Source organism: Urocitellus parryii, chromosome 1, assembly GCF_045843805.1.
Source record: "Urocitellus parryii isolate mUroPar1 chromosome 1, mUroPar1.hap1, whole genome shotgun sequence".
Lineage (NCBI taxonomy): Eukaryota > Metazoa > Chordata > Mammalia > Rodentia > Sciuridae > Urocitellus > Urocitellus parryii.
Genome location: NC_135531.1, coordinates 167,031,647 through 167,094,393, shown reverse-complemented (window position 1 = coordinate 167,094,393; position 62,747 = coordinate 167,031,647). Strand labels below are relative to the sequence as shown.

General features: G+C 54.7%; 1 protein-coding gene across 1 annotated transcript; it reads right to left on the bottom strand.

Moving 5' to 3' along the window:
• Positions 1-17,716: 17,716 nt before the first annotated feature.
• Wnt3a (Wnt family member 3A) lies at positions 17,717-57,940 on the bottom strand. Its single transcript, XM_026379954.2, has 4 exons — positions 57,870-57,940; positions 42,868-43,109; positions 22,436-22,701; positions 17,717-18,196 (listed from the first exon to the last, which is right to left on the bottom strand). Exons 1-4 carry the CDS (start codon positions 57,938-57,940, stop codon positions 17,717-17,719), a joined length of 1,059 nt encoding a protein of 352 aa, XP_026235739.1.
• Between the last annotated feature and the right edge of the window lie 4,807 nt (positions 57,941-62,747).

The following is a 62,747-nucleotide window of genomic DNA, read 5'->3' as shown; positions in this document are numbered from 1 at the left end:
TTATTTTATTTATATGTGGTGCTGAGATTGAACCCAGTGCCCCGCGCATGCCAGGTGAGTGTATTACCGCTTGAGCCACATCCCCAGCCCGGTTAAAAAAATGTTTTAAAAGTTCTTGTATGTATAAAAAAATACATACATAAATCAGTAAATAAAACATTGCTATGTTCCAGCAAGCAATCATACCCTAAGTAGGGCTAAGCCCTCAGTAAAACTGCACTGTCTTGGTGGTGTTTGAGTGTTAAAAAAATTACATATTCACTTAAAAGATTTATATATTAAAAATTAGACAATAAAAGAAATTTCCATTTTTTTGAGAATAGTCAGTAAAATGAAAAAAAAAATAAAGAAAGGAAGAAGTTTATTTAAGATACATTCAGTTAAAAAAAAAAAAAGCCCGAGGCTGGGGGTGTGACTTAATGGAAGACCCCTTGCCTACCATGCACCAGGCACTGGGTTTGATCCCCAGCACTGCAAGAAAAACAATAATAAAATGAAATAAGAATACATTTGCATTGCTTTGAATGTGGAAAAAAATGAGACAAATTGCTCAATGCCCTCCTTAAACTAAGAAATGGACCTTCCTTCTTGTTGGGATGTCTGTTTGGGATCCATCCTAGGGTAAGAGAGCCAGGCAGGTGTAGAGAGTCCTGGAACAGGTCCTTGCCAGAAAAGCTGCAGGGGAAACTGGCTTTGCTCCCTGAAGTAGTTTGGGGACCAGAAGCCTCTCTTTCCGGAGCACCGAAATGGGAGCAGCTTCGGCCAGGAGGGGGCGAAGTGAGTTGGCTGGAGGGAGCTGTTTCTGTGGAGGCAGCCTGGAGACCCCTGGTGCAGGGTGGCACCTGCACCAGCCAGCTCAGCGCCTAGCTTTTAGCCAGGGCTCCTCCCCTCAGTGCCTCCCTGTGCCTGAGGACTGGGTCAGAGACAGGGATGCTGAATAGACTGGCTTCCTGGAGAGAGTAGCTAGAGAGATGGATGGTCCAGAGTCAAGGGGTGAGGCAGGAGTGCCCAGGAGGTGAGAACCAACAGAAGACCAGTGACAGTTGTTTGTACCCAAAAGGATCCCACTCTTCACCCAGACATTTTGTGCAGCTTCTGTGTACAGACTGAGGTGGATGGCATTTGTGCCAGGCTTCAGGTGCTCAGAGTAGTTGTATCTGTACCTGAAATGGATCACAGCTGGGATGGAGCCCCTAGATCTGCCTGTGGCCAGCTGGTTGGCTCTTTCCTCAGGCCCTTCCCTGCCTCTTGGGACTTGATGGCTCTGACGCCTCTCTGCAGGTTGCAGTGTTATCTGTATTTCTTTGCCCAGGAGCTCACTATTGAACCAGGTAGTCCAGCCTGTTGTGTTGGTTGTCCACCACATTGGACAGATCAGAGGCCACCTCTTTGGGGTTTTCTGCCCAACTCTGCCCTTCCATGAATTCTCTCTTCCCACTCACCCAGCAGGAGACTCAGAGCAGGCTAATTTTGGAGGAATCTCAAGCTCAGCTGAGCTGGGACGGTTCTGTGTGGTATCCTGATTCTCAGTTGGATTTGGTCTTTTGTCCACCATACAGACACCACCATACATGCACTATACAAGCACCACTGTACATGCACTTCAAGGCACCACCATATGTACACCATACAAGCACCACCATACGTGCACCATAAGGCACCACCATACATGCACATACAGGCACCACCATACATGCAACATACAAGCACCACCATACATGCACATACAGGCACAACTATACATGCACAAACAGGCACCACTATACGTGCACCAAACAGGCACCACCATACGTGCACCAGAAGACACAACCATACATGCACAAATAGGCACCACCATACATGCACCATAAGCCACCACTATACATGCACATACAGGCATCACCATTCATGCGCCATAAGGCACCACCATACATGCACCAACATCAGCATATGAGTACAGGAAGAACTTTATGCCCTTAATGGCTGCCTGGAGGGTGGGGTGGGGAGAGAACCATGCCCTGCTCTCTTATCCAGAGCTGTGACACTGTGAGATATGTATTTGGTCATCCTTAAGGTCCTGGGAGTCTCTTAAGGGCTGTGATTTCCTGCTGCTGAGCCCCCTGCTGACTGGCAGCCCAGGCAGCTTCAGGATAAGGCTGGTCCCTGAAAGACCAAGGCAGGGTCAGCCTCCAGGGAAGAGAGAGGGGCTTCGGGCTGAGTGGAACACCAGTGGCCAGTGATTTAATGTGTAACACCAATGGAAAGAAATCTCCATAAACCCCCAAAATCACAGGGTTCTGAGAACCTGGTGGCTGAACCTGTGGTTCCTGGAGTATGGAAGGCATGAAGCCCTCTTCCCCTACCTCACTGATGTGTCTCTTCATCTGCATCCTTTGTAATATCCTGTGATAAAGCAGTAACTGTAAGGAAGTATTTCCCTCTGCTCTGTGAACCACTTGAGCAAATTAATCCAATCCAGGGAGGGTTGCAGGGATCCCAATTTATAGCCAGTTAGGGCAGCCTGGCTGGCATCTTAGATGGGGGTTTCCTTGGGGACTGAGCCCTCAATCTGTGGAATTCGACACTGTTCACAGAATCAGAGCTGAATTGAGCTAGAGGACACCCAGCTGGTGTCCAGTGCTGCAGAATTGCTGCTAGCATATAGGGAGAAAATCCTGTGGTGTGGGGTCACAGCAGCCTCCTGCACTGGGTGCTGAGAGTATGGGAGAAGCTGAATTTGATTTTTCTTTTCTAGGCTATCCCTCCCAGAAGATCAGAGGCCAGGTTGAGAATGGAGATGGGGTGGACTCAGGAACCTCTCTCACCTCTGGAACTTTCAGGCAATTTCTCTTTCCCCTTATACCTGCTCCAGCCTCATTCTCTCCATCCCATGCCAGCCTAGAAGGGTGTGTGGCCTTGTTGCACAGGCCAGGTTTCCTCTGCTGGGACAAGGCCTGGGGATGGGGCCCCTGATGCCCCCTGAGGTGTATCTCAGTCCTGGCACAGCAGCCCACACTGGCAGGCCAGCACCACCAGGCAAGGTGGTGTTCTGTGCGGTCCTAGCCTCATCCTATAGCAGGTGGACAGGTGTGGAATGGTGAGGGAGAGTCGGCAGCAGGTTTGGCTTTATCAACCTCTGATTGACATTTAGCTTTTTCTTCCATTTTGAATGCAGGCAACATTGCCCAAAGCAGTATTAGCAGGACCTGTGTTTTTAAAAACTCTTTGGTTGGCACATAATAATCTTGTGAGCTTATGGGGTACATTGATAGTTGACAGATGTCTGCGACTTGTAATGATTGTCAGGGTAATTAGCATTCCCATCTCCTCAGACATTCCTCATTTCTCTTTCGGGGCCTTTGAACCTTTCTCTTCTCATTCTTTAAGAAGTATGTAATAAACTTGTGAACCGTAGTCCCCTGCCATGATGAGGGTTGCTCCTTTCTAGCTGTGTGTCTCCCTCTGCATCCCCCCCTTAGTCCCTCTCTCCCTCCCAGGGACAGATAGTCCTGGCCCCTCCCTGGGATCCCAGCACTCTGCCTCTTACCTGCAGTACAGCTGCTTTCATTCTATGTGGACCAAGGCCAGCCAGCCCAGAGTCCTGAGGCCCTAGGGGTTCTAGGGGGAGACAGAATCCCTAGTCTCTTTTCAATGCAAATGTCCATGAATTGGGATTTTCAGAAATTTGGAAAAACCCTCTCAGAATCTGCAAAGGGCCCAACTTGAGCTCAGGGCCTGTTCAGAAACCCTTTGTCCCAAGGCTTAGGCAGCCCTAGGGAGATCTCCCACTCCTCCTGCTGCAGGGCATGTGGCAGACAGACAGTTGCTAGCTTCAGTTGCTCCCCCTCCTGGGATGCCACTATGCCCTCATGGGCCCCTCTACCATCCCTCCTACATAGGACTGGGGATTTGGCCCCCAAGCATGGGTTTGGGGAGACCCTTCCAGACCACAGCAGCTTCCAGGGGCTCTGGTGACTTGGTGGCAGTCCTCACATTTGTTCTCCCTGGGTCCTGGGGGTCAGGACCTTGGGAGGGCTCTCCGTATGGTTTCTGCACACAGCAGCTGCAGGGCAGCTATCTTTCTTACAGGTGGCTACTGGCCTGCTCAGCTGATATGTGTCCTGCCCAGGTCAGTGTGGACAGTAGTTGGTTGGGAGACAAGCTCCGAGGCAACCTGTTGCCTTAGTGACCATCTCAGGGGAATGAAGTGGCTCTCTGCTGGGAACCCTCTGCCAGGAACCCCAGAAGAACTCAGGGAGCACCTGGCTCAGTAGACCTTGGGCCCTTAGGTCTGGGGAGAGGGCCAGGGTTGCATGGGGCACCTGGCCCTCCTGAGTAGGTGAAGGGCTTAGAGTGGCCCAGAAGAGATCCCCTACTCCTCCTCCCTCACTCATCACTCCCCAGAACCCCCCAAGCACGTGTTTGGAGAAAGCCAGGCATGGAGAATGTCAACTCTGCAGCTGCAGGTACTGCAGAACTGCCCTGAATAAGGGCAGGCAGTTGCACAGCTGGACACTGGTGGCCACCCACCTGCCCACCAGGCCAGTGTCCTCAGATGCATGGGTCAGGATGCACAAGTGCTCTCTCAGGGACCCATAAACGTCTGGCCTGAGGTCCTAGGGCACAACCCCTCCTGCAGGGCCCCAGGGTCATGTGCAGGTCAGGAACATTGCTGGTATTCGTGTTCAGGAGCCTGTGAGACCTCTGTGCCCTGGAGAGGAGCTTGAAGTCCCTGGTACTTGCAGCCATCTCACTCAGGCGTGGATGGCGTCACACTGTAGATCTGGTTTGCTTCTCCCTGGTAGCCAAGTGTGTTGAGCATCTTTTCATGTGTTGTTGGCCATTTGTATATCTTCTTTGGAAAAAAAAATCTGTCTTTTCTCTCATGTTTTCTTTAAAATTTTATTTTATTTTTGTGATGCTGGGAATTAAACTCAGGAGCCTTTTATCACTGAGTGACATTCCCATTCCTTTTTTTACTTTCTATTTTGAGACAGTCTCTCTGTTGCCAGGCTGGCTTGGAACATGCGATCCTGCCTATGTCTCCAGAGCAGCTGGGGTTACAGGTGTCGTTAGCATTCCTGGCTCCCTCCTGTAGATTTCTGCCCCTTTCTTGGCTGGAACAATCTTCTCTGCTTCTCTTGCTGTTCCACTTAATTTCATTGTGTATGTACATTTGACAGATTTATTTGTTTATTCTTTTTGGCTGTCTTTGAAGTGAACACACCACAGATGCTCAGGACAAGCTTATAGAATGGAGGGTTGGGTGGCATTATTCCAGGATAGGGAAGGAATGAGCAGGGACCAGAGAGGATGAGGTGGCTCAGCAAGGGGCCACCTGGTCTGGGGCCACGCAGACTGGACAAGAGGGGCTTAGGACAGTACTGAGATCTGGCATGTCTCCTGCCTGCAGGCTGGCAGAGCTTCCCTGTCACCCACCAGCTGGACTGCCCTTGGAGAGAGCAAAGTTGTGAGGTGGCCGTCAGGTGGGGGCGCTCCTGCCCAGGCTACTGCACTGTGATCACATGGCCCCTCTCCTTGACCCCACTCTGCCATCACATTCTCTACTTAATTGGGGCCCTTCAGAGCAGCCAGCAGAGGTTAATTAAAAAGCCCAGCTGAAGGCATCTGCTGCCAGCGTGGGCCCCACCCCTAGCATCTGGGCTCAAGGCTGGGCCAGGAGCATGGACAGGACCTAGCCCTGGGGAATGGCTCCTCCATGTTCCCTCAGGCTTGTCACCAAACCTGGAGCCACCCTTACAGCCTGGACAGCAACTTCATGCTCCTGTGCTGGGCATCTTCAGGCAAACTGTCTCCTTGATCTCGTGGAAGGGGCACTGGCCCTCCGGTACTCCAGCATTCTGATTGCCTAACTGTCCCCCATGGGATCTGGGTGTTGCATGTGGCTCCTGAGCCTGCTCCCTCCAATCCCTGGCCCTCCACTGCAGGTTCAGTGGGCTTGCTACTCAGAGCCCCTATTCAGGAGGGGTTCTCCAGCTTCTGTCCACTGGCTGCTGCAGAGAGTGGCCAGGGCCTCTGGGAGGGAGGGTGCAGCAGGTATGTACAGGGATAGATGGCTCCAGAAGGGAGGCAGTCAGGGAGGGAAGGGGAGCCTGCCTCAGGGTGTCAGAGTCTGCAGGCCTCAGGCCCCCACATTCCCCTGGGCTTGGCTGCAGTGAGAGAGACCAGGGATGGGGGGCAGAGAGGGAGAGACACAGGCAGGTGGACAGGTGAGCCTGGGCCTCTGTTCCCAAGGGGATGGCAGAGATTCTTCCCTGGCCTGCAGGATTACAGCCTACCCAGGGCCAGAGCACCGATCTGGGTAGTGCTCAGCTACTGTTCTGGCCCAGAAATACCTGCAGTGCTGAGAATGGGAACAGGGCATGGGGCGTGGAACATGGGGGCAGGCCATGTGGGATGGGGGCATGGCCTGTGGAACCTCGGGGCAGGCCAGGTTGGACCAGGGCATGGTGGAATGTGGGGACAGGCTATGTGGGAACGGGGCTGGTGTGTGAAGCATGGGGGGCAGGCCATGTGGGAACGGGGAGTGGCCTGTGGAGCCTGGGGGCAGTCTATGTGAGGAGACCCAATCCAGCACTTTGGAGTGTGAAATGGAACCATCATTCACAGAAGAGAAAAGCCCAGAAATCCTCCTAATGGCAGAATAGAAGCTGGGGACCCAGGTTATGCTGGGAGCTGGTCAAAGGTGTGTCTATGGCTGGGCCTTCTGCCTGGTCAGCCTGAATGCTGAACTTCCTGCCAGCCAGGTGAGGCACAGACCTGGAAGGCCACTGGTTCTGTAGGACCAGCCCGATGTGTCCCACATACTTCACAACCAGGGACAGTTCAAGGACCCCAGGACCCAGAGGGAGGGACATGACGGTCATCACACTCTCCTGCTTGCTCATGAACTGCCTGGCTCTGGGAGCAAAACAGTGGATGGTCCAGCTCTACTTCAAAGCTTCTGCAGGATGACCTGGACCAGGCTTACCTATAGTTAGGAGGAGCCAGACCTGGGCTGAGGAAACTTCTATCTTTACCTGAATTCAAGACTGGGCCATCAGACAGGAAAGGCAAGGAGGATGACCCAAAACCTGTCACCATAATGTCCCACCTGCACCATCCCCACCTGCACAATCCCAACCTATACCATCCCACCTGCACCACCCACCTACACCATCCCCACCTGAACCATCCTCACCTGCACCACCCCACCTGCACCATCCCACCTGAACCACCCACCTGCACCATCCCCACCTGCACCATCCCCAATTGCATAATCCCACCTGCACCATCTTCACCTAAATATCCTCACCTGTACCATCCCCACCTACACCATGCCCACCTACACAATCCCCACATGCACCATCCCACCTGCAAATCACACCTGCACCATCCCCACCTATATCATCCTACCTGCACCATCTTAATTTGATCTATCCCCACCTGTACCATACCCATTTACACCATGCCCAACTGATCATCTCCACTTGCACTATCCCCACATGCACCATCCCCACCTATGCCATCCTACCAGCACCATCCTCCTGATTTATAGCCACCTACCACCACACCTGCACCATCCCACATGCACCATCCCCACCTGCACCATCCCTACCTGCACTATCCCACCTGCACCACCCCACCTTCACCATCCCCTACTTGCACCACCCTCCTACATCATTCCACCTGCACATCCCACCTGCACCATCCCACTTGCACTATCCCCACCTGCACCATACTACCTGCACCACCCCACCTGCACCACCCCACCTGCACCATCCCCACCTGCACCATCCCCACCTGCACCATCCCACCTGCACCATCTTCACCTGCACCATCCCCACCTGCACCATCTCACCTGCACCATCACACCTGCACCATCCCCAACTGTATCATCCCACCTGCACCATCCCACCTGCACCATCTTCACCTGCACCACCCCACCTGCATCACCCCACACACCGTCTTCACCTGCACCATCCCCAACTGCATTATCCCACCTGCACCATCCCCACCTGCACCACCCCACCTACACAATCCCCAACTGTATCATCCCACCTGCACCATCCCACCTGCACCATCTTCACCTGCACCATCCCACCTGTACCATCCTATCTGCACCATCCCCACCTGCACCACAACACCTGCACCATCCCCACCTGCACCATTCCACCTGCACCATCTTCACCTGCACCACCCCACCTTCATCACCCCATGCACCATCTTCACATGCACCATCCCCACCTGCACCATCCCATCTGCACCACCCCACCTGCACCATCCCATATGCACCATCCCCACCTGCACCATCACACCTGCACCATCCCCACATGCACCACCCCACCTGCACCATCACCACCTGCACCATTCCACATGCACCACCCCCACTTTCACCATCCCGTCTGCATCATCCCCATCTGCACCACCCCACCTGCACCATCCCCACCTGCACCATCCCTACCTTCACCACCCTACCTGCACCGTCCCCACCTGACCATCCCACCTGCACCATTCCACCTGCACCACCCATCTGCACCATCCCCACCTTCACCATCCCCACCTTCACCATCCCCACCTCCTCCATCCCACCTGTACCACCTCACCTGCATCATCTTCACCTGCACCACCCTCCCACATCATTCTACCTGCTCCATCCCACCTGCACCACCCTACCTGCACCATCTCACCTGCACTATCTTCACCTGCACCATCCCCACCTGTGCCTTCCTCACTTGCAGTTTCCCCACAACAGTGTGCCTACAGTAGATGAGAAGCAAGCTTTCATTATATGATAAGAAGCAGTCAGGTCTGGCTTGATGAGCTGTGCCTGGGGCATCTGCTTGATGGCCAGAGGTGCCCAGTCCTCTGACAGGTAGGCAGCTTGGGAGGGGAGGACTGTAGTCCCATGTCTGGGGTGTCCTGGAGTCTGACTTGGCCACCTCCTGCACACCATGGAGGCTGTTCACACATCCTCAGGGGCACCTTCAGTCCTTCTTATCAGGCTGAGCTGACCTGGTCTAGAGACACAGGCCCCAATGTCCCCCCTGGTTGGTGCTGTCTGAGTGGAGAAGACCAGCAGCAGCCTGCAGACCCTTGTCTTCCAGCTGGGCTGGCTCAGCGTTACAGCCTGGCTTGCTCCTGGCCCTGGGTTCCTCGTTCCTAATGAGACTGGCTGTGGTGCCACAATTCTGAGACAGGGGCCATTCCTCACAGCCATGCCGCTGTGTGAGGGCTGTCCCTCCTGGGGCAGGTCTGGGGGCAGGACTCTTGGCCCAGGATGTGGCTCCTTGGTGCACATGTCTCCAGGGACCATTTCATAGGTGCCTCAACTCTCCCCAAATCTACCCCAGATCATAGGGCACTCCCCACAATGGCCCTGCAGTGCAGATTGAGCTGACTGTCCAGCCTGTTGGAGGGCTGGGCCTGAGGAAGCAAATCTGCTGGGAACTGGGACTGTGGGAGCCAGCGGAGGTAGAGAGAGAAGAGCAGTGCTGAGCTGGGGGCCTCCCCTGCAAGGCATGCAGGGTGTCCAGGAAGAGAGGCCAGGAACACATAGCTACCCTCTTCCTTACCATGCATGCGCCTAGTGAGTCCCAGGTCCCTTCCAGGGCCCCTAGGAATGTGCGCAGGGGAGGCCAGTGAGGTAGAGTTAGCCTTGGAGTCAGTGGGAGTCATTGAGGGTTATAAAACAGGATGGAGAGAGGTGAGCACTTGGCTCCTGCTAGAGGTGATGAGAATGCTGGTACAGAGGTTAGGGGATATCTGAGGCTGAAGGAATGGAGGCAGGGGACAGAAAGGTAGTAGCCCTTTCTGGGTTGAGAACTCAAATTCTATCCCTTGGGCTCTGGGGAGCCATGGAAGGTGCTTGAGCAGAGAAGATACAGGCTCAGGTCTGTGCCCAAGGGAAGGCTGCCTGGACCAGTCTGCTGCAGGCCCTTAATCCAGACTCCAGTGATAATAATGTCTGTTCCAGACTCTACATGTCGATCTGTCTTCCCTGGAGCTCCTGCACTTGGGCCTCTGCAGGCTGCAGTCTGCACTGGGCTGGAGCCAACTTGCTTTGTGAGGGCTGGTATTGCAGGGAAGCAGGGCAGCTTGTGCCAAGCCAGGGACTGAGAGGGGACAGAATGAGGCTGCTGTGATGCCCAGGTTTCTGGGCAGAGTGAGGGAGCCAAGGAGCCTGGGTGGAGGCCCGCTGAGTAGCGCAGCATGCAGAGGCTCTGCTACCAGCCTCCCTACCAAGGGGCAGGTATCCGGAGGCCCCTTCTTCCAGCAGGACCTCCAGCCTCCATCTGCCCAGCATGAAGTTCCCCTGGGCACCCTCTGCACTCAGGCCCTTATTCCTGCTCTCTATCTGCAGATGGCCACTGGGCAAGGGGACCTGCGTGCAGCGGGGCCTGAGAAAACTTGAGCTTCTCTCTCTCTCTGGGGACTGAATCCCAGCCTTGCTCGTGCTGAGCTTGTACTCTGCCACCCAGCTGCCCCAGCCCAGGGGTCTCCTCAGAAGGGCTCCCCTGCTGTGGGAGCCTCAACTCTTCTAGGAGCTCTCCTGCATCAACCCACAACCCCAGCTGGGCCTGGAGACTGGGGGGTGCCTCCCTCCTACCCTGTGCCTCCTCCCTCCCAGCCAGCCTGTGTTTGGGTGGAGAGTCCTGGTCTTCACACCATAAACACCAATTTGCAGGGCCCTGAGAGCCAAATGACTATTTACCGTGTGCCTAGAAGCTCAAATAAAAAAAAGAGAGAGAGGGGGGAAAAGGCAAGAGCCAGGAGCAGGCTCCAAGCTAAACAGCAATTAGCACCTTCTCCAGCCCCTGTCCCAGCTGTGGCCAGGAGGGGCAGGCAGGCAGTGGGCAGCTCCTAGGCTCTCCAGCCACGGCCCTGTCCTGGTATCACAGGGATGACCTCTCAGAGGATTTCGGAGCCTTGGAGACAGGACCTCATGTTCGCCCCCTGCTGAAACCCTTCCAGGCAGGCCTGAGGGCAACAAAAAGGATGGGTTCAATTTTCCAAGGAGAGACACTGACCCTTTCCCCAGCCTGGGGTGTTACCCTGGAAGGTCATGCACTTCTCCAGATCACTGGACTCTGGATGGACAGCATGCCAGCCCAGCATGTGGGGCAGTGTGTGTGTTGGGGGGAGGGTATCCAGCCCCTGCTCTGGCCCTGGAGGCCAAGGACTGCTGGAAGGGAAGCTGCTGCCCCTGAGGGCTCTGACCTCAGTGTCCTGCTCTTGGGTGTCCTTTGGAGAGGGTTTCTGAAGGAGACTGAGGTATTCTCAAGGGTAGTATCCAGGCAAGAGGTGAGCCTGGGGCCTATTGGGGCAACTGTAGGGGAGAACTGGAGGGAACAAGGGCCCAGCTCAGTCCACCAGCTAGGCTCTGAGCAGGGCCATGTCCCCCAGACCCCCAGGCCCCAAGGCAGAGGCATGTCCCCCACATCCCAGGTCCCCAGGGCAGGGCTATGTCCCTCAGATACCAGGGCAGGGCTGTGTTCCTCAGGTCCCAGGGCAGGGCTGTGTTCCTCAGGTCCCAGGGCAGGGCTGTGTCCCTTGGGTCCCAGGGAAGAGCTGACTCTCAGACTCCCTGGACATGTGGAAGGTCAGTACTTGTCTGACACTTGCTCCTCGCTCCACTCGGGCAGCTCAAGGAGGGCAAGGACTGTGGGTGGGAGGGCAGGGGCTGTAGCCAGGGCCCTGAAGAGAAGGTGGACCATTGACCAGCTGAGTGCCACTTGGCTGACTGGAGGCCTGGGGGCCCCACTCGACGATGCCTGGCTCTGAGCTTGGGCTGCAGTGTAGCCATGACTATTATCTCAGGTGAAACGCTCTTGACGGGGAAAAGGCATGTGCATTGTCAGGTTAGGCTCCGGAAGTCTCCAGGGAAGCAAGGAGCGAGGCCAGTTGCTGGATCCCAGTGGCTGGGCCACCCTTGTCAGGACTGAGTTGACCAGACAACCTCTCAGCTATACAGACTGGTAAACTGAGGTGATGAGGTGATGAGAAGGCTGGTACAGAGGTTAGGGGTATCTGTACAGAAACCTGGGGCTGGTGTTATTACAAAACACCCTGTTCTCAGAGGGGCTGTTCCCGGGGCTGTCATACCCCCAGCTCTCTTCCTTTTGGGGCACCCCAGCTTCCCCCAGTCCTAGCAATAGGCTTCTGGATCATTGCCTCTTCCAGGATGCCTGGGGACTTTCCCTAGTTCTTTCCTGTGCCTCCTGTCCTCAGGCATCTCCTGGAGACTGTGAAAGCTCCCTTGCAGCCTTAGGTGTAGAGCTCCCCATGTCTTGCTCTAGACTTCTCAGCCCACAGGGTCGCCCTGCTGGTCATGGCCTCCAGGTGTGTCTAGGTGGCTGGTCCTTGGCACCTTGTGCCAGGCATGGAGATCCAAGTTTTGCTGGCACCTGCTGCCCTGGGGTCCAAGCCTGGCTGGCTTCAAGTGTTCTGGGTGGGGGGCTTGGCCAGGATAACAGCCTTCAGGCTTGTCCCCAAAGGAAGGAAACTGAGGCCCTAGGACCCCCCACCTCCCAGAAAGTGGCAGTCCAGGGGAGGGTTGGCAGGGGGTGGGCCCCAGGTGGGTCCGGCCACACCCCCTGCAGGACTTCAAAGCCCCAGAGTGTGAGATCTGCAGGGACTGTGGCAGGGGCCCCTGGTGGGGTGGGGCCCCACAGCCTTTTATATGGTTATTCGTGGGCTGTCTCAACGACCTGTGAACAGGCCCACCAAGCTCATTTCCTCCCTGCCAGGGCGGGGAGGGGGCTATAAACTCCCCAGAGAGGCAGCTTCTGACGCCCCGCCTGGCTCTGAGTGGGGCCAGGGGGCTGGGGCTCCTGGGGGGCATGCTGAACTCTTGGCAGGTGAGGGACTCCAGAGTGGCTTCTGATGGCAGCTGGGCCAGCAACACCGTGTGGGAGAATCCTGCAGGCCAGTTCCTCTTCCATGAAAGGGAAACTGAGGCCCTGAGCAGAGCTTGCTCAAGGGTTTCTCATTACAACCCCCACATGGGCATTAACTGGGATCTGTCCTGTGGTCCTGTGGGCTGCAGATGCCCAATTCCTTGGCACTCTTCTGGGATCTGCCCCTGTCTACCCCAGGGCCATGGCATTGGGGATGGGAACAACTGGCCAGGCGTCTCCCTTCTAAAGAACTGAGACCGTCTTCCCAGTGATCTCCCGTGCCCAGTCGGGTCAGGATGCTGCTCAGGGACCTACATCTGAGCATGTGGGCTCTGCTCCTCTGAAAGCTATGTGGGACTCTAGGCATCTCAGCCCCCTGGGAATCTCTGGGCATCTCACCCCTGCGTGACTCCAACTTCTCAGGTATCTGTGGCCTGGTGGCCATGCCCACACTTTGCCACCTCCTCTGCCCACCTGCCCAGCCGCCTCCCAGTTAAGTCTGTCTCTTTCATCTGGGATGCCCCTGGCACTGGGCCCCCGGCAGGTGCCAATTAAGGTGGCTCCTGCTCAGGGCCCCAACTCAGAGAAGCTGCACACCTGACAGACTGGCCTAGACCAAGGCTCCCCTCACTGCCCCAGGGACTGACCGTCTTATAGCTATCACCCAGGATAGCTTGACAGGATGAGTGGGCCTGGGATCCACTGCACCTCCCATTGATGACTCATTTCCCAGAGGGGAGAATGGATGCCTGTCCTGCTTTGGCTGGGCTCCGCACCCTTAGTCACAGGCTCTCTTTACAGAACATCTGCTTGCCACCTGTCTGGCCCTGGCTGACCCCTGCTCTACCTGGGCATTCCTCAGTAGCCCTACCTGGTGGTAGGTCAGGACTACTGCACCCCTGCAGCTCCAGAGAGTGGGCTACCTCCTGGAACATGCCTGGTGAGGGTGCAGTGAGCCCCGAGGCCTGAGGGCAGGAGTCCATGGGTTGGACATGGGAGCACCTGCCCAGAGGGCGCACAGGGCTGAAGTGGGGACTCAAAAGGCGATAGAAGGGGTACTGGTGGTCCAGAGTCTGGGCCTGGGCCCTGCTTCCCCATGGGCATGCCAGGCTCTGGCCAGTCAGCCCTTCAGGGACTGCAAGGCACCAGCACAGAATTGTTCCCAAGACCATCCAGCAGCCGTGCCCCCAGCCATCCTCTCCTAAGGTCTGAGAGCTCTAAGGACACTGTGAGGGGACAGTGTGCCTGAGGGTCTGCGTGGCTCTGCGACCTGGCCAGAGTGGGTGTGTGTCTGTGCAGGATGTCTCTGTAGAATCAGAATAAGACCCCAAGACCTTCACCAGTATCCATGTTCAGCAAGTGGTCACCATTCTGTCCTTGGCTCCCACATATGCCCCTTTTCCCATCCTGACCATGGTACCCACCTCGACTCCCACACATGTCCCATCCTGCCCACATTGTCCCACGATGCCCATCTCTGATCCCACACATGCTTGCCTGTCCCCACCCTATGTGATGCTGGTGTCCTTGACAAGATGATGTGACCAAGGAGGCCTTGCACATTTAATGTGGTGGGCAGAACTGGCAGAAGTCAGCCGGCCCTGGGCTGTTTTGCACATTGGATCTATGCAAGGACTGCACCGGGGATTAGAGCAATACGAGGCATAGATAGATGTTGAGGTGAGTGTGTGTGTTCGGGCACTGGCCCTGTGTCACTGCATCTCAGGTCACCTTCTTTCCCCTAACCCCTCAGACTCCACAGTGCACTCCTTGGAGGGCCTGTGGGCCACATTGGCAGGGTCTGGGCCTTCCTGTGTCCGCTCAAGGGCTTCAGGGGCCTCCTGGGCAGCCCTGCCACAAAGCCAGTAAATGGGTCCTTTGACTCGGAAATGGTACCATGGTACCAGCCCCACAGTGTAGGTGTCATGCTGCCAGCTCCGTGGGGCTCCCTGGAGCAGATGCATGTGGCAGGTCAACAGCAGCCTTGTCGGCTCTCCTCCAGCCTTCACAGCTTCAGTGCCCAGGGGCCAGCCTCCTCCTGGGGTTATATGTGGTTGGCAGATTGAGAAGTTGTATTGGGGATGAGCGGGCTTGGTAGGGCCCTGCCAATGACCCAGGCAGCCCCAATTCCCCATGTTGGCCTGGGGACTGTGTTCCTCCCCCCCCCCCAGGCCAGGCAGCCCACCTCTGCTAAGGGTGGGTGTGTGCTGTGTCTACCCTTCTCCAGGGCTGCCTTGGTCCTCCTACCTCCTTACTCCACATAGCTGTGCTCTCCTTTCTCCCTTGCCCTTGTAGGCCAGGCAGGTTTCCCAATTCCAGAGCTCATGGGTGAATTACAGCAATCGGACATCAGGCTGAGAAAGACTGCCAAGGCCTTCTCTAGCCCCCTGGCCCTGTCTTACCATCAGCTTGCAAATGGCCTGTAGGAATGGCTGTGTTGGACATGAGCTTTTGAGAGTGTGGGACCAGGCCTGCTTCCTTCAGCTGCCTCCACCTTCTCAGCTTCCCCTGGAAGACCTCAGCAGGACATCAGGGCAAGACCAGAGGTAGGGTCAGTGAGAGGGGGCAGGCATGAAAGGGCAGAGAAGAGAGCAGAGATCCCAGCAGGGCTTGGACAGGCAGGAGTGTGGTCTTGAGAGGGGCCTCCAGCTTGTTTCTAAGATGCACTTTTATTCTGAGAGAGGTGGGCATGAGCCTGCTCAGCAAGCAGTGGGATGCCTTGCTTGTTCTGGGGACTCTCACTGCTTGGCTTGGCAGAGGCCCTGGGCTGCCTAGAAAGGAGTACAATTCTGGTCCATAGATTCCCACAGATGGGGTCTGAGACATTCCCGGTTGCCAGCCCCACTCTGGGGTCCTGTGAGTCCTGCAGGATCCAACTGACTCCACTCAGAAGCCAACAGCAGATAGGCTGCTATCTCCAGACCTAGAAGACTTGGAACATACAGGGTGATGCTGGGATGCTGGACACGTGAACATGGACGTATGTGGAGGTGACCTGATCCCTGTCTCCTCTGCAACACTGACTTGCATGAAGTTTGGCCCAAATCCCTTCTCAATGTCTGTTCATCAATGGCTGCCTGGTGCCCTGCTCCCACACAAGGCCTCCTACCACCCCCATCGTCAGCCCACTACCCAAGGACTCTGGTCCACATTGATCTAGACTGTGGCACAGCTGCTGGGTCCTCCTCTGTTTGGCTGAGCTGCCTCTGCTCCTTCCTCCTGGAATGCTAGCCCTGAGCCCCCTGAAGAGGCGTGCTGCTGACAGCCTCCTTGTGCCTGGCCATGTGTCCCCTGTCCCGGATCCCTCTCCTGAGCAGCATCTTCACTTTCCCAGCATGGGCCCAGTCCACCACAAACGGTAAGGGCAGGAGACTGCACATGTCAAAATATCACCCTGAGTCTCAAGTATGTGCAATTAGTAGATGCTCATCCAAAATAATAAGATCAAAGGGGAAAAAACCCAGCACAAGCCACAAAAAAGCGTCCTTATTTATTTTATTTTCCCCATTATTTGAAACTTACACACTATCACTAAAATAATTTCTTTCATAGAAAGAAAAGAAAAAAAGGTAACACATCTGTTTGTCAAACTCCAGTGATAGCAGCATCGGAAATGAAATTAAGACCCAGAATGAACAATTCCAGGCCGAGGACGTTCCTGGCACATGGCCTCTTCTAGCCTTCAACTCCCCTTCCTGGCTGTGTCCCCTCCCCTACCTGGAGGGTGGGGACATTTCACAGTGGCAGAGACAAAGGAGAGTTCTCTGTGGACAGCCCCTGGGCACAGCTGGATGGGTCCAGTGTCCTCTCACTCCCAGCCCAGGCAGAGACTTCAAAAGCTCCTGGGTGTTGGCTGGTGGCAGGCAGGTTTGGACACCTTGGCCTCAACAGCAGGGTTCAGTGCTGGCCATGTGGGGATGGGAGGGAGACTGCTGTGGCTGTGGGTCCTCTGTCTAAGGCAGGGTCTGCACTGATGCCCCCACAGTTTTCACAGAACTCATCTCTGAGTGGCCTTGGGGGCTGGGCACAGTCCAGACCAGAACAGGAACTTCAGTGGGCTGGGTACAGTGGCACATTTCCTGGAAGATGCCTGGGATTGGAGGCCAGGCCAGAGGCAGGCCTCAGTGGGAAGAGGCTCAGGGATTCAGACCCCCCTCCCCAGCCATCCTCTACCAAGTCAGTTCTCCCAGGTCTGAGCTGGGTTCTCAGGGTTGGAGGGCGAGGGGACGCGGGAGACTTTCCTCCAGAGGGGTCCCAGTGGGGAGAGTGGGAGTCCCTAGGTGGAGAGAGAGGTGCACAGGGGTTGGAGAAAAGCTCCCAGATTCCAGAAGCATGGAAACGGGGATCCAGTACCCCCCGCGGAGTCTCTGCAGCTCACTTCATCAGGGGATGTGCTTTGCTCAGCGGGCAGGAGAGGAGGGTAGTGGGCCCTCAGGAGCCCCGCCCCACAGGAAAAGCCCCACCCTCAGAGAGGAGCCCCGCCCCATCCAAAGTCCCACCCACGGGAGGGCCCCTCCAGTCAGGAACTCCACTTAAACAGGAAAAAGCCCCTTCTCCAGGGGCCCAGTTCCCGCAGGTCCCTCCCTTCAAGCCGGGCCTGGGACAGCAGCTCCACTCCAGGGAGAAACCGGTTCCGAAGCCCCGCCCCTTTCAGAGCCCGGCTCTACTGGAAGGGGCTCCACCCAGTCAAGCAACCTCTGCTCATTCACCAGCCCCACCTGTCCAAGGAGTAACTCCACCTGCCCCTGTCTAAGCCCTGCCCTGTCAGAGAGGAGCCCACCTCCAGGTGGGGGTCGGGCCCCAGTGGGAGCCCTGTCCCACGGTCTCGGGAGAGCTGCCTATTTGCAGGTGTGCACGTCGTAGACGCGCGCACACTCCTGGCAGCTGACATAGCAGCACCAGTGGAACACGCAATGGCATTTCTCCCTACGCCTCTCGGTGCGCGCATTGTGGCCACGGCCGCAGCATAGCAGGTCGCAGCCGTCAATGCCATGCGAGCTCACGTTGCATGTGCGGTCGCGCGTGCCAAAGGAGCCCGTCTCCGGGTTGGGCTCACAGAAATTGGGCGAGGCCTCGTAATAGACCAGGTCACGCTCCGTGGGCACTTTGAAGTAGGTGTAGCGCGGCCGCAGGGTCTCCACCCAGCCGCGTGACTCGCGGTGCTTCTCCACCACCATCTCAGAGGCGCTGTCATACTTGTCCTTGAGAAAGTCACCAATGGTGCGGAAGTCGGGCTGCGACCACCAGCAGGTCTTCACCTCGCAGCTGCCCGACAAACCGTGACACTTGCACTTGAGGTGCATATGACTGGCAATGGCCTGCAGAAGTGCCCATGTGAGTCAGGGTCTGCTCAACCCCCTGCTGCTTCTCTCCCTGCTCTTTGCCTGCAGCCCACTTGCTCCATAAAGCCCCCGGGGCCCTTCGTGCTCCCCCAGCACCACCATCTTCCCTATAGCAACTAGTGCTCCAGCCCAGAGGTCTGTCCTGCCAGATCCAAGGCCTCTAAGTCACAGGACCTGAGAGGCTTCCTTTCTGTGTATGTTCTGTGGGTGTGATGGGGGACATTAAAATCATACGTGTCATGGTCTGTGGATGCCAGAAGGAAGACCTTCATCCAAAGAGGGAGAATTGGAGGGCTGCCCAGAATAGTTGCTTGAGGGCTGGGAGTTCTGAGTAGGAACCCTGGGAGTGATCCCTTATGGACTCAGGGAGGCCTTGGGGGCCTGAGGACATTGGGCAGGGCCTGGATGAGGAGTGTGTTTGGTAATAGAAAATGCTTCCCTTCTCTGGGGAAAGGCAGGAGAAGTGGGACTTCAGGAGGACAGTGGGAACACAGCCTCCCTTTCCTTCTTTGGGGAAAGGGGTGTAGGTGAAGGCAAAGGGGCAGCTGGCATTCAGAACTGTCTATGGCAACACTGTTGACTGCGGTAGGACCTGGTCACTCATGACCCTCCAGATATGGCTAATCCTAATGGAGAAGTGCTGCATGTGCAAACCTAATGCTGGATTCCCAGGACTTAATGAAGAGAAGGATGTAGAGGATCACTTTCATGATTTGGGTATTGACTGCATTCATTCCTAACCTGACATGTCGGCTGTGTGGGGCTGCCATGGTTTGGATGTGGTGTTTCCCCCAAGGTACATGTGCTGGGAGCTCGGTCCCCAGGGTGGCCCCCAGGGTGGTGATGTGGAGAGATAGTAAGACCTTTAAAAGGTGAGGCCTAAGTTGGACAAGAGAAATGACTTCTAATGTAACATGGTGAAGTGGGGGTAACTACGGTGTTGACCACAAAATGACCAGTGGAGAGGATTCTGAACATTCCCAGGACAAAGAAATGATCAACGTTTGAAGTGATAGAAATGTCAGTGACCTCGATCTGATCTTTACACACTCTATACATGTATTTAAATGTCACATTGTATCCCAAAATATGTGCAATTATTATATGTCAATTAAAAATAAAAATACACTTAAATAGAAAGAGGTGAGAAGGTATTAGCTCACTGGGGACACAGCCCCTGTTGTGTCTCCTACTGAGGGGCCTGCTCTTTCCCTGCAGCTCACCTGCAGGAATCCCAGGCAGAACAGAGGCCCTCTCCATGTGCCCCAAGAGCCATCACGTTCCTATGGAAGGATGGTACTCCTGTCAGACTCAAGGCTCCCAAAGCAGCAGCCTATGATGTCCCTCCTTATGGACCCCCTTGGCTGATTCTACTTCTATAATGTCTGTGATGAAGGAAGAAATTGAGAAAGTCCTTGTGGGCCCTGGTTAGTTCTTGTCAGAGGGTTTATAGAAAATCAAGCCTGGCCCTCCCTGCTCCCTGTCTCTCCATGAGATCTCTCCCTCTCACTTGTCCTCCCACCACGGTGCCATCTACCATGAGTAACTCAGCCAAGGGGGCTTCTCACGATGAGATGGAAATTTGGTTCTCTGTCTCATCACCCAACCATACTTCTCAACTCTCCCCCTGCCCAATCTAATAACTAGAGCAGAATTTCAGTAAGGTCAACATTTCTGCTGATGGTGTTAGCCCCATGTTAAATGTCATACTCCATGAAGCCATGTGGTGTATTATTTCTTTTCCCACATGACTTTTTCTCTTTGCTGTTATTATTGTATCTGTCATTGATTCATCCTCCAATTCTTCCTTAATTATCTAAATGCCTTCTTCAGGATGCTCACGCATCTATCAATTCTATAAATTTCATCTTCTTGGAGATATCTTTTTTTGCCAGAAGATGACTTCTGGTAAATTTTGTAAAATATGTATGTCTGAAAACAAATATTTTCTACTGCATATGCTGTTTAATGTATAGTTTAGCTGGGTCTGAAACTCTTGGTTTAAACCATTTTGTCCCTCAGAGTTCTGAAGGTATTACCCTGTTTTATTCTAACCTTCATTGTTGTTCTGAGAAGTCTGATCCAATTTTGATTCCTGATCTTTTGCATAAACCCAAACATTCTTCCTGAAAGTTAGTGGGCTTCAATATGTTGTAGGCTCTGAACTTCACATCAGTGAGTCTTGTGGGTCTTTCCTCCTTGCTGTTCAGCCACTGACAGTTCTGGGGAAACTTCCTGATTTTTTTTTTTTTGGTGTGTGTTTGTATGTATTTGTGTGTGTGTGTGTGTGTGTGTGTGTGTGTGTATGTATATATATATATGGGCTAAATTGCTCCTCTTTGTATTCATCTTTGTGTTTGTTGGAAAGACCTGCCACATTTTCTGTTCTTGTTTATCTTTCATCTCTTTGGCTATTTTTGGCTCTTTCTGTCTTATGGGAAAGTGTCTTAACTATCTTCCAAAATTTATATATATATATATATATATATATATATATATATATATATATATTATATATATAGATAGATAGATAGATAGATAGATAGATAGTAAGTACCAGGAATTGAACTCAGGGGCACTTGACCACTGAGCCACATCCCAGCCCAATTTTGTATATTATTTAGAGGCAGGGTCTCACTGAGTTGCTTAGCACCTCACTTTTTGCTGAGGCTGGCTTTGAACTTGCAATCTTCCTGTCTCCACCTCCCAAGTCACTGGGATTACAGACATGTGCTACCATGCCCTGCTAAGATATTCTGAATTTTTAAAATTTATATTTTATATTACAAATAGCTCTTTTTTTCCCTCTGACTTTTATTTAAATTTACATCCTATTCCAATGTCATGGATATGGTGTATTGTTTCTTTGTAGATACTGACAGTTTTTTGAAGTTCTCTTCTCTCCTTACAATACTCTTTCCCTTAAGTTCTGTTCTTGTTCGTGTATTTTACTCTTAACTATTGTTGGTAGCAGAGGCTTTCTTTACGTGTCTGGTGATCCCTGGCTGTCTGCACACACTGAAAGTGGTACACTGAGTAGCTTGGTGGAAATCCTCATGTGTGTGTGGGGGTGCGTCAACTTTGATGCTCACTGAAGTATGATCGGCTGCCTTATTTTGTTAGGGACTCCCCCATGAGTATCTTAAGCCTTTTCTTCTGGGTGGGTTGCATTACCAGAGAGACTCTTCCATCCTCCTGCCTGAAGCTAATGAAGATCTGCTCCTGTAACTGGGGTTTCAGGAGAGAGATGAAGGTCTGAACGTCACATTCGGACACTATTTTCATGTTGGCAACTCTCCCTCAGTTGTGCTTAGTGTCCCTCAGGCAGAGACCCCTGCTCACCCTTTTTGAAATACACCCCACACTCCTGCCACATAAAGAGGTTGCTCCTGGCTACAAGAAGCTAGACAGAGGGCTGGGGTTGTGGCTCAGCAGTAGAGCGCTCGCCTAGCATGTGTGAGGCCCTGGGTTCGATCCTCAGAACCACATAAAAATAAATAAATAAAGGTATTGGGTCCAGTTACAACTAAAAAATAAATATATATAAAAAAAGAAGATGGACAATGGGAGCCAATGGGTATAAAATACTTTTAAAATACACTTTCATTCCTGGGTCTACTAGACATGGAGTGTTCATGGTCTGGAAGTTTACTCTCTGAAGAGGGTGAGCAGTGAAAATAGCCCTCTGCACAAGAAAATTCAGGCTTCTGTCTTTCTTCCTGAAACCTTGATGCAAACAGCAAGACCCTATTACCTCCAGGCAAAAGGTGGAAGCTTTCAACGTTTTGTTCTTGTCTTTCCTCTTTTGTTTTTCACATTCTCATGAATATCTGCTTGCCCTTATCCATCCACCACCTGTCCTCCTGTCTTTGTCTCCCTCCCCTTGGTGAATGGTCACCTCGTGTGCATGTCCTGGTTGCAGACTCCCCTGCCTGGCTCTCTTTCTCCCTGGATGGCACAGGGGATCATGAAGGCCTCCCTCCTCCCAGTGACCCCACACACAGGTGGCCTCGCCATCCCATAGGCATGCAGGGGATGTTTGGAGCGCAGGTGGACAGTGCTGACCTTCAGGCATTGCTGGACAGGATGTGACAGACCTCCAGTCTGGGCACCGCAGGCAGCCCTCCCCCGCCCCGCCCGCCGTACTGCCCGACAGACGCTTGCCCTGCTGAGGAAGCCCCCATTGCCCCAGGACCCTTGATCCCGGGGACGTACCTGGCGACCGGCCTCATTGTTGTGGCGGTTCATGGCGGAGCGGGCATCCGGCCGGTTCTCCCGGGCATCAGCGAACTCTCGAGACACCATCCCGCCAAACTCGGTGTCCTCGCTGCAGCCGCCCCACTTCCAGCCCTCGCCGGGCGCGCCCTGGTGGCGGCTGCTGCAGCCGCAGATGGCGGCCGAGCCCTCTGCGCACGAGCGCGTCACCGCGAAGGCCACGCCGGCGGAAGCAATCGCGTGGACGAAGGCCGACTCCCGTGTGGCTGCGGAGAGAGGAGGGACGGGGTCGTCGGGGCTGGCAGGAGGCTGGGGGAGGGCGCGCCGCCACCAGCCTAGGAGAGCGGGAGGAGCGCTCGGTTCTGGCGGCCTGGGTGGGGCGTCCTGCCCAGACCAGATGGGGAAGCGTTTCCCGTTTTCTTCCAGTGGTTTGACATTTCAGGTCTCATGTTTGTCTTTGGTGTGGTTTAGTCTCCTTCCTCTGCAGGTGATCTCTAGTCCCCCAGCACCATCTATTGGAACGACTGTCCTTTCCCCAGTATGCGTTCTTGGCGCCTTGTTGAAAATCATCGGCTGTCAATATGTGGGTTTATCCCTGGGGTCTCTGCTCTGCTGCATTGTGTGGGTTTGTTTTCATGCCAATACCATGCTATCTGGGTTATTATCGCTCTGTAGTATGCGCAGTGAAAGACTGTTCAGTCCTTAAAAAGAGGGAATCCTGTCATTGGCCACATGGATGGAAATGGAGATCATCATGTTAAGCGAAATAAGCCAGGCACAGAAAGGCAAGTAGCACATGTTGTCACTCATATGTGGAAGCTGAAACATCTGTTCTCATAGAAGTGGACCAGAGGCCGGGACGGGAGGAAGAAGGGCATTAGGGAGAGGCTGGTCAAAATTGCAGTAAGACAGCAGGATGGCTCTGTATAATATATTGTTACAACTGCTTTATTTCAGTGTGCAGAGGGCTCCACAGCCGCCACCAGAGCCATCCTGCTGTCTTACTGCAATTTTGACCAGCCTCTCCCTAATGCCCTTCTTCCTCCCGTCCCGGCCTCTGGTCCACTTCTATGAGAACAGATGTTTCAGCTTCCGCATATGAGTGACAACATGTACAACAGGGTGAGCCCAGTGAGCAAAAGTCATCGAATATTTAAGCATAGCTAAGAGAGGGGCTGGGGATGAGTCTCAGCTATAGAACATTTATTTGTCTGATATGCATGAGGACCTGGGTTTCGACTCCCCAGGTTGAGGGGGGAGCTAAAAGAGAGGATTTTAAATGTTTTTACTACAAAAAATGATAATTATTTAAGGTGATGGATATGCCAAAAGCCCTGGTTTGAACATTAAATGATGTATTTGTGTATCATAAATATGTGAAATTTTAAAAAGTGCACAAGGGTCTACAAGCACATGCTCAACACTCCTTGGCAAGGAGCAGTGCAAACCAGAACCAGCAGAGGCTCCACTTATACCAAGAAACAGCTGGAGTTGCAGAGTCAGAGAACAGCAAGGAGGAGGTGGTGACACAGTGTGTCCCTTAGAGAGCATGCTGGCAGCAACTCCAGAAGCTAGGCGTATTCCCACCGAGTCACTGGGTCCCTCCCCTAGAGAAGCCCATATCTGCACTAAGACAAGACAAAGGTAACAGCAGTGCTCTTGTGATAGCCTCAAATGGAAGGCACCCAAGTGTCCATCAACAGGTAGATAGATGAAAAGCCATGCCATGTCCATCCCACAGAATTCAATTAGCAATTCAGTAGCTCCCTTATCAGAGGTTTCAGTTACCCATGGTCAACCACAGTCTGAAAATAGTAAGTGGAAATTTTCAGAAATAAATAAGTCATAGTTTGGCATGGTAGCACATGCTGAAATCCCAGAGGCTCAGGAAACTGAGGCAGGAGGATTGCAAGTTCAAGACCAACCCTGGGCAACTTAGCACGCTGCTGACTCAAATTGAAATATAAAAAGGGCTAGGGATGAAGCTTAGTGGGAAAGCAACCCTGGGTTGCGTGCACACACACACCACAAAAAAAAAAAAAAAGAAGAAGAAGAAGAAGAAGAAGAAGGAAAGATAGGAAGAAAGAACTCACCAGTTTAAACAACACAGTGGTCTGAGTAGTGTGAAGAAATCTCACGGGAGCCTGCTTAGTCCTGCGAGGGTGTGAGTCATCCCTTCCTCCAGTGAAACCACCGTGTACACATTACCCATCTATTAGTTACTCAGTAGCTACCGTGGTTATCAGATTGACAGTTGCAATATCACAATGCTGTGTTCAAGTTACCCTTGTTTACCTAATAATGGCCCCAAAGTGCAAGAGCAGTGAAGCTGGCAATTTGGATATGCCAAAGAGAAGGTATTTATTAAATGCCTCTTGTATGTGAAAAGGAGCAAGTTCTCAATCTGAAGAAAAGGAAAGGAAAGAAAGAGTATGCTTAGGTTGCTAAGAAGAAGGAAAAAGAAACACATGGTAACTTTCCTGTAATACCTCAGACTGCAGAAAAATATGAGGTCCACAGCTCATAAAGGAAAACTTACCAATATGTTGAGAGAGACCACATTTGCTTAACTTCTGTATAGTGTATTGTTACAAACTGCTTTATTTCAGCATTAATTGTTAATATCTTACTGTACCTTACTGAAACATGAAATGTCATCACAGGTTTATAAGTTTATACAGGAAAAAAAAAAAGCATGGTTTAGAGAGGGCATGGTACCATCCATGGTTTCAGCATCCACTGGGGGTCTTGCAGTGTATCCCTGTGGATAAGTAGTAACTAATGTAACAGGACCTCAAAATAATCATGGGGCTGCAAGAAGGCAGCAAAACAGAAGTTACCTGGTCCTGGGCCTGGGACCCATGTGGAGACCACCACCCCGCCCCCCAGTGCAACTCTTGTTCTGCCTGTGGCAACCTGCTCTCACCGTCCCCTCTGCCACCCCTCACTCCAGGAACCTGCAAGGCCCAGGTGTAGGGCTGCCTCTTCTGGAACTGTCTCAAGGCCAGTGGCCTGCAGTGCACACTCTGCCTGTGCCAGTTCCACTGCCTCCAGCCTGGGCCCATGGCCACTCAGGGCTACAGGGAATATATGCTGGCCGCTATTGGCTCATGTGTAATGTTGGAGCTGCCTAGTGTTCCGTGATTCTTCCTACAAACAGGGAAACTGAGGCTGAGGAGGAAAGTGGTGGTATTTTTGTGGAAGGGCAGTTGAGGAGGGCTGGAGTTTGTGAGAAGGTTGTCGGTGTGGGGGGCTGGGATTCAAGGGAGGCAGATGGCCTTCAGACAGCCTGGGCTTGGAGATGCAGGAATGAATGAGTGGTACCTCTGTTCCTGAGTGCATGCAGCCTCTGCTGCCAGGTATCCAGTCACTGCCTGCTGGGTGGGGGGGATGTGGGCCCTGTGGTCCATGGAGGTCACTCTCTTCTCCACCTGCCATCTGACGTAGGTGTGCTAAGCGCCTGCTGTATGTTAAGCATGGCATTCTGAGTGGGAGAAAGTGCCAGAGCAAGATGAAAGAGAATCTGACCTACTGATTAGCAGGGATTATATGAACCTAGCTAAAAAATGCTCTGGGCTTCCAGTGCCACAGGCCTAGGTCTCTGGGGGCTCACACATCCTTGCGCGGTTTCTTAGCGTCTCTGCTGTGGTCCTGCAGGGACCTTTTCTTATCTCTCTCTCCTTGATGCCCTGGGCTGTCAGGAGGAAGAAGAGAGCAGGAGACCTCCCTCAGTGGGACAGGAAGGGGTGTGGAGGGTCTCTTGGGCAGGCTTCTCCTGGGCAGACGTTCCCTCAGGCCCCTTGGGGTTGGAAGGCTGTGGCCTCCTTAATTCCATCAGGACACCCAGGAGCTCTGTCCCAGGGCAAGCAGGTAGGTTGCAGGGCTGCTTCCACACCTTCTGCAGCTCAGTCCTGGGAGGGAAGCCCCACAGCTTCGTGTGCCCCAAAGCCCAGGCAGGCAGGGCACGGGAGCAGTAAGCAGGCACCCACACACTGCAAGGCTCAGCACATGTCCACGTGTCCATCACCTGAAGCACGCTTTCCCCCAATCTGAGGATTCACAAACCAGAAAGTGTTTTGGGTGGTGGCTTCCTGCCACCTTTCCCCTGGCTGACTGGTCACAGCCTCCCTGGGTCCCTCTGGGTGACCTGGTGACCCTTTCCATGGATTTGCACACACTCCCTGGATGACCCTTTACAGGCCCCAGCTGCTCTTTTACCCTTCCTAGGGCTCTACCAAGAGCCTGGACAGCCCCTGCATCCAGCCGGGAGCCCAGAAAGGAACTCTCTACTCTCCCAAGTGGGCCCTGGGGTCTCCCAGTCTCTTCTACCCTTCTAAGCCCTTCTCTGTGAGTCTGTCTCCCACCTGGACCCCAAAGAGTTTCCTAATTGGGCTTGGCATCCCCAGTTCCATATAACTCCTCTGACACACACACATGTATACACACACACACACACATGCACACCCGCCACACAAGCCAAGTTCTTTGTATAAAGCCAAATGACAATGTGGCACTTCCCAAGATTTGCAAGGCTACTCCTTGCGTGACCCTGCTTTTCCATCTGTTGCTGCTCCCCGTTCTTCCCTGGCTTAGGATGTGCCTGCCACAGTCCTATCTATTCTATGGGGCAGGGTCCTGGATGTTGTCTGTAGCTGGTATGGCCCCTGACAGCCTCCAGGTCTCCCAGCTGGGGGGTCCCCCCTACACCAGCCTCCACTGCTCCTCAACTGGACCTGTGCTGCTCCTGTGATGTGTCCCCAGCCTGGACACTTCCTAGGGCAGGGATTGTGTCTTGCTCACCTTTCATTTCCAGTTTGGAGAACAAGGCTACTCAAAGTTTGTGGGGCCAGAGGAAAGGGTAGGAGCCCTGGGGTAGGCAGCGAGCCTACCTTCAGCAGGCCAGCTCCTGCTGCTCTAAGGCACCCAGGCTAATGGCACTGGGTGAGCCATGTCCTCTGGTGGACCCAGGATAGTCCCCCTGCCAGGTGGCCACTTCCTTGCACCTTCCCAAGGTCCTCCTGTTTTCCTTTCCTCATATGAATCCTCAGTTCACAAACAGGCCTGGAGTGGCCTTTCCCAGGCCCTAAGGCACTGAGTAGGTAGATGCCAGTATATGCCAGACACCAGCCACTTCTCTCCTGCCTCCATTCTACAGAGACCCCTCCTTAATCTATCTCTATTTATTTTTAAAAATTTTATCTTATTTATTTATTTACTTGTGGTACAGGGGATTAAACCCAGGGGTGCTCTACTACTAAGCTATACCGCAGCTCTTTTATTTTTTGAGACAGGGTCTTTCTAAGTTGCCCAGGCTGGCCTTGAACTTGTGATCCTCCTGTCCGGGCCTCCAGAGTCTCTGGGATTATAGGCTGGCTACCACACCCGGCCTTATCCTATCTTTCAAGGACCTGAGATGCTCCCTCCCTGCCCCTGTGGGGTAGGGGTTGGGCATACTTTCTTCTTAACCCTCTGGGACTGGCCTACCCTTCCCTGCTATCCCTGAGCCTGGGTTAGGAATTCTAAGCAAGTGGCCTGGGGGATTTTGCAACTTAGCTTTCCTGGCTGCCCCTCCCAGGGCAGCCCAGAGGGAACATCTAACTGACCTCCTGGAGAAACACATTCGGCTTCTCCACCTGCCCTCTTTCACTCCAAGTTTTGCGGACCTTCTCCAGGCTGACACTCCAATTCCTGAATGCTCTGACCCAGACAAGAAAACCCGCTTTGTTGCAGGAGCTGTCTCCCAGCTGGTCCCTGCTCCCTGCCCTTCTCTGTCTTCTGAACAGACCCTGAGAGATAAGGAGAATCAGGGACCAGAGCTCTCTAGGCCTTACCCCTGCCCTGCCCAGGATAAGGGCTGAGAGATCCCTGCTTATCAGAACTTAGGCAAATAGCACAAGGCTGGCAGACACACTTGAGGGCAAGGGTGTGCAGGGGAGGGAGAGTGGAGCTTAGGACTTAAGACACGGGGAAGGGACCTCATTTTTGCTTGGCTCTGTCACCAGCAAATTGATCAGTGTTCTCTGCTGAGCCTCAGTTTCCTCTGATGTCAAATGAGGAGGTGAAGTTCCTTCCAGAAAATGTCAGGCTGGCCAAGCTGAGGAAGCCCTGAAACTGGCCTTCAACTGGCTCAGGAAGAAATGAGATGCCAGGGCTCTGCAAACAGGGTCAGACCACTAGGACAGAAATCCCCAGCTGTAAGGCCGTCATAGAAGCTGCAGGCCAGAGAAGTGAGAGATGGTGTGTTCTGAAGTCACTAATCCCCAAGCAGCTCCCCACGACATTGATGGATCACACAGAGAGACCTGTGGCCTGTGGCTGTGTGCTGGAGACCCAGCAGACACCCTAAGCAAGGGATGGCATCAGCATCCCAGCAATGGACAGGCACCATGGGACCCTGAGGGCACTGCTCCGCCTTCAAGGGGCACAGCCTGCACCTAACTGTCAGAAGACCTCCAGTGAACCGAAATCAAGGGCCTTCCTAAAAATACCTGGCCATGTCCTCGGTGGTCCCAGGGTCAGGACAGGGGAGGGAGGGCAGAGGAGCCTGAGCAATGTGGTGACAAAAAGCAATGAAGGACTTGAGATGGGATTTCGGGACAGAAAAGGGAGGTCAATAGAAAAGCAGTGACGTGAGTCAAGCCAGCTTACTTGGTAGACTGGAGTCCTGGCTTTGGTGGATGGTGCATGGTTGTTCCTGTGTCAGCATCATGGAGCCAGACAAGGGCTCCGGGACTCCTGGTGTTCCTCCCATCAGACTTTTACAGATCGAGGACTATGTCAAAGTTGAAAGTCAGAAAACATCCCGAGGCTGCCCAGGAGAATGGCCCCAGGTGACATTCAGAAGCACAGGGACTGCTGATTTCACCCAGGGGTCGAGGGGCAGGCAATCCTCTAGGGTTGGCAGCCCTCTGAGGTTGTGGCAGAATGCATGGGTGTGTCTGGGAAGGAGTGTGTGTTCCTGGAAAGAGCATCTGTTGCTATTATCAGATTTCCTCAGGGTGTTGCAATAAGCAGGTTGTCAATGAACCAGTCCAGAGTAATCTCCTTCCTGGAGTTGCTGGGGACAAGGCTTCATGAGGTCCCTGAGGAGGGCAAGGCTGCTGCCTTCATCACAGCCAAGTTCTTTGCCACAAATAACACTGTTGTTAGAAATTTCCATTTCTGTTGGCACAACAGAGGTCTGTGGGTGGGTGTGGGGTGAAGCTATCAGCCAACACTCCAGAGAGCAGGAGACCTTTCCAGTCTGAGGTAAAATGCCTTATTTCAAATGGGCCACTCAAAGTCAAAGGAGGAGGGGTAGAGGCTGTGGGCTGAGGGACCAGGACATTTGGCCAAGTCACCCAGGGCAGAGCCTGGGTGAACTTTTCAGGCTATAGAGAGTTTGTTCTGTTCAGACCCAAGATTCTTCCTACAATGTGGTCAGGTGTAGGGAAAGAGAAAAATAAGAGAAATATGTGGTAAATTGTTCCAAAACAGAAGTGAATGACACCTGGGGAAACCATCTTTGTCCAGCACTTGCTGTAGTTTCATTTAGCAAGTTCAAGCAAAGTATCAATTATCTATCCTTCCTTCCTTCTTTCCATTTTTTAAAATCAACACACTCACCCATCCACCCTTCATCCACCATTCCCCACCCATCTATCTATATCCATCTATCATTCACTCCCCATCTATTCAATCCATCCACCATCCATCCAACCAACCAACCATCCAACTAACCAGCCATCTATCTATACGTTCTCCATCAATCACCCATTCATCCTGTTCTCCAGCTTCCATCCACCCTCATCCACCCATCATCATCTATTCTATCCATTTTGTCTTCCAGATTCCATTCACCCAACCGCCATCCACTCACCAACCTACCATCCATCTGTCCATTCATTGATCTAGGATCTGAGAGTTCATTATGAGCAAGGTGCAGGGAAGCTCAAATCCAGCCACAGCCTGCACAGATAGAGCCCTCTCTGGGTCCTCCTCTGCCTCAGAATTCTTGTAGCACAGGACCTATCCCTGCTGAAACTGCCAGTGTACAGGAATGGACCTTGGGGAGGTCCTGGCAGATGGTCATAGAAAGCACAGCAGATTAATCCACCAGCATCAGCACTTTACAACACCCCCCCCTCACCTGGCCCACACAAGGGTCAGGATGGGCACCCGCTGCCCCAAATGCACCAAGCCTCTTCCTCAAGTTCTCTCAGTTTCCACCAGGGTCCTGTCTGGGGGTTCACTCTGAGCTGGGATGGGAGGACTCAGCGATGGAGTCCATCCTGGTAGGGGCCTCCAGGCCACTCTGGACATGGTCCTGGCTGCTCCAATCCTAGGTCACTTGGAAACAACCAAACCATCCTTCCCATTTTGGTAGGGAGGGCTCGGTGGGCTTCCAGAACTCCCAACGGTGGGCACCCCTTCCCGGCCTAGTACTCCAGCTAGTCAGGTTGGCGGGAGGACCAGGCACTGCCAGGCAGACAGGAGCGGGCGGTGTGCCCCAGCGGGTGCGCGCTGGCGGCCGACGCCCTGGCGCCTCTTGTCCAAGCTGCCCACCTTCCCTCCTTCCCGCGGCCCCTCTCCAGGCCGCTGAGGAGCCTGGCGGCCCGGAGGGGGTGTCGCGGTGGCATTTGGTAATCACACGGCGGCACAAAAGGCCCAGGAGCCACCTGAGAGCGGAATGCGCCCGTGCCCCAGCGTGGCCACGGCCCCTGACACCGCCCGGCGGCCCGCGCGGCCGGACGCCTTGCTGACCCGCTGGGGCTGATGAATCCGGCTTTGTGCCGCACTGTCACGCCGCGTTAGGCCCACAATGGCCGGCGATATTTTATATGAATTTCCCCCTGGCCGGTGATTAGGCGATCCTCGGCCAGTCATAGCAACCTGGAAGTATGCGCTGCCCGCCGGGCCGTCGGCGCGAGGGGAAATCCCTATTCAGTCGCTCTAATTCAACACCCCGAAGGGCGTGTGAATCGCCAACAGCATTTTCACTTTTCCCTTGTGCTTAATCTTGTCGTCGTCGCGGGGACATTGTGCTCAGAGCCGGGCGCGGCGGGGTGTCGGCCGGGGTCCCCCTCCCACTGCGGAGAGTTAATGATATACCGGAGAGGCCCCCGGAGCCAGCCAAGCCCCCACCCCCAATGCGCCGTGAATGGCAACACTTTCGGATGGGAGGGGTCAGGGGTCGCAACCTGGATTTGGGGATGCCGTTTCCCTAAAGAGCTGCCCTTTGGTCCCCGCCTGAGCATGCAGGCTGGGGACGCCCGGGCTGGCCGGCAGCCCCTCCCCTTGCCAGCCCTCTGGGTAGGCTGTGGACACACAGGACGGTGCAGGGACCACCCCCTGAGGGGTTCCGGATGTTGGAGACAATCATTAGGAAGGGGCTTTGCCCTGGAGGGAAGGAAAGCTGGGCTGCCCCTCTCTAAAGAGAACAGGGTTTAAGTTTGGGAGACGTGGGCGTTTGTCTCTGGGCTGACCAAGGGCACACACTGAGAACCTGACACCCAAAAAACCCCCACCTCTGCCACCCTTGGGGCTTGAGGAACACCGGGAGTCTGACCATACCCTACATTGAGTGGGGTCAGCCACCCCTCAACAGGAGGCAGAATGTGTGGGCTGGGGACTGTCCAAGTGGGTGAGGCTCCAGTAAGAACCCTATAGTGAGTAAGGGCTGCCTCTGCCAGCAAAGCACCCCCAGGGGCTGCTGGGGACAGTGGAAGAGAAATGCCCCCAAGGCGGGTTCAGAGACGCAAGCCTTGACAGGTCCCTCCTACAAAAGGAGCTGCATGGCCCAGGAACCCTGGCTTAGGAGGACTCTGGGAGCAACTCATATCAGGGTGGGTGCAGCCTGAGGCCCCAGCATCCAGGGGTCCTGGGGCATCAGACCTCATCCCCTTATGATCCCTGTAATTCTTCTCTGAGATACAAATGACTCACTCAGCCAATACAAAGATGGGCTCCCGGCAAAGCCACAAGTCACCCCCAACCCTGCTGGGCAGCCTCATCCACTGCACTTCCCACTCGCCTCCTCCCAGGAATGTCTGCTGCTCTTCTGACGTCCATCCGTGGGTCCCAGGCCCTGGAGCTGAGCAGCCTTCTTTGGACAGCCCTGGCAGGCCTCTGTGCTTATAGCCTCCCTACTGGCTTCACCTCACCAGAGGTCAAGAGAGGGTGTCAGCTGGCTCAGGCCCTCCAGGTGTCCAGGGCCGGCCTTAAGGAACAGATAAGCTGCACCAGTCTCCAAGCTCTCAAAATTCCTCAAATGCTTTCCTGCCCAGAGCTAGGTTGGATTGAAGAGGAGAGAACTCTTCAGAACCTGTCTGGCTCTGCTTCTCTGGCTGTCCCAGGCACCGGTGCTTCCCCAAGCTGTCTGGTGGGCCTGGCCCACAGTCCCAGGCCAGATGGATCAAGGGCAGATGGGACTAGAAGCAGAAGGTGTACATGGCCCTTCCTTCCTATTCTCACAAACTACTACAGTGCAAACACGCCGCCCACATAACACACATTCACACACATGCATGTACACTCCACAAGCACAGCATGGCACATCATACACATGCCCGTACACGCAGACACTCCCCACACAGCACACACGTGCACACACATGTGCACACACGCATACACCCACACACCCACACACAGTGCATGCTCAGATGCACTTTCACACGAACACTTGCGTGAGGCTGGCCCCCCTCACAGGTTGGCCGATGTTAAACTCTGTTCAACGAGGCTGCCTCAGCAGGGTGACCAGGCATCTCCATGGTGTTTGCCACAAAGCCGGGGGTGACCTTTGACATGATTAGGGTCACCCTGACCCTAATCCAATCAGATTGATTACTGTGAGCCAAGTTGAGCCTCTGAGGCTGGCGGGATTGGGGGATTCCACAATGGCTCCCCTAGCTGGCTTCTCTCTGGGGCACCTGGAGGGGCCCACTAGGAATCCTGCTCTTTAATCCCAGGCATCCTTTTTCCTATTTAAACCAAGCAGTGAGAGTTCCCTGCTCATCCAGTGGAAAAGGGAGGAGGGTGAGATAGTCTGAGAGAAGTACAAGGAGAGGGGAGAGAAGGGGGGGCAGGAGAGACAGAGGAGGCTGCTAACTGATGGCGGGTGCTCAGACATGTTTGCAGAAGGGACAGTGTAGCCTGTTCCCACCCTGAGGCAGGACAGAGTCTGTATTGGTGGGGAGAGGGTGTGGGATGCTGAAGCCAAACAGTCCAGGTGCCAGCACATAGGCCACTGTTAGGAAGTGAAGGAATGAATATGAGGGTCAGGGGTTCCCCTAGCTCTCTGGTCAGAAGCTAGCTTGCCTGTCCGCTCCTTAGGGCAGGAGCAGACACCTGCAGGGGTTGCTTGGCTTTGGGGAGCCTTCTGAGTTTATTCAGGCCATTTGAGAAATCTTCAGTGACCTGCAGACCCTTCACCCTCTCCCCAAACAAACTTGGGGGTGAGGTGGGGGCTCAGGAGTCTTAACCCATTCCTGGCCTCCATAGCAACTGTCCTACCCTCCAGGCAGTCCCCACTACCTTTACAGGCCTGAGCCACACCAGGGGGACCTTGTTGGGCTCATATCCGAGGCCCCACCCTCTGTTTGGAGTCTTTGCAGCTAAGCCATTGAGGCTGGAGGCCCATATGGCCACAGTGCCTTGGTTTTCTCTCTTGGAAAACAGGCTCACGATAGCGTTGGCCTTGTTGGATGGGTGTTAAGACTGAGTGGCTACCAGGTGTTGAACCCTGAAATGGTACCTGGAAAGTACCATCTGTGTGTTGAGAGGGAGAGTACTAGGAGATCTGGCCAAGGGTGCTTCCCCTGGGGGAACACTTCCCACTGCACAGCCCCAGGCACAGCCCTGTCTACCCTGGACACACCTTCACAGAGCACCTGCAGAGAGCAGGAGCATACCTCTGTGCTGCCCTCAGGGCACCAACCGTGTACAGGCGTGGGTGTGTGCCTGCAATAGGGAGGACTGTATACATCAGGACCATGGATACCCCTCTGGTTCTAGGATATCCCAGAATCTTCCTGGAAAGCCCTCAGCCTTAGGGATTTGTCCCAGAAGTAGGGTGCTATTCATAATGATTGGATCTTGTGAGAATCAGTTACTTCTAATTTCCTGTTTTCCACACAATTTAAGGAAGATCTGATTGATTTGTGTGCTGACAGACTTTTAAACTTTTTGTTAATAGATGGCCTTACGGTTTTTGGCACATATAACTCCAAAAAATTCCAAAGAATCGAATGATGCATTATAATAAAACTCTCCCATTTCTTCTCTTTATCTGTAAGGACAAGGTTTTCACACCTAGATCCATAAAGCTTAAAAATGGGCTGGGCCCACCGCTGACATGGTGCCCAATGGTGAGAAGCTGGATCTTCCTGATTTGGAGGGAAACGCGAGTGCCCCACCTCTACTGCTGTTCAACACGTCCTGGATAAAAGGAACCTGGACTGGGAGGAAGAGGTAAAACCCTCTTATGTACAAAAAAAGATATCTGCAAAAATCCTGTATGTTAGAACAATGAACAACTTCAGCCAGGTTACAGAGCTCCTGTGGCATACTAAAAATGTACAACGCTGGGTGTGGTGAACACCTGTGATCCCAGTAACTCCAGAGGCTGAGGCAGGAGGATCGAAAGTCAAGGCCAGCCTGGGAAACCTAGTGAGGCCCTGTCTCAGAATGAAATACAAAGGCCTGAGAGGGTAGCTCCGAGGTGAAACACTTACCTACCATCTACAAGGCCCCGGGTTCAACGTCCAGGTCTGCAAACAAACCACAAACAAAATCCCCAAAACAAACACCACACACCAGGAATGAACAATCTGAACAGAAGATGAAGAAAACAACACATTTATGACAGCATCAAAAATGAATATGGCAGTTGGGAGTGGATTTAATCCAGGAAGAATAAGAATGGTATTCTCAAACTGTGCCACATTCGGAGAAATTGAGACCAATGTAAATGGAAAGATTCTGCGTTCATGGATCAGAAGATTTAATGTTGTTGATATGGCAATACTCCCCAACTGACCTGCAGATTCCACACAACCCCTAAAAATCCAGTCTTTTGTGCTAAAACTGGTAAGTTGATTCTTTTTTAAAAAAAATATATTCATTTACTTGAACACAAGTATCTTTACTTATTTTTGTGTGGTGCTGAGGATCAAACCCAATGCCTCACACATGTGAGGCAAGCACTTTACCATTGTGCTACAGCCCCAGCCCCTGATAAGTTGATTCTAACATTCATGCAGAACTGTCAGAGGCCTCAAATAACCAAATAAATCTTGAAAAAAAGGTAAAAGTTGGAGACCTCTCAGTTTCTGACTTCAAAACATGCTACAGAGCTACAGATACCAAAGCAGTACAGCAGTACAGTACAGTGTAGAGTCAGGCAGAAAGACCAGTGGAACAGAAGAGGTGGCCCACAAATAAAGGCAGTTCAGCTTTGACAAGGATGCCCAGACCAACGGGGCTGGCTGTGGAAGTGGGGATCTGTCCCTGCAGCAAATGAGGCTGGAACAGCTAGACTTTCACATGGAAAGGAAAATCCATGTCTCACACCATACACACAAGATCAACTCAACACAGATCAGAGACTCAAACGCAGCAGTTAAAGCTATTAAGACTCTTACAAGAAAACTTGAGGAGAGTACATCTTTGTGACCTTGGATTAGGCAGTGGTGCCCCAAACCAAGCAACCAAAGAAAAAAGAAGAGGAATTGGACTTCATCAAAATTGGAAACTTTTATGCTTCAAAGTGAAAAGACAATCCACAGAGTGAGATGTGCAGAACATGTCCTGGATAATGGATTGCACACCAGCTACACAAAGGACTTCAGAACTCCGGAGCAAAAAGACAATGCCATCAGAACGTGGTGGAAGGACTGAGCAGACATTTCTCCAAAGAGGACACTCAGATGGCTAATGAACACACGAGAACATACTCCACACTCTCGGGCCTCTGGGGAATCCAAGGGAAAACCCCAGTGAGACACCCCTGCTCACCGAGCAGGGTGCTCAGAGCAGAGCAAAAGCCAGAAACGGCGAGTCCTGGTGAGATGGAGCGGAGGTCAGAGACCTCATCTCTGGCTGAAGGAAGGTGAAAGGACGCAGATGCTTTGCAGACGTTTAGCTGTTCCTCGAATGCCAGTGGTCCTCAGTGGCCAGCCACACTGCCCTGGCTATATTCTCCAGGGAACTGGAAACATACACCCCTACAAAGAGTGGCACTGTTTATAATAGGCCAGAATAGAGAACAACCCAAATAAGCACTGACATCCGAGTGGATAAGCAAAGTGTGGTCTAGCCACACAGGAATACAGCCCAGCCCTGAAGATGAGTCCCAAGGTATGCCAGGGGCTCAGAGAGGGACACGTCTGCAGGCGCCTCTAGCCGACTTAGATGAGGCCACAGGCTGACTTTGGGGTTTGCATTCACCCAGCTGGTCCCAAAGTCAATCTCCAGTTTAGGGCCCTGGTGTGCAAACCTGTGCCTTTCCAAGGTTGTGGTCCAGTCCAGGCCCTGGTAGCTGTGCTCCTGAGGGTTAGTCTTGGGGACAGACTTGCTGTCTGAGTGGCAGCCCTACAGGAGTTCGTCTACCTGCTCCTTGCAGCCCCTCACTGAAATGGGGTCATAGGGCCATCTTCTCTCCTGGCCCAAGAACAGCAGTTATGAAATCATGCAGGTGTCCTCCCCTCTCCTGAGAGACACCCTGACTATTGTGGCATGCTCCCAGGCTCCCTGGATGGCAGCAGGGCTTCTAGGGAAGGATGGTATCCCCTCCTCACCCCACTCCGCACACCCTCCTCCACCACCTGGGCTGGCTGCCAGGTCGACAGGCTTCTTGCCTTCTTTCCAAATCCCTGCTGCTTACTCCTTTTCTGGGGAGGGGGAGGCCCTGGGAACTCTACCTGGCTCTCCAGCCACACACCCACCTGACACCAGCACCCTGTCTGGGTCTGCTAGGCAGCATCACACGCAGCACACTTCTCCCTGCCCCGGGCCACTGTCCTGCACCATGTATACACATGCGTAGCACATACCAAGCTACATGTGCTACTTGTATGTGCAGTATACACTACAGCGGGTGTGTGTGCCACATGCATACACGTCCTGCACCCACACACACCAAGATACACGTGCTACCTATATGCACAGTGCAAACTGTAGCAGGTGTATGTGCCACATGCATGCACGTCCTGCACCCACACACACCAAGACACAGTGCTACCTATATGCACAGCACACACTGTAGCATATGTGTGTGCCACATGCATGCACGTCCTGCACCCACATACACCAAGACACACACACGTGATAACTGTGGCCAATATACACACATGCACACGGACCATTGTGTGTCAGCACTGCACGCACTACACATACACACATCCCACACTCAAGTACACATGCCTACACAAGTAACACCCCCATACCCTGACATTCCTGGGGAGCCACGTGGCCCTGAGGACCCAACTCCTCCATTTCCAGAACCAAGCTGTGATCAAGTCTGTGACACCTGACCAGCAGCTCTGTGAAGTGGCAGGCTGCAGCATTCTCCCACTTCATAGACAGGACGCTGACAGTCCAGGACGTGAGCCACTCTCCTTCAAGGGCACAGGGGCCTCAGGCCCCCAGCTCCAGTCTCTTCCTCTACCTCCAGCTGGACTGCCATCCTGGATTACTGCCCCTCAGGGGGTGGGGCATGGCCACACCTGGGTGCAGACTCTCCCAGCCAAGCTGCACCAGCCACACACAGGCCTCCTCAGCTGGCTTCCACCAATGCCTGTGGCCCGCAGGGCTGGCTCCTCGACTGGACACCCAACCTCCTGAATCCCAGCTGCTGGGCTATGGCAAGGCCACTTGCTCCTTCCTTGGGTATCAGACAGTGTGTGCAAAGTGGGCTTCCCCTGGCCTTGGGCAGGGTGGGCTGCACTGACACTGTACATGGGAAGGAAAATTGAGGCAGGGCTGGTGGACTGAGAAACCATGTGAGGGGAACAGAAGCACTGGGGGGGGCACTATGTATGACAAAACCTGTTGGCATGAGGACAGGGCCCTGTGGGACCCAGGTGGTGAGCCGTAAAGACAGAGGGGGAAGAGTGCTCCTGGCAGCCCTCCCTGGTGTGAGTCAGGAGTAAACTGTGCCTTGAGTTTGAGAAGCAGCCAGGAGGCCCACAGGTGGACGGGTCAGGGAGTGTCTTGGTCCACTTGGGCTGCCTGACAAGGACGCTGGCCCTGGTGGTGTGAAACACAGATGTGCTGCTCCAGTTCTGGAGGCTGAAGCCCAAGGTCACGGCCTGGCAGGTTCTGGCCTGGTGAGGGCTGCTTCTGGCCCACGGCCACCCATCTTACTGTCCTCACATGGTGAGGACAGAGGTGGATCCTGGGGCAGGGCTTCCTGGGATCCCCTGATAAGGACACTGATCCCATCGTGAGGCTCCCATCTCATGACCTCATCACCTCCCACAGGCTTTACCTCCTGATACCATGGCCTGGGGGGCTAGGAGTGCAGGGGCACACACATTCTGTGCATTGCCAGGACGGGGCCAAGGAGGCAGGTGGGCAGCGTGGCATGGCTATCAAGGGAGGGACACCAGTTCTCTTGGTCATGGGGGCATGATCAAGGTGTCTCATGGGAGCACCTGCAGTGACTGGGATCTGGGTGGTGGGAGGGCATGGTGGGAAGTACCAGGCTCTGGATTGAGGCTGAAGGTGTTGCCAAGGGGCTCTGAGCCTTAGAGGCTCATCGGGAGCCTGAGGTTTTTGACCTGAGCAATGGAAGGCTGGGGCTGTGGGCGCAAGCCCAGGAAGCCAGAGGAGAAGGGCTGTGGAGACGGGAAGTGGACCCCAGCTGTGGCCATGCTGTGAGGAACACTGCAGGATGCAGGGTCCCTGGTGGGCCCTTCCCACGTGACCTGGCCCTCTGCCCAAACTCCTCCCTCCTGCTGGTCACCTGGGTGCCTCAATGGACAGTGTGTTCTTGGGCCCTGCTCCAGGAAGCGATGGCCCCTTCAGGAGCTGACTACACTGCAAACTTCATGATGCTCCTCCATGGTGACCTCTATGCCATCGAGTGGTGGGGTCTGTGGTCTGCTCCCACCCCAGGACCCAGTAGGAAACTCCAGGAGCCATGGAAAAGCAAGCCCAAACTGTCAGACCCCACAGTCAGACCTCTGGAAATAGCCAAAGGGCACAGCGCCCAGCAAAGGGTGGTGTAGGTGTGGGGGCTGGCACAGGGAGGTCTGGGGACAAGTGGCAGCCAGCATCCCAAAATGGACCTGGCATCTCTCTGAGTCAAGCCACTGCTTTGTTGAATTCTGAACTCTGTGTGGGCAGAGCAGCGACTGCACAGGGTTTTCCTTGAAAACATTCAAAAGTGAAGTACAGAAACCTCTGCCACCTGGGGACCCCGTGGGGACCTGTAACCAAGTGGCACACAGTGGTGAAGGCTGAAGGCCTCTGGCCTGGTGGGAGACCAGGCAGGCTGCCACTCTCACCACTTCTCTTCAGCAGGGCTCTGGAGGTCCGAGCCAGAGGAGTTAGGGAAAGAGGTAAGGGGAGAGTAGTCCTGCTTCTCTTCAACCTGTCCCAAGAGGATTACAAGGGGCAAACAGTATGCACACAGACGTGCATACAGTACACACACACACACACACACACACACACACACACTTCACAGCCAATAATCAAAATTGCAGGATACAGATTCAAAGCACAGAAAACTCTTATCTTATAATTTTTGGGGGTACTGGGATTGAACCCAGGGACTCTTTACCACTGAGCTACATCCCCAGCCCTTTCTACTCTTTATTTTGAGGCAGCGTCTTGCTAAGGTTGGCCTTGAACTTTGATCTTCCTGTCTGAGTCTCCCAAATTGCTGAGATTACAGATGTGCATCATGGCACCTGACAAGATGTGTCTCTAAAGATCAGTAATGAACAACCTGGAGAAGGAATCAGGCAGCAATTCCATTTACAACAGCACCAGGAGAACAGAGCACTCAGGAATACATTAACCACAGAGATGCAAGCCCTGTGTCCTGAAAGCCACAGCATACAAATAGGCACAGAGAGGGCACTCCATCCTGCGCTCTTGAGGGAAGACACAGTGTGGTTGGCAGGGCAGGACCATCCCAAAGCAACCCACAGCTTCACTCAATCCCATCAGAAGCTCAACTGACTTTTTGCAGCAATGGAAAAGCTGATCTAAAATTTGTATAGAATTGCAAGGTAGAGTGACGTTGGCCAAATTATATTATCATGTTGTGTGCACGTTTGTATATATAAAAACAAACCCATCAACTTGTACAACTATAATGCATCAACAACAACAACAACAACAAAGTGGAAAAAATAGAATTTCAAGGAACTCCAACAGCCACAATGATTTTGGAAGAGAAATCCAAAGTTGGGACACACATTGCCCAAAACATCCTCCAAAGCTACAACAATCAAAATAGTGTAGTATTCACAAAAATATAGACACATAGGCCAATGGAATGGAATTGGCCAACTGATTCTTGACCAGGGTGTCAAGATCATTCAGAGGGAGAGGGACAACCTTTCAACAGAAAGTTCTGGAATGACAGGATTCCACAGGCAGAGGAATGTGACCAGATCCCCACTTGATAGCAAATGCATGAAGAAGCTCAAAGTAGCTCACTCACCTGGCCTGAAGGTAAGAGAGAAAGCATAGCTGTGCATCTTTGTTAGTTAGGCTTAGGAAATGCTTGCTTTGATATGACATCTAAATTTATTGGACTTCATCAATAGTAAGCTCTTTTGTGCATCAAAGGCTGCTATCACAAAAGTGATACACATGGTAGGACATATTTGCAAATCATGTATCTGATAAACGTTTAGTATCCAGAATATATAAAAAGCACATATAACTCAATGATAAAAAGACAAACGATTTAATTAAAAAATGGACCAAGGATTTGAACAGACAATTCTTCAAACACAATATGCAGAAGACCGATGAGCACACTTTACCATTGGCGTGTGCACATGAAACACAGACAGATGTCTCACACATACACCACAATGGCTCACAAGTGAAAAGGAGCGTTGCTGAGGATGTGTAAAATCGGCATCCTCAAGGCATTGCTGGTAGGAATGCACAATGGTTCAGCTACTATGGAAAACATTGGGCAGTTCCTCGAAAAACTAAGTATAGAATTAGCATATGACCCAGCAATCACCACTCCTGATTTTATTCCCCAAAGATTCAAAAAGAAATGCTTGCCCAAGAAATGCTGTTCTTAGCAGCACTCTTCACATAGTCAAAAGGTGGAGACAACCCTGGTGTCCACCAACTGGGGAAGGGATAGACAATGTGGTCCATCCTTCCTGGGAGAGTAGAGTATTCATTCACTAAAAGCCACAAAGTGCTGACATGCTCCTACAGACGTCCCTTGAAACGCCATGCTGAGGGAAGAAGCTAGCCCCAGAAGTCGCACCGTGACTGACCATGCTGTAGGCAATGTCCACAACAGGAGAGTCCATAGGTACAGGCAGCAGGCCAGTGGCCAAGGGTCTGGAGGGGAAGAGGGCCTGGAGGGGCCACTCATGGGCTGGGTTTCCTTGAGGGTGATGCAAACATTCTGGAACGAGAGGTTGTGTCACACAACTCTATGAATGTGCTAATGCACAGGATTGTATGCTTAGAAGTGATTCCAATCATGATTTTCCTCAGTTTTGTTCCAAAGCCACAAAAGCTTGCATTTTGTGTGTCCTCTCTCCCATGGTCCCCCTCGGTGTCTCTCTCTCCACCTTTGCCTCCTGTTTCTCTTTGTTTCCCTCTGTCTCTCTGCCTGGCTGTGTCTGTTTCTGGGTCTCTGTGTCTTTGTCTCCCTACTTGTTTCTCCCTGTCTCTGTCCCCTAGTCCCTTGTCTCAGTCTCTTTGTTTCTCTTTGCCTCTCTCTGTCTTTGTCTGTCTCTCTCTCTCTCATCTCCATCCCTGTGCCTCTTTCTCTCTCTCTCTTTGTATCTCTGCCTCTGTCTCTCTCTGTCTGTCTCTTCCTCTCTCTCCCTATATCTGCCCTGAGATCCAGGCCCCAGGCTGTTAAGAAGCCCCCGTCGAGTAGGCTCTTCATGGTGTCCAGCTGGGCTGGCCTCATGACATGGGCAGATGCACCCCTGGCCAGCAGGCTGCAATGGCACATGGTAATCATTGCTCTAGCCACTACATTATGGGTTAATTTGCTCTTTGGCAGCAGCCAACCAACACCCAGTCTCCCACCGTCCTCTCTTTCCTGGACTAACCCACAGCCCCACCTCCTCTCCCTTCCTAAGGTTTTCTCCCTAGAAGCCCTGGCTCCTGAGAGGGAGGGAGGAGGAGGCACACCCAGGGACCCTGCATCTGCGCATCCCAGGCCAGCCTGCCCCTCCCTCACAGGCTTCCCAAGTCCCTGAGAGTACACATGGTGGTAGGGCAGGTACCTTTGTCGAGCACAGGCCCGAAGATGGCCAGGCTGTCATCCACAGTGGTGCAATTCCAGCGGCGGCCACGGAACTGGTGCTGGCACTCCTGGATGCCCAGCTTGACACCCTCAGCCACGCTAGGCATGATCTCCACGTAGTTTCTGCAGAAGCGCAGCTGCTTGGGCACCAGGCCCGGGATGCTGGCACAGAGGATGGGGTGTGTGCTCAGAGAGGAGTACTGGGGCCCGATGGCCAGTGACCTAGCAAGGAGGACAGGTGGTTAGGGCCAGCCGGGAACACAGTGGGGAGGCTGCCCTGCCCTGGGGCACACATAGGCCTTTTGCTTTGGGGGCACCTGTGCACTGAGGGGCAGGACACTTCTGCTTTGAAGGAAACTTGATATTAAGGAAAAGCCAGGGCCCTGCCCATCCGTGTACCTGAGACAGCACTGAGCAAACTGATGGATGTGGGAGGCAAAAGAAGGGCCCACACCCCCACCCTTGGGAATGCAGAGATCCTGGGCGCATTAGGACACTAGTGGAGGACCCCAAAGCCTTTGGAGAATGCAGAGACTAGAATTGCTGGCTACTAAAGAGCCTTGGGATGGACCCCAGAGCAGGTAGCCCCAGGTTTGCACAGGGGCTTCCTAAATAGGGGCACCTTAGGGCCCAGGAGGAGAAGCTCAGCTTCTGGAGTAGGGGTGTGATCGGGGCAAGAATCACATGAAACCCATTCCTGCCCATATTTGGCTATTTACCCCAAAGATACAAGACATGCACCCTCAATAAGATGTGTTCAAGACACAGCACCCCTCAGTATCCACAGGGTGGGGACTGGCTCCTAGATCTCCCATGGACACCAAGATCTGCAGTTACTCAAGTCCCTTGCATAAAATGACACATTGTCCCCTAAAGCTTTAAACCATCTCTAGATTACAGTGATACCCGACACAATGTAGCATGGTGTAGATGGCTGCTAAAGTGTATCATTCAGGGAATAGGACCCCAGAGTTCAGGACACATGCAATTTTCTCCCAAATATTTCAATCCTCAGTTAACTCTGCAGATGCAGAGCCTCAGATGCGGGACCAGCTCTATAAAACTGCACCTCAATCTAAAAGAAAGATTTGCCAAGTCCTTTTGGAGAAGGGTGGGGTGGGAAGAACAGAAAGAGATTCCAGTGGGTCCAACTGCTTTTTGCCTGCCATCACCCCCTCTGTTGCCTCCAAACCCCACTCATGGTGTCACGGGTCCCCTGTGTGCAGGACATTGTGGGTCACACTTGCTCTCTTCACCCCACTATTGTGGGGTCTGCGGGCAGGTGACACCTGCCAAGTTTCTCCACATGTCCCTCCCTGTAGTGCTACTGGGAGGACTGGCCCTGGAGCACCTGGGGGGCCACCTCTGGTCTCAGAGTCACATGGTCTTTCCCATCCACGCTCCTATGCTTCTCTCTTAGATCCAGCTCAGGGTACACCTGCCCCACATGGGATGGGAATGGCTCACATTTTCCTCTCTGGGTACAGACCACGGAGACCCCCTAGTGTCCATGCTAGTGCTGCACAAACCACATGGGTGCTCCGGGTGTAGTCTGAGTGGCACTTGGCAGGACAGAAGGACAGCTTTCCTTTTTCTTTCTCTTTGAACCTAAGGCCTCCTGTATGCTAGGCAAGCTGTATTGCTGAGCTGCCTCCTGCACCAGCCCTTTCCAAGAATTTTTATTTCGAAGCAGGGTCCTGCTAAGTTGCCAGGCTGACCTCTAACTTGCAACCCTCCACCCCCAGCTGGGTTACAGCTGGGATCACAGGCACGCGCCGTTATGCCTAGCAGAAGGTCAGCCTTCTGCCTGGGCCCATTCCAGTTTCTCAGGGACTGAGAAACTGGAATGGGGCCAGGATCAGTGGTCCCTGCCCTCAAGAGTGGGAGAGAGGAGGGGCAGGCCAGGTGCCCCAGAGCCCAGAGAGGGGAGGGACTGAACCAGGGAGAAGGGTATGGCTGTACCTCATGCTCCCCTATACTCTTGGCTGACCACACTGAAAACCAGAGGCCCCCAGATGTACCCACTCCAGGCCTGCCCACTGGGCACCTGCTTACCTCCTGCAGCAATGAGTCATGAAAAGCTCTAGCCACTCCCTCCATGCCTCAGCCCTCTCTCTGGTCCAGCTGTCCACTGGCACCCACCCTGTTCCAAGATACTCCTAGCTGTAAAAACTAAGAAGAATCTCCCCTAAATCATGCTTCCCTTCAAAGCACCCACACCTCCATCACCTGTTGTCCAACCCTCTCCATCCTGGTTTCTACGTCCCCCACTCTGATGACTGCTGAGGCTTCCTCCCCGGCTCCCTCTTGGGTCCCCTCCTGCACGTGTCGCTGGGGCTCTGAATTCAGCTGTGCCTTCTCCTTTTGGGGTCCGTCCTCATAGGCAGCCCGAGGTGTTGGGATGACACCCTCAGCCATGAGTGGGGGTTTCAGGGAGAGGGGTCTCTGAGGACCAAGTAGCTGGGGGTCGCGTGGGTGTCCAGCACATGGGCAGGCACAGACTGGAGGAGACATCTGGCCTCCCTCTGGCTGGCCCTTCTCACTTCCAGCCAGGCCTCCTGAATGAGAAGGGGGTGAGGAGGGAGCCCTCTGTGGGGGTTGAGCATGGTGGGAGTCAGGAGCCCCAGCCCCAGCTGAGGTGCCTCAGGGGTAAGTGAGTGCGGTGAGCTGGGGGACTGGCCACTCAGGACTGGGAGCCTTCTGTCTAATTGGGGATGGGCTAGTTACCCTCGTGGGCTTCTCCTCCACCAGGACCAGGGTGCTTCACTTCCATCCCTTCTATGGGGTGACATTGTACACGTGATGTCACCGGCACACAGGAGGTGCTAGTTAGCGACATGCATGCCCAAGTGGTGGAGGGCGACAGGAGTTGGCTTGTACACAAAAGCATGAAGAGGGAAGGATGGGCCAGAGAGGATGGCAGGTCCAGAGCACTCCAGGCAGCATGGAACATGGGGTGTGGACCCGTGGTGTTTGGGGTTCAGGCTCTGCATCTCTTCTGGATGTTCAACGATCTCCCTGACAGAAAGTTGTGGGAAGAGGTTTGTAGGTTGTGGCTCCATCTGAGAGCTTCTCAGAAATGGCCCAGTCCTGAGGCCCACAGAACCTGTTCTTCTCTTTGGTTACTCACAGCCACCAGGGAAGGGGTGAGCTACACCTGTCTGTCCATCTGCCCATCCATCCACAAGAAGGAAACTGTTGTTGGATGTTTTGTTGACTCAGAGACAGAGAACAAGTGGAAAATAAAGGAATTTGTTTAGACAAAAAAATCGAGGACTCGTCTCTCTAGCTGTCTTCAAAATAGGAACTGATCCTGGGGCTGTGACCATTTCTGAAGGACAGGTGGCTTCCTCGGCTGGATGCTAGAGGCCGCGTCTTACTCCGGGGCTGCTGATGGTGGATGGGGGAAGTGAGCTGATGAATGCCCAGCCCTGGACCCTGCAGCTTCTGCAGACAGGACAGGGCCTGCAGTCTCAGCACCTTTCCCACCTCGCCGGGCGGTCAGGACGGGGTAGGGTGGGGTGCTGCTGGGAGGCAGAGGGGGCTCCCCAGGCTCTCCCAGTGCCAGCTCTTCCGGGTGCTGAGTCAGCTCCTCTGCTCCCCCCACTGCCCTGGCAGGCCCCAGCTTGCCACCTTCCCCAACCAGGGTGCCAGCAGCTGCTCTGGCCCCCACCAATTCTCACTGGGTCCCTCTGCTTGTCCTCTTGGACTTGGGGAGGTTGGAGGGGAGGCCTCTCCTGTCTTCTCTGAACCCCGGGGCCCTTTGAGTTAGGGTTCCCAGACCCTTTCTCCTTCCTAGAGAGCTGGGCCCAAGAAGGCCCCAGCACTGCAGCGTCCCGGTGTGGGGGCAGCAGCTGGGAGGGCTCTCACTGATGAGGGAGAGGCATAAGGCCCAAGGGGGCTCAACTGGGCCTTAACAACCCCACATAAGATATTTGTCCTATGAAACATCATACAGAAGTACACACTGTGCACACTGTCCCTCCCTTCCCCAGAATCCCCAGGACACAAACTTCTAGTCCAGGGAGAACACAGGTGCCCCTAATGAATCAATAGCTGCAAAGCCACCATCTGTGGCACCCTCTGGGAGGACATGGGGGCTCTGGCCTGGGACAAGGGCCAGGAGAGGGGAAGGCCTGGACGGGTCTCTTTAGGGAGCTGTGGCTAGGATGGTGGCGCTGAGTGGCAGAAGACTTCACAAGCTGAAAAGTGATGGCACAGAGTGCTCGTGTCTCCCAGCCACTCTCAGAACAGTTTCTCAGGATGCACAAAACATGACATCAAACTCACCTGGGCTCTTGGGCCGGTCACACAGACATGGGAGTCTGCATTTGTGGGTTGAGGTGCCCAAGTATTAAGGAGGGAGCAGGTGGAGAGGGAACAGTTTCAAGGAACCAAGTCCAAGCATTTGATGGCTGAGGGTTGTCAAATTCAAGTTCCTGACCCAGCTACTCATCAGTCCTTAGTGAACAACATCAAGAGCACCTGCTACTCATGCAACCCCTGGTCTGGGTGCTGGATATGTCCTCCTCAAGTGCTGGCCCAGAAGGGACGAGTGGAACACAGGTAAAGAAGGAGGAATCAGACGTGTGGACAACAGGCTCCTGGTCCCCGGCCGTGACCCTCAGCTCACCCAACACGTGGCTGAGTTCCTACACAATTTTAGAGAACTGATGGCATTTGTGTTCTCCACATCAACTGATGCCTTCTCCCTGTGACAGTGTGGCCACAGCCACCCTCATTTAGGACAGAAGGTAAGACCCTGCTGCAACTAGTGGCAGGTGAAAATGAGATGTTGTTTTCCTGTCTGTCTTGGGAGGCTGGAGAGGTCCTGCTCAGTGGCCTGGCACCCAGAGGCTGCCCTGAGCCTTAATAGAGATGTGATGTGAGATCTGGGGACACAGACCTCCTCCCAGGGCTCTTCCCCACCTCAGCTCTCCTGCTGCTCCTCTCAGCTGTCTGCTCTGCACCCAGAGGACCTGGCCTGGATAGTGGATGGCACCTGCCTTGTCCTCATCCCCAAACCTCTGCAAGCTCAGAATCTGGCAAGACCACAACTTCCCCATCCCGGGGCCCAGAACTGTGCAGAGGATGCCCCAGTGGTATTTTGCAGATGAAAATCAATGTCGGGTAATCCGAGTTACTGTGGCCACCCTGAGCACTCTGAGTCTTCTCTGGAGCCTGGGATGCACCTTGCAATTGCTGGCCCTGAGAAAGGGGCCACACTCCAGAAACATAAAATGACAACTTAGAGCTGAGAGGGACCTTGGGCCACAGCCTTCCAGGACTGGGAGAGTAGATCCTACAGCTAGCAACTGCTCCTTGACCACGAGGACGAGGGTAGAGACAGGCTCTTCCCAAGCCCAACAGACTCCTTGGTTTTGGCTTCCTGAGACCCTGAGCTTCGGATGCAGACAGGCCTGTGAGCCCCAGGAGCCCCTGTCTTACAGCAGTAGGAGCCTAAGGTTTACCACCTCCCTTCTCCCGCTCATACTGGACTTCCCACTTTCCCTGAGTCCCAGCACCCTCTAAGCTCTTGGGTCCAAAGGGGAAAAGAAACGTGTTGAGGAGGGACACAACTTCCCGAGCCCAATGCCTCAAGCTCTGGGGATGCAAGCCGCCTGGAGGATCCACCTCCCACCACGCCTGTGCCACAGTGCCCTGCTTTGCACAGGGACTCTTGCTGTGCTAAATTGGTTCCTCCAACCCCCACTGCTCCTGCCACTTGTGACTGTCCCCAGCTGTCTCCCCCTTCCCATCTCCCATGTGACCACAGGACGGAGCTCATGGATGACGCCCTCTCTCCCGTGTATGGCTCCCTCCAACACACAACCTGCAGGACAACTGGAGAGCCTCCAGGAGCCTGTGCATGCTGTTGGGTTGGGATGGCAAAACAGGGTTTCCAGCATGTTGGACCCAAGGTCCTCCCTTCCCAATACCCTATGGTGACCCTAAAATGTACTAAGCCCGGTCCATGCAAAATAACATTTACCATGAGTCTGATCTCAATGGCATGGCTCAATAGCCCCCACATCCAGCCACCACAGGCTAAGGACATAGGATGTCACAGGATGCCCACCTCCTGCCCTGCTCCATTTGCATATTAGGATAGTCCTTGAGGGGACAAGGGTGGTGGCCCTTTGTCAGGTCTTGCCCCCCCAGGGCTGGTCTACTCTGGCCTGTCCTTTGAGACTCTTGGCACCTCAGCTGAACTGGGAGGTCCCTGGGTTAGAGCAGGGTCCTCTCAGGTGGTCCCAAGACAGCAGAGCTGCTGGTTTAAGACAAGCTGGATTCTGAGGCTACTTGTGGCTCAGATGTTCCAAGATGTCAAAAGCTGGTGGGCAGACCGGAATTTTCAAAGACTTGAGTCCAAATGCAAAATGTGTTTGCCCTCCACAGCCCTGAGTATAAGTTCACAGGGATCCCAAGGTCCCTGCCATCTGCCCTCCTGCTTCCCTCCAGCCCATCTCCATAGAAGCAACTGGGGGGGTCCGGATGTCTAGACCTTCAACTTGCCTTCTGGAGGACACAAGGATGCTACAGAGAGCCAGGTGTACCATTGATACACAAACAGTGGGGACACCCCAGAGTAGGCTGGCACAGGATGCAAAGCTGCCAGGTGTGGGCAGGGACACAGCCAGTGGACCCTGAGTCTGGCAGTCAGTCCCAAGAGATATCTACAGGCCAGCAGCCAAGCTAGAGGTCTCACCCCTCCAGCATGGACCCACCCCTGCCTGGAGCCTCAGGTGCCCACCCAACTCCCACCAGGTTCCTGCAGGCTTCTCACTACCCTCTCACAAAGGGGCTTCAGAGGATGAAGACCAGCGTCCAGACCGAGAGGAGGCCTTTATTCAAGGTCACTCACTTGAAGGACCATGGAGTCTGGGCTCAGATCACACCCTCAGCCTGCCCAGGTGAGCACTGGGAGTGGGACCCTGTAATCAGTAACTTCCACTCACACCCTGCATCCCACCTGTCTGTCCATCCAGGTCACAGGGAGGTCCATCCCTGCCTTGGGGATAGTGGCAATAGCAGAGACTGGAGGGCCCTGCCCAGCCCCAGGGGGAGAAGCCGAGAGGCTGGCCCGCCCTCGCTGCACCCATTTCCCTGCACCTGGCCTTGGTGATTCACCCTGTGAGGAATTCACTCCAGTTCCCCTCTCACAGCCAACCAAGTCTCAGAAGGTGTGCACAGTCCCTGCTCAGCTGCCCCCTGGCCAAGCAGCAAGGCTCTTAACTGTCCCACTGTGACAAGGCAATGTCCCCAAGACCCCCAAACTTGGTGTCCATGTGGAACACACCGCTGTGCCTTCATCTGGAATCACAGCCTTCAGAGACCATGCCCCGGCCAGAAAGGGCCAATGGCCAGGCTTAGGCAAGTGGGTCATGGCCTGAACACCGGCGAGTGGAGGCCACCCTATGGTCACTATCAAGGAGGAAGACTTTGTTCAACAATGACAGGAGGCCTTGGAAAGCAGAATGGGCCTCTCCTTCTGTAGGAAGCACGTCTGAGAGTGAAATGAGCAAGACTGGAGAAGCCTGCGTGGGACGTGTGTCCTGCCTCACTCTCTCACGCTGGTGGCTTTTTGTTTTTCGGTCCTACTGGTTTTTAAGGGGAGACCATTGCCTTCAACTCTGAGCTTGCAGAATGCTGTGCTGGAAAGCGGACCCTGTGCCTCGCTTACAGCTTCAGCTGTGGCCGCAGCCACACGAGCCACGCCCGCCATCCGCCAGCACTAATGGTTTTCCCTCCTCCCCTCGCTCCTGTTGAAAGGCCGGGCACCTGGCCAGGGGTACAGCAGAGATGCTGGCTGTGACATGCTGGAGGAAGGAGGCCAGCCCAGGACTTCAAGACGGGCAGCAGGCCAGCCCAGCCTGGGCCAGTGCTGGCCTCTCTGGGCCGAGGGCCTCCAGCTTCTGTTGGGTCTCAAGTGTGTCTTAGTGTTCATGTGTCCCGTCTCTGGTGGCACTTAGCTCAGGGCAGGCCCTGTGATGCTGGACTTGCAGGCCTCCTCATACCCTGTGGATGTGGGGTTCTGGTAGCCCAGGGGGTCCTGCTCCAGAGTCGCTGCTGCTCCCCAGCAAGTCCTCCTGGGGCTGGCAGGCTTTCAGGTTTCTTTTTGTAGTACAGTTTGGCAAGTTCGGAGCACCTGTGCACCAAGGACATAACTCTGTGCTTGCATGTCCCAGGGAGGGGGTCCAGGTGCAAGCAGGGGACCTGCCAGTCATTCTTCATGTAGGCTGCTGGCAGGGAGAAGGGCTCGGCAGTGGGGCTGAGGCCAGTGGTATTACGCTGGGCCTGGATGTGGGCTCCAGCTGGGCCCCAGCATTCGCTGGCTCACTGTAACAGCCTTGCCCGGCCTGAGCCTCACCTTTCCTCTCTGTCAGACAAGGTGATCGGGTCTTGACCTACCCAAGGCTCCAGGAGAGAGGCTGAGGAGGGGCTGGACTTGTGTCCACTCCCAGGTCTGCATTGCTCCTCTGACCTTACTGGGGATGGACCCATCCCAAGACAGCTCTTCAGGGGTCACCCCTAGTAGGAGAGCTGTGTGCCCTGGCCCTGCTGGTGCCTTCCTGGTGCCTCTGACCCTCACCCAACTTCTCCCACATCTGCATCTGGGGTAGGAGGCACCTCTCCTGTCTGATTCTTCACTGGCACAGAGTTTGATCTAGGCAGGGAGGATACAGAGGCTCTGCCCAACCCTGAGACAAGGAGAATTCATGTCGGGGGTGGTCTCTGCTGCAGAGGGCCTGGCTGGGCTGCGTGTATGAAGGCCTCGGAGCACTGGTCCTGTTTTGAAGGGTCTTCTGACCTCAGGGCCTTTGCATGAGCAGGATAAGATCTCCATCCTCAGATCTATGACCCCAAGTATGGGGCTGTTCACCCTCTCAGTGGATAGATGACCCAAGTAGTCTGTCCTCGCCAGCAGGGGCTGCCTGAGAGCCACCTGGACTCTTTTTATCCATGGGAGGCACTTCTTAGTGGCCAGAGACTTTCTGAGCTGGGGGGTTCCCAGTCCTGTGGGGTCGGGGCCACTGCCTCCCTCCCCAGGCTGCACAGCCCTGCCTGGGGCCCTCACAGTCAGCGCCTAGTCCTGCCCCACCGGGCCTGCGGATTACTGACACATACCTTGACGAGTCCCAGCAGGTGGGGAGGCTCCTGTGCCGGCGGCCATGCATTTGCCAGCCTCCCTGGGCGGCGGCAGCACGTTTTGCTGGGGAAGGAATGTGGAAGCTCCAATGTGTGAGACACCTCCAGGGTGTCACCTGGGGAACCTGGGAGGGAGACCGAGGCACAGGCAGAGGCCAGGCCCCTGAGCCTCAGGGCTGGGATCTCATCAACCAGTGGGACGGGCAGGTGGTGAAAACATTAAATTGTGTCCTCCTGTCCGCCCAAACTCAAGTGCAGTGTCTGTTTTCCACAGGAAAGACCTTTTGCCCATCAGTCCACCTGTTTTTCGTTCAACATGACCTTCCTGATAGTGGCAGAGGGGAAAGGTAGGACCAGAGGAGAGGAGAACAGTGCCTCCTGCTCACTGGGCACCCCGCACCCATATCCAGCCCCAATGGGGCAGGTGATGTTTGGGTTATTCTCAAGGAAGGGGCAAGTCCATGCCTCCGTCCTGCTCCTCAGCCCAGCGTCCTCAACACCTATTCTCTGGCTGTGGATTTAAGGGTCGTGCATCTACTGGGAGGACTGTGGTAGTGGCTGTAGCATGTGGTTCTGTCCCCAGTGGTGTCATAGGATCGTTGCTGTATCTACGGCCGGCTCCTGGCTTCCTGCTTCCTGTCCTCAGCCTCTGGTTCTGCAGATCGCCATCTTGCATCAACCCAAGGCAGCCTTTCCCCACTCTGAGCCCAAACCAGCCTTCTTGTCCACCACCTGCACCCTTAGTTCCCAGCTCCTCTCCTGGAGCCATGCAGTGGCTTTCAGAGATGCCAAGCCAGCCTTTTTCTAAAACCTCTCAGCAGTGTTGTCCCCAGCCCTTTAACTTCTCTCACCAGGGGCATATGTAAACCTCCAAGGACAGGGGCAGGGGCAGCAGTGTGTGTGGAAGACCCTCCCTTCTGGAGGTGGTCCAGACAGGCCAGCAGGTGTGGAGGTGCTCTGCAGACACCAGTCACTCTGGTAAAGGGCATGGAACACTGCAGCATGTGACACAGCTGTGACAGCACTGGGAACTCTTCTTCCAATTTCTGTTTCTATTTCTTCCTAACAACTGACCAGCTGTGCACAGACAGGCTCTGGTGGGCGAATGATACCTCGAGAAGTGCCGGCCATGTTTTCTGGATACAGGTAACAAATCTGAGCTCTGCTTCCTCCTTCCTGAGTCACACCATGAGAAGGGAGGCAGAGCTGCCAGGGGGCTGGAATTTTCCATCTGCCTAGGCTGGGGGTTTGTCCAAGAGACTCTGGAAGAAGTGTCCACCAGGCCATTGGCGGTCCCCTGAGATTGCATTCAATGTGACTGTACTACCCATCCATCACCTCATCCATCCGGCTGATTACAAAGGGGCTAGAAGGCTTATGCAAATAAGCATCATTTGAACAGGGTAAAAAGGCACAAGGTCTGAAGAAACGGAGCAGCAGGCTGGGAGATGCAGCCCTAGGCAGACTCCCAGGCACTGCAGCCCAGGTGGGACAAGTGAGCTGAGGCAGGAGCTCTGTGCTCAGGAAGGGGCTTGCCATGAACTAGTGTGTGGGTTCTGGTCCTGGTCCTGTGTGCCACAATGATTCTGGCCACAGATTCTCCTCCTGAAGCCATTTCTGATTGTGCCCCTTGTAAAAAGTTTGATTTTTGTCGGTTCCAGAAAGAAATCCTCACCACAGTTCCCTGAGATTCCCAGCACAGGCCTAGGATTCATCTAGCATGTTGGTTTCTCTGGCTTTTTAAGTTCTGTATGCTAAGTACTGATCTGGCCAGCTAGAGGTGCAGAAAGGGGCCCAAAAGACAGAGAGATGGGGTGGGGGAGGCTATCCTGCTGGGCAGGCTCAAAGGAGCAGGCCAGCTCTGCGGTGGGGAGGTGGCCAGACACCTTGCTCAGCCTTCCCTGGGTCCCTGTTGTCACCAGTACCTGCCCAGCTGGCCTCTTGATCTCATCTGCTCTGCACTGCTGGCCACGTGCCTCTCATCACACGAGCTTATGAATCTCATCTGTAAACTTCTCTCTATCCCACCCCTCCCTAGGGTCCCAACCACTCTCTGTACACTCTCCATCACCAACCCTGATTCCACTGGGATGCTTGGTCCCCACAAGCAATGGGACCACTGATGACCATGCACCTCCAGGTGGAGCTAGGCTGGGAGGAAGGGCTGAGTGCTCCACCCCAGGTCATCTGTGTTGGTGGGGCCAGCATGTGGGGGTTGGGGTCAAAGAGGAGGCAAGAGGCCACAGAGGGCTGACACTGAGCAGAGGGATTCAGGTATGGTCCTACACTCATGAAGTGTTACTGTCACTGTGATATGGGCATCAGGCTCTGAGGGCACCAGGGAGTCCCTCAGAGGGGGAGTTGTCTAAATCTGAGCCACCAAGGAGCAGGGAGAAGGCTGGACACTGGCCTCATACTGCTCTATAGCATGGCCTCTGTGCTTAGGAGCTCATGTCCAGCAGGCACAGAGGGACCAAGCAGCAAGAGAGGGGCCCTGCTGGGAGAGAGGGGCCAGGGCATGGGCTAACCCTGCTCTGCAGGCAGTGGGCAGTGGCCAAATCAGATGGGAAATCCAAGTGACAGTAAGGGCATAGGGCCCAAGGGAGGGACAGTGGGTGAGAACTGTGAAGGGAGGTCAGAGGTGGCTGGGCAGGAGTGCAGCCTAGTGAGGGAAGCACAGGAACTTGGAAGAGGGCCAGTAGCTGCTGAGGTTGGGGAGGAGAGGCTGGCCTCCAGGGGCCTGCTGAGGACATGATGAGATGCCATCAGCCCAGACATGGGAAGGAGGAGGAGCTCACAGTACATCTCAGATCAATCAGTACCTATGGATACTGTCCTCCATGTCCTCTTAGCCACCTCACCTGATATGTGGGCTCTTTTGATGAATTATACTTCCATGAAAAGAGAACTGAATAGGCCAGTGGAGGGAGCAAGAGACATACCTCCCTGCAGTGTGTGTTCCTGTAGGGCCATGCCTTGGTCTGGTCCCTTCACCTGGCTCCCCTCTGTCACTTGAAGATCCCAGGATGGACCTTCTTGGAGTTCCACCCAGCTCTGGACTGCTCTAGTCTTGCTTAGGATGGCTAGTTTCTCTGGGCTCACTCCTACTCTGCCTTGGGACCCCAGAGCACCACATGAAGGGTTGAAGGCACAGCCCCACTGAGCAGGTCTGGGGGTGGGCAGCCCTTCACATTCCCACAGGGCTGCCTACAGCAATGGCTGCAGTGACACCTCCCTGCTCCCCTCCTCCAAGAGTCACACCAGCATCAAAGCCTAATCGCTCCTGATGTGAGCTGCTTCCTGGCTGGGCTTATCCAGGTGAGGAGGTCCCAGTCATGCACATTCTATGTGTGGTGCTGGGGCAGGGAGGAGAGCGGTGGGGCTAGCTGCTTTGTTTTAGGGAGGGAAGGTGAAACTAAACAGCCAATCAGGGAGGCTGAGGGTGAAGGTGAGAAGTCATAAAGAAAGCCCCCTAAGCACTTTCTCTGCTTGCTCACCACCAGCACCCCCAACAATGGCCAAGATGGCCCTTCCTCTCCCTGGGAAATGATCCGCCTGGCCCAGAGTGGGAGCAGGAAAGACCAAGCACTGGAAGCTTGGGCAGGTAGAGGGTGCAGATGAAAGAGAAGCTTCCTGAAGCAGCTGCACCTGGCTGCACCCGCCTGGCCGTGGTCACTGAGGCACTGACACTGCACTGTGGCTGGCCAAGTCACTGAGGCACTGACTTTTGGAGCCCTTCTCTCTGTGTGCTCTTGCCCAACTGCGGGTGGGGCGGGGATGGATAAGGAGGCAGGAGGAGGACTCTATCTTGTCACCCTCCACAAGGGGGGCGGGGAACCTCTTCTCAGGAAGCAGAATTGCTAAGTGTGAGAATCCCACTGAGAACAAAGTGGGAGTGTGGGCCGGTGGAAAGGTGGCCCTCCCACCCACCCCTATCATAGGGGACGGACTTCCATGCCACCCCCGGCCTCCTGGGGCAAAAGGGCTGCCCAAGTCTCTTGATGGGGGGTGGGGAAGGCTGCATCCCTCCTGGCTCACCTGAAGAATGCCAGGGTGCGACTGAGTGTATCTGAGAGTCCATCTGGGATGGAATTCATACAGCCCAGGTGAGAAGGGTTATGAATCTGTATTGGGGTGGGTGGGCAAGGCTAGGGACCCCCAGGACGGCCGGGGCAAGGATTCCAGGTCGCAGGGCAGCCCAGAGGCTGGCGACGAAGCCCATCTCCATGGGAGGAGCGCGGGGGCGAAGCGCTTCCTCTTGCGCGCAGGAATGCGGCGGCGGCGGGTTCTAATTAGAAGCCTGGCGCAGGAGCGGGCAGCCCGCGGGGCTCTCCTGGACGCGCTGCCCCTGGCTCCCCACAGCCGGCGGGACGCGCGTCAGTGTCCCTGCGCCCAGGGGCGCGCGCCGCCTCAGCCGGCGCCCGGGGAGGCCACCCAGCGCCTCAGGTGCCACGCCGCGACTCGGGGACGCGGGGCATGCGGGGATGTCTGAAGCGGATCTCGTGTCCGCTGCCCTGCAGCCTGGCGCAGGAGCGAGCAGCCCGCGGGGCTTCAGCAACCCTAGCTGCCCACCCACCCTCCCCGCACTGCTGCGCCTGGCCCCGCGTCCCCACCTCAGGCTCCCTGGCTCCTCTCTTGAACCATCTCGAAGAGAAAAATTATTATCGGATTAGATGTACTTCGGCTCGCTCGGTCTCCCCGCTTCCCTTCGGTGTAATTATTATAATTCTAGGCAAGCCGTCGGAGAGTTGTTCCTGGGTGGGAGGGGAGGGTGTGCATGTTTGCGGGGAGGCTTCTGTCCAACTAGGTCCCCATCAGCGGCGCTTCCCAGCCCCTTGGCGCCCGCATTCCTCCCACTTGTGTTCCTCACATCTGGGCATCTGAAAGCGTCCCCGCGTCGGAGCTGGGATGACCCTTGCACGATGGTGGGGTGCTCTGAGGAATTACCCGTGGGGAAGGGTCGCCCTTATTCTCCCTCCCTTCAGGGTAGGTGCAGCGGAGACTGGAGACAGGAGAACGCAGACCTTGCTTTTGGTTTATCTGTACTTCCACCCCCAAGTTGAGGAGGGTCTCGCAAGTAGCGTGCCTTGTGTGGAATGGATCAGACAGCACGCTCCTCTCCGATGCGAGTCCTGGAGCCTCCCCCTCGCTCTCAAATCCATTGCTTTATCCCTCTCTCCAGCAGCCCTTCCTTGCTAGGCAGATGCAGGCAGCGGGCAGGGGGCTCACAGAGAGTGTCCCTGGGGACCCCCACATCTGCAACGGCCGGGCGGCGCGCAAGGCTCAGAGCTGGCTCCAGTGCGCCCGCCGCCCGCTCCGCGCCACTCCCCGCCGGGTCCGGGCTGTCTTTACGTAACTACACGGCTCCGAGCTGTTCAGTCTTGTCTCTCTGACTTTGTTTTAAAGTGTGTGTGTGTGTGTGTGTGTGTGTGTGTGTGTGTGTGTGTGTTTGAGAGAGAGAGAGAGAGAGAGAGAGAGAGAGAGAGAGAGAGAGAGAGAGACCCTAAAAGAGTCTCTGGAGAAGCGCTGCTTCTCGCTTGCCCTCTTCCCTCGCCCCTCGCCTAGGCTAGTGCTATCTAAACTGACCCTCTTTCCACCTCTGTCCGATGCCCGACGCCGATGCTGGGGACAGCTGGAACCTTCTCCGTTCCCTCTACCCAGATGGGGCGGTAATTGCCTCCAGAACCTCGCTATCTGCTGCCTGAACAGGTCCCAGTGGAGAAGAGGAAGACAACCCGCTCCGCTCGCGGAGTGTCTTCAGGGGCTATGCCCGAAGGGACGGCTGCTCTGGGGCGGCACCCGGGCCGGGGAGAACGCGAGGAGCTCACTCACCACCAGATCGGGTAGCTGCCCAGCGCCTGCTCCAGGCTGCAGAGCACTAAGAAGTATCCGAGTGGAGCCATTGCCAGGCTGAGGACCTGAGGGCCAGGAGTCCGCCCCGAGAGCGCGAGCGCAGGGGTGTGCCGGGCCCGTGGAGCAGGAGAAGCTGCGGCACTCGGCCCTCCTGTGGTCGCGGGGTGCGCGGGGTGCACGGGTGTGCACGGGTGTGCACCGGTGCGCGGGCTCCGAGGGCGGCGCTGCGCCAGGTGGGCAGACGGCCGGGCGGCGGGCCGAGGCCCGGGGCGGCGCGGGGCGGCGGGGGCGGGGCAGCGCCGCAGGGGGCGCCCGCCGGGGCTGGGGCTGGGGCTGGGGCGGGGCGGGCAGGGGGCGGGCGGGGCCCTAGGAGTTAGAGCCTTGTGGTGCTGGCCCCTCCTGCGGCCGTAGGTGCATGGGATGCTGGGGTGAGTGGGAGCGCTTGGGGTACTGGGGTGCTGAGGGTGTATGCGGGGTGCAGGAGTGTCCGAATGAGTAGCACAAGGTGTTCAGATGTGCGCGGGCACTAGGGGTGCTAAGGGTGTGCAGTTGCACGCAGGAGTGGAGAGTTCTGGGGTATCCAGGTGGACGTGGGGTATTGGAGTGTATGTAAGCTGGCCTTGAGGACCAAAGCTGCTCCCGCCGGGATCCGGTAGGATGTAGTCCCTAGGCGACCTCAGGGAGCACCTGTACCACGCCCCTCGGGATTCCTGGGCTGCTTCCTGGGCTGCTTCCTGGGTTTCCAGCCAGGCGCGCCTTTTGCTTATGGTGGGACACACAGTCCCCTATTCGTTCCTACTCTGCCTCACCCTTGCCTTCACAGTGGTCGGGCTGCTCCCTCAACCACCACCTTGCCTAGGGAAATGTTTGTCAGGGGTGGATCCCTTGGCTTGAGCCTAGCAGCTGTGCCTGCAGCCTCATCTCCTGAGCAGTGACCACGGGAGTTGGGGGGGTTGCTGGGTGACCAAGGACCAGCCCAGCATCTGCAGGTCACCCTTAGGAAGTTGGGCTCTGTTTGGGGGTCAGCGGTTGACGCTTCCACTTTCTCCCACAGAGCAGCCTCTGGGATAGAGTGGGGTAAGGTACAGCCCGTTGCTCCCTGGGACCATCCTGCCTGCTCAGGGCTGTAACCTCTCCAGCAGAGGGACTTCTTGACAATTTAGGTAGTTTTGCTGATGGAAAGGGAACGTGAAGTGCCCTAGGTCACACACAGACCCGACTGCTCCTCAGTGCCAAGTTTGTTTGCGTGCTCAGAGTAGCCCAGGAAGGGCCTGGGGAGTTTGGTGATTTGTGAAGGGGAAAATCCAAGTCTTGATGTGTCCTCAGCTTCCCCTGGGGCACCTGAAAGCATGACGGTTAAGCGGGGCCTCTCTACCAGCACTGGTCCTCATCATAGCAATGTTGTGACTCAACTTGGCAGAATTCTTATCAGCCTTTTGAACTGAGAGAGAGAAGCTCAAGGGTTTGCCATCAAGGGCAGAACTGCAGCCAGAGAGGACAGTTTCTGGCTCCTTAGTGCTGTGGTTGCTCCCCAGAACCCTGGACCTTGAGCCTTTCCTCACTGTGTTGCTTGCAGAATGTTGTATGGGGGTCCCCAGAAGGTCGTGGCCTGGCACATGATTGGTTCTCAGGGCAGGAGTGGGCTTGGTAGTCCCTCTAGATTTAGCACAGGATGGAGAACCAAGGCAGGTCCCACCTCACAGGGTGCCACTCCCCCCCCCCCCGTTCTCTACCTTGGTTTCCTACCTGCATGGGAGCCAGTGGGTTTGAAAATGCCATGGTCCTACGGATTTTGGCCCCAGGGGTCACTTGGTGACCATCAAGAGCCCCTTCCTGAATTCAAAGTGAGAGCTATCTCTTAACAAAAGTTCCTTTTCCTCCATACCACTGTTGAGATCTAGTTCAGTCTAAGCATGCCCGGCCCATCCACTCCCCTCCTCTGAGTCACTGCATGCCCCCCACCCTCACAGGGAAGAATTCCAGAATGAGGCAGGGAGGGGAGCTGGCTCTCCGTACTCTGGACTTTCCCTCTCTCTTAGCGAAAATCCCACCCAATTATCGCATTACTGGGGGAACCTGGCTGTGGGGTGGGGTGGGGGCCTGAGCCCAGGCAGGAAGACTCCCACTGCCTCTGCCTTCCCAGTGCTGGGGCCTGGGGATTAGAGCCCTGGTGGGGCACCACAGCTGCTGTGGCTCTTCACACACAAAGGAGAGTGGCCATGCCCACCATGCAGGCAGGTGGCACTGCCTTCTCAGGCCTCCCCCCACCCCGCCCCTCGCTTTCCAAAGCCCTCTGCGCACCTTCTCTTAGCTTACATCTCCTCCCCAGAGGCCAGCTCTGTGCCTGTGGGTAGAGGCACCAAGAGCTGGTACCCGCCCTCATCACTGGACAGTAAGAGGGGTTGCTGAGAGCCAGGTAAGACCTCGTCCTCCTCAGCCAGGCTCCCTGCTTCTGAGTGTTTGCTGCAGGCTTGGATCATCTTGGGATGATCGAGCCAGGACAGGTGGAGGAGGTGCTGGGTGGGAGGTTCCAGCCTGCTTCTTTCTTTCTTGCACAGGGCACCGTGCTGGGAGGGTCTTTTTGTTCCCCTCATTTTCTGTGAGCACTGGCCCCTGGGCAGCCTGACTTTAGGTACCCTCCAACCTGAGCAGTCTTACTACGCAGCACCACGGTGCGGCTGTGGGGGGCTGGTGTCCTCCCTGGGAGCGCCCTCTGCTGTTCCTTGCCTGTCAGGCAGGGTCAGTATCCTCAGGGACCATGCACTTTAGGGGTGGCATGGCACCTGTGCCCTGGTCATAGGGCAGCTGCTGGTGAGTTTGGGGTAGATGCTGGAAGACAAGCAGGACCTGGCTACCCTGTCAGCCACTTGCAAATGGAGGGACCACTTCTGACTACAGGGAGGGGCGAGACCCAGAAGCCAGCAGGGAGGGGGTGGTGGTGACTGGAGAGAGGGCATTTGAGAAGCCCTCTTAAAGGGGTGACTTTGGAGCTGAACCTCGAGAGACCTGCCAAGGCTCTGTGAAACAGGAGATCCCGCCATTGAGGCTGGATGCTGGGACTCCCGGGGGAAAGGAGGCGCTTCTTCCCACCCCCAGAGCTCTTGGGGCTGGGCAGAGACACGATGCTGGGGAGGGAAGCGCCTCTTATGAGCTGTTAGCTTTGTGACATAGTGAATTCCCTATCGACGCTGAGGTCGGAATCCTTGTTCCCAGCGGGGAAAGCTGCAGATACAAATGGCTTCATCTTTTGCCTGGGAGCTCCAAGGATGAGGGACCCAGGGGAAGGGGCAGCCAGCAGTGGTGGTGGATCCAGGTATGAAAAGCAGCAGCCCCACCCTGCCTGTGGCCTGTTGGGTGCTCAGGTGCTCCCAGCACTGCCCTGAACAGCCTGTAGGGTGCCTCTGCCTTCCTTCTCTGTGACAGTGCCCTTTGAGCTCAAAGGCAGGGACGGCAGCTTCTGTGCTCAGACTACAAGAAGTACCTAATGACTCTATGTATAAACAACCTAGACGTCGCTATTTGGAAAAGAATCCACATAAGATAAAAAAAGAAATGCACACTGTTATGTGTGTGTGGTGCTGAGTGGAACCTGGGGCTCCTGCAGGCAGGTGCCGGCCATGGAGCTGTTCCCTGGCCAGTGAATGCTACCTTAGCCCCCATCTCAAACAACTGCAGTTATCTGCCCACCAGAAGTGAGAAGCAGCAAGGTCATGTTGCAGCAGCGCTCCCCCCGCCCAGCCAGCTTCACACAGGGGTGGCTTTGAGAGGAACACAGCCAGTGGAACTGATTGGTGTTTGCAGGTGTCTGGCTTGCAGATGACGGTACTGCTGCCCCCCCCCCCCGCCCCGGGGAACTGAAACTATCCTACAGTGTGCTGGAATCTTTGTGGTGCAGGCTGCCTGGTGCGCGCTTTGGCAGTCCCACTCCAAGCGAGAAGCCTGGCTGCTCATATAACTGACCCAGAGAGAGGACTGGACCCACATCTCCTGGAGCAGGTCTCCTGCCCCTGCTGCCCTCCGTCCAGTCTCTATGATCTCCATGTCCCTGCTGCTTCCTGCGCAGCTGGATGGCTCTTTCTGTGTGCACCCTCCCTCCCCTCACCCCTTTCCACCAGCTCAGGACCCTGCATGACTTGTCACTTCCAGGTCCATCTCTGGCAATCGCTGACATGGGTACATACTGGTAGGGCCTTCGCCAGCAAGGCTTCAAGCTCAGGATGGTCCATCTGTGTTTGGAGCTTGCCGGGCCCTCAGTACCGGCTGTTGTGTGGTTATGTCCTAGCTGTTCTGCTCTTAGAATCTCGGCTCAGACTGGGCTCCCACTTGCAGTCTGGCTGCCATCCAGATAAGCACATCCAGTTGGCCACTCTGCCTACCCTGTTGAGCACACCAGCCATCAGGACCCCTCTGCCGCCCGTGGCTCAGCTTGCAGCACCTCACCTGCTGGTATGCCCCCATGGGCCCCTCCCACCTACCCATAGGGATGTGCCTGGTCCTTACTTCCTCAGTCTACAGTTGCGTTTACAGTACTACCTCCTCGTTATCTGACGTTTCTCTTCCTGCAGTTTCAGTTATCCTCTGTCAACCACAGTTCAAAACTATTAAATGGAAAATCCCAGAAATAAACAATTTATGAATTTCAAATTGTGCCATTTTGTGTATCCTGATGAAATCTTTCACTGTCTCCCTTTGTCCCACGTGAGACATGAATCACCTGTGTGCAGTGTTTCCATGCTGGATACCTCGCTTGTCTGTTAGTCACCTCTACTGTGAGGCCAACAGTCGCAGTGTCAGTGAGGTGTTCAAGCCCAGTTATTTCACTTTGTAGTGTCTCCCAAGAGGCATGATTCTGGCAAT

Excerpts from the sequence above, each read along its gene's own strand:
- Wnt3a (XM_026379954.2), bottom strand. The coding sequence starts at position 57,940 with ATGGCTCCACTCGGATACTTCTTAGTGCTCTGCAGCCTGGAGCAGGCG. Across the intron at positions 22,702-42,867 it reads CGGGCCTGTGCTCGACAAAG|CCACACGGGAGTCGGCCTTC; the intron begins GTACCTGCCCTA and ends CTCTCTCCGCAG. Across the intron at positions 18,197-22,435 it reads ACAATGAGGCCGGTCGCCAG|GCCATTGCCAGTCATATGCA; the intron begins GTACGTCCCCGG and ends GCACTTCTGCAG.